Source organism: Adiantum capillus-veneris, chromosome 7 (assembly GCF_014529385.1).
Source record: "Adiantum capillus-veneris isolate H3 chromosome 7, ASM1452938v2, whole genome shotgun sequence".
Taxonomy (NCBI): Eukaryota; Viridiplantae; Streptophyta; class Polypodiopsida; order Polypodiales; family Pteridaceae; genus Adiantum; species Adiantum capillus-veneris.
Window position 1 is genome coordinate 46,028,494 of NC_140937.1, and position 72,089 is coordinate 46,100,582.

Here is a 72,089-nt window from a genome sequence, read left to right on the forward strand (position 1 = left end):
GAATAAATTTTGCCTTCAGCTGTTCAAACCGACCATCCACAACCACCAAGGGTCACCATCGATTGGCCACCACACATTTGTGGGTTCCTTGCATCGTCTAATCAACCAACTTTTGCAAGTGCCAAATTGAGTTTGATGATCCTTTCGGATCCGCCCAAGCAGCACCCCCCATTCTGCACACTAATATGGCACTAAGGGCCCACGCTCTTAAGAGATTAAGAGCTCACTCAAACCATAAGGGACCAAGTGTCATCCAAGCTAAGAAAAGCTTCACACTAGCTGATTTGCAGAGCTATTTCGAGAGTAACGAAGCATTCTCAAAAAGCAGCAAAAGCTCATCTTCCCAAGGAGGTTCAAAGCAAAGGAGATTTTGCATTTTTTCTCATGTATTCACTTTCAAGTGAAGAGGTACTTCACATAAAGGAAATAAAGGAATATTTCTCTCCCATAAACTACAAATTTTGCATCCCCACACAACAATTACATTGCAACATCTATTTATATCTTCTACCACAAAGGCGATTTTCCATTTGTCACATAATAAAGACACTGTTTTGGAGAGTCTCCAAGATAAAACCATCCTGAAAGCACAATGGAGACAGGAATCACCAAATTTAATGGAGAGTGCTTTTCAAACTCAAGGGATATTTAATCAAGACCTTATGCACAATAGTAACATCATTACCAACCAATCAAGAAGGCACACAAGCTAGAACAATGGTTGCAATAAACGTTAAAAAAGAAGAGCAAGTACTAGGCATCATCGTCACCTCACTTCACAACAACTATGTTCACTTCATTGATAAGTGCAAAAGTGCACATGGGTTTGGATTGTCCTTGACCAAAATTTTGGGGCTAGAGCTAAAAGGAGTAAAGTTATCTTTAAACAACAACTTTACAAACTTACCATGGATGCAAGTAAGGACATAGCTACCTTAATTAACAAGCTTGAGAGCATCATCAACTTACCTAGATCAATTGTGAAGTCCTCAAAGATAAAGTGGTCATCAATTTAAGTACAATCCCACTCTCATAAGACCACTTAGTCACAACTCTTGAGGAGAAAGATCTAGCCCTAGCACTTCAAGACATCATCAACTCTCTTCAAGCTCAAGAGAAGAAACAAAAGGGCTATCAAATCATCACTACCATCCTAAGACTTTGCATCAACATTCAATTTCAACAAATGCTATGATTGTGGGAGAATAGGACATATCGCAAAGGATTCCTACAATCAATTAAAAAAACAATCTCAATCAACTCCTCCTCCATCTACAACTTGCAAACTATGAATGGGTGCAGCATTATCACCTTATCAATACACCTTGAGTGACAATTAGTTTGATTATAATCATAATCAATACCTATAGACGCCAATCTATTTGAAAGTGCATAAAGGCTATAAATTGAGAGAACAATCCAATATATTTACTTAAAATCATCAAAACATGTGCTTTAATGATTGATATTATTATCTTGAGGAAAATCAAATTTTGGATGCAATGAGATGGACTTGCATCATGATTAACACCAGCATTCATGCTAATTGGTAATCTACGACATAAAGTGTAGAATCTGAGGCACAAAATGTGGTATTAGAATCCTACAAAATCATTACTATACGATGCAAATGGGAGACAAACTACCGTCTAAATATTCATACGATTAAGATGAAATTAAAGGGGGGAAAAAGACTTCTATACTCCCATCTATCTAGAGTTTCATTTTCTGACATCAAGAGTTCAAAATTTTATACCAAATAAGGTTTAGTATATCCACTGCTTCGTCTTTGGTCAAAAGTCTCATAGAACTACGAATGTCTTTCATACAAATAGGGAAATACCAATCTACCACACTTGGGTTATAGAAAGGTTATACCATTTTCCTCTTTTTATTAGCGCACACACACACCCCCGAGAAGAAGAGAGAGAGAGAGAAGGAGAGATGCTTGTTTTTGAAATCGTCAAGGTCCTTTTATTGACTCACCATTTGGCATTGAATGACATTGAATGATCCCGTTCTGATGCTCAATTATTACATGAATGCTGCCGCTGACCACAGTTTTAGGCAAAATTGTGGTCCAAATAATATGAAGGAGACAATAGCCCTGCTTTAACAAAGGGCTGGAAAGTACTCACTTTTATTCTTGAACTCTGACACACTTTCAATCAAAATATCTTTAGCATATTTTGAGACTTTATTTGCACCCTGTTCTGCCCTGGCATTAGAGCCCCAGACGCAGACAGTCAATTTCCGAAGGCTCGATGATGTTTGCACCAAGTAAGTGTTGTACCAGCTCATGATATCAGCCTTGGTGATGCTCCTCAGTTCTTCTGCCTCTTGTTTACCGATGTCAAACAGGTACCTGAAACACAGGTTTTGATGCTGAAGTTAGTAAGCTTTGGAAACTTGTGAAGGACTTATATGTCCAGATGGTAGTAAAATGGATAGGCAAAGTCAGTCTTAAATCCAATAGACTCAAATTTTTGTAAGAAATGCATGGCTAACTTTTCCAAAGCTTGAGTCTTTTTCAACTCCCTATGTTTGACTTTCCGCGCAATTTTTGTCAGTTTCGATTCTTGTTCAACCTCATTTCCCCTTGTCGGTTTTCTTTCTGGTCGTGCTCTTTCACTTTCTCTGTTGAGGCTCTTTGTCTTGTGACAAAAACCACCCTGTTATTTTGTCCTTAGCACAATCATGTGCATTCAAAAGGGTTAGGTAAGGACTTTTACCCTCACTCTTGATATTCAACATGTCCTCGCTTACCCTCTCTTTTCTTTCTGTAATGTTTTTTTATGATGCATTGTGGGTTTGAGAAATCAAATAAATTGTTTAACCTCTCTCTATCCCTCTTCGTGACATCATTGTACTCAGCTGGAGAACTTACCTCTTCTCTGTAATTTGAAGCCAGAGGCGATCCGTCTCCTCTGTTAGATTATGATCGCCTTCCAGTTTAAATTCAATTAATGCATCCACATAATTCTGGAACTCGTCCTGACTAATGTCTTCCTGCAAATTGTAATAAACATATGGTTGACTAAGAAAAAAAACAGAAAACAATGACAAAATTCATTGCATAAAGTCTATGATTAAAGATAACAATTTCCCCGATTACCTTAAATCGCAGTATCTTAGCATGCTGAAGTCAATTTCACACATCACATTCAAAGCCACCCTTAAAAGAGAGTAAAATTGCCCGGGCAACGAAGAGAATAGAGCAGAGAGGGCTCCAAGAAAGCTTCTGAAAGATGGGTCCCTAGAGCATCTGAAACCGATGTCCACTAGCTGCCTTGAGGAACACTGCAACAAAACTCCAGCTGACCAATACACACTCTTTTTTCTTATATATAGGTGTATTTCTGGTGGGAAACCTCACAGTAAGGGAAAACCCACAATCCCTGTAATGGTACAATGAATGGGCCATTACTCAATGCCAAGAGTGAGCAGCGATGGCACTCAACTAGTGGCACTCAAAGAACAGCACTAACGTTGATAAAGATATCTCACGAAAGAAGAAGCAGAACCGGATCCCTTGGGTAGGAGATGCTACAAACGAAGAAGAACCAGATCCCTCGGAGCATTGGTCATCCCTAAACTCCAAACCATACCCAAAGATTTCCATGAATCAAGGCCAGCACCTTTAACCCCTACATGAGAACCATGTATGTTTAGCACTCCTATTGGTAAGGTCACCCTAAGGAGAGCCTAAGCAAGGGCCAGAAGTCATCCCTATGCGACCTCCTCCACCTCTAGGCCCAATCAACGAGTATCTTGTGATATGCGGAAGACAATACTAAACATCTAGAACCACTTCCTGGTCCATGTACAATTAAAGTCCATTGTAATCACTGCTGTACTGCTTTATACAGAGACAAATATTGCCAAGGGCGCCCGTCTTAGTGGCCAACACTCTCCAAGAGGAACTCCGCCTCTCAGGTTCTTATGTTGCAGTGGACAGACACAGTGCCTTGATAAAAATTTCATCCGTAGCATTATGCAATCTGGCAAAAGGTTGATATTCGTGTTGCAAAGATTAACTATTCCAATTCAGTGGAGACGACCATGGCAGATGCCTGTCCATGAGGGCTGGTCCTTTCGGCAGCAGTGGTAGGTCTTTTATGGGATGGTGTGACTTCATGTTGTTCATGGTGGCCCCTATCAATTGCTGTTTCACATGTTCGCCAAAACAGAGAAAACAATGGGTTGCTTTTAAGACCTAGTTCAAATTTGCAAACATGAATACTTTTGTTTTTCATTCTCACTTTTTCATTGTTAGAAGCAACGACTCTTTAACTCATAACACGTAAAAGTGTCTCTTAGATAAGCATACCAGGAAGCTTCTAAAGGTTTTGATGAACTTGTCAATGCGTCCTTTTACATGCAAAGGTGAATATTTGGCTGACACCACACGGAAGCAAAACCCCATTATCCTGTAAGTCAACCTTGCGCTGCAGCTCACTGTGTAGCCAAGCTGCTCTTGCGTTCTAAAAGAAACACCAAAGAATTGCTGAAAACTTGGTCACCAATTACATGAAGCTATTAAATAACACCCTAAACGGTAAAACTACCTCAATTCGTTGAAATATGGCTCAGAGATGATTGATTCAAAAAGGTCATATATAGCCCTTGCCCTCAGACTTTGTTTACCAACATCCTGGTCAATCTGGAAATACATCTGCATGAACAATAAGCAAGATGAGCAGGTAGGTAGCCCTCCGTAGTTATTACCAAATAATTTTACGAAGATAATTGGTGGCACCTCTACTGCAGAGTTTTCCTCCGATGGGTTTATGGCATCTGTATTATAAATCAGGCTCGATCCCGGGGGCATTTTCAATATCCTCTCTCTTGGCTCCCCTGCATTGGGTAGTGGTTGAAGAGCAAGGGAGTCTTTAAAAGTATTTGCAATGGTTACTGCCTCATCCTCCAAAAGGTTACCATGGCAGAAAGCCTCGATGAAAATCTATCACAAGTAGATGAACAAAGGAAACAAACATATGAAATAATGCATCAGCATCCACAAGCTCTTCCCCAGCCAAACTGAACAGAAAGCATCAATTCATACATTATACCTGGCTCAATAAGCAAGGAATAAAAGAGATAAGGTCCCCAACACACAAAGTAGCCAGAACCTCCTTCTTGTCTTCTACATCAAAAAACTGTTCCTTCAAAATCTGTAAGCGCAAATACGTAGAATGCTTTGAAGGCTTCATGTTTACATTTGTATAGCCTCTCAACAAATCCTCTTTTATGACCTAAGAGGGCAAAAGGAAAAATCTTCAATATAAATCCTTTGCAGATCAAGCTATCTCTTTACAAGACACATACAACGATAGCCGATGTAAATTTTTGAACGATTAACACACACTTAATACCTCAAATCTTTCTGAACTTGGCATAAAACTTTTCAGAAATTGTGCAATTCTGGAAGCCAAACATGGTAGTTTCTCACTAAAGCCGTGCAGTTTAGCTTCGAGCTTGTCACCAACAACTGATAAGGAAGACTCCAGTCTTGCAACATTCGCCTACACCACCATGTTATGAAACGCTGGTCAGACACACACACTCACACTTTTTTTTAATTACATATCTATTATATGCAAAATTTGTTTCTCTTTTGTGTGTGTGTGAGTAGATGTGAGAGAGAGAGAGAGAGAGAGAGAGAGAGAGAGAGAGAGAGAGAGAGAGAGAGAGAAGAAGAAGAATGTTTTAACGTCGTAGGAAACTATCCCAAGAGACCTTAAAGATCTATCCGACAAGGAGAATTTAACTCAAGACCTGTTATTCGAGAGGGAAATGGCATAACCAATCTACCACACTTGGGTGATAGATGAAATGAAATGTAATATTAACGTCTTCAAAAGGCCAAAATGACCTATGAGACCAAAAAGTTACAACGCGGTGAATCTGATAAAGTGTCTGAGTACCAAAATAAAAAGAAAGATACTGAAATGGGACTGTGTAGGATATGAGTTGGGGGGGTGAGAGAGAGAAGAAGAGAATTTTAACGTCGTAGGAAACTATCCACAGAGAGAGAGAGAGAGAGAGAGAGAGAGAGAGAGAAATGAAATGAAATGAAATGTTATATTAACGTCTTCAAAAGGCCAAAATGACCTATGAGACCAATCAGTTACAAAATAGTGAATCTAATACCATGTCTGGGTACAAAAGAACTAGAAAAGAACTAGAAGTGGAACAAAATACTACTACTACTACTACAATCTAAAACTACGTGGGTGTAGCAGCTGATACAATAGGTACCCGGTAAACTGGATGTAACAGTGTGTGAAACAAAGATGGAAGAAATGGTGAGGATCCATCCTCATCTGCACTCTGGATGTCGAGAGAGTATGGCTCGAATCTTCTGTTGTAGTCTCCGTCGATGCTGTGTAGCTCCTCTCCTCAGTCGCGGTCGTCTGTATCTCTGTAGCTCCAATGCTCGGTCGATGAGAGTGCCAGTAGTGGTCGAATGAGTGTGGGACGAGCTCTGCAGTGGTGGCTGCTCCTCTGGCTGTCCCATATCTAGTGAAAAGAAATCTGTAATGTGTCTCTGGGACTGCCTCTCTCTAGCTCTCCCCAGTAAAATGTCTCTATACCTGTGTAACTCAAGTAGATATAGTCCAAGACATCTCTGATCCTCATAACTCATGACCCTAGATAGAGGACCAAAACCCTCTCTGAATAAGCAGTGGAAACGCCCCCGTATCTCATAGAACATTGTGCAATGACATATGTAGTGCAACTCTGTCTCTGGCTCTCTCTGGCATAATCGGCATATCCTGCTGTCTGCTGGTATCCCTCTGAATCTACCGGTCTCAATCTCGAGCTGATGTGAGGATGTGCGTATCTGACCAATGGCACAACGCAAACCATGAGACATATGTGTGTCCATGTAGCTGGGTCGAATCACAAACCCATCTCCTGTGAGGTGGAGAAGATGCTCTCTATAGAAAGCCATCTTTGTGCTCAACTCCTGAGGCGGCTCTATCCATGTCCTCCTGGTGTCGAGCTGGATCAGGTCCTGACGAATGAGTCTAGTGATCTCCACCCGTGTAAGAGACAGCGAGGGTGCCTGAAGAGAATACTGGAAAGGGGGCAACCTGTCCATGGTGAAGCCATGCGTCTGAAACCATGAAGTCATCTGTGCATACCAGCATGAAGTGTCCCCCTGTAGAGCTAACTGTCTGGAAGACTCAAGGGCCAATCTAGCATATCTGTCTCTAGTAGTATCCCATAGGCTGTGCACAAAGGACACTGATCTGGTAAGCGCCTCAATCTCCATGGGGGGGGCAGCTAGCTCTGCTCGAATGATCGCGTGAGGTACGGAGGCCTTGGCTCTAATCAATCGGGAGATCATAGATACCAAGGGCCTCTCCATACCTCTCCAACCATCCTGGCCTACAGAAGGTCCCCATACCTGTACCCCATACATCATAGCTGAGGCTACTAAAGTATCAAAGAGCCATAACTTTGTCCGAGGTTCCTGGAACTGAACCTGCGAACACATCCTCTCCAAGCCTCCCAAGGCCGCATAAGCTCTGGTCAGTCTAGTCTTTGCTGCTCTCCCCAAAGAAAACCTCGGCCCAGTGAAGACTATCCCAAGGTAAGTGTATGCATCTGTATACTCCACAATCTCTTGACCATACGTGAAGGTCGGTGCCGATCTCCTGATCCACTGCGGTGTGGTGTTAAACACCATGACCTTGGTTTTACCAAGGTTTACAGACAATCCACTATCCTCTGCAAAACTGTGTAATGCATCCAACTGTCGCTGCATACCCTCTGGTGAGTCAGAGATCAAGACAATATCATCAGCATATAACAACAATGGGATCCACGTCCCTGCCAGCTGGGCACCTCTATCACCCTCTCTGTCAATGTAATCAGACACCTCATCAACATACATACCAAATAGAGTAGGAGACAATGGGCAACCCTGTTTCACCCCGATAGTGGAGTGAACTAAGTCAGATATCCCCTCTGGGGTGCGTACATGTCCCATCACTGATCTGTATAAAGCCATAATCCCCCAAATCAACACTGTGGGCACCCCCATCTCCTGCAGTCTGCGCATCAGTCGAGCTCTCGGTACCATGTCAAATGCTTTGCGGAAATCCACAAAGCTACAATAAATCCGTCTCCCATGTGACCTGCCCTCCTCAATGATAGCTCTGAGTGTCAGAATATGGTCAAGAGTGGAGAAACCCCTCCTGAAACCTGCCTGTCCCTTTGCCCGTACACCCTCACCCTCTGCCCAGTTACTCAACTGCTGCTCAATAATGGATGCATACAATCGTGCCAGTGTGTGTCCAACCATAATAGTGCGGTAATTTCCAGGCTCTGTAGGATCACCTGCCTTGAATATAGGCACAATAGTAGACAACCTCCAAGTCTCAGGTAATCCCTCACACATGGCACGATTGAACAACACTGCAAGAACCTCCATCAGCATATCCCTAGCATGTATAAAGTGCTCCGCTACTAGACCGTCATGATCGTAAGCCCTCCTGGTCCTCATCCTGTCAATGGCTCTCTTTACCATCTCAGTGGTAAAGAAGGTGCTCGTAGGTGGACATGGCTCTGTAGGATCTGGAAGGGGATCCTGCCCAGGAACCGTATATAACGATGTCGCATACTGGCCCCACACATCAGGAGAAGTAATCACTGGGGGATGGGAGTGCTCATGGAAGAGTCGCCATGCCTCGCCTGAGTCTCTACTCAAGAACAACTGATACAAGTCTCGCTCCATCTGGGCCAGGTAAGCTCGTTTCTTCTTTCGCACAAGGCGCCGGAAAGCAATCCGCGACTGTCTGTAGGTGATGACTCCTAAATGAAGATCCCTCTGAAGCTGGGCTCTCATCTCTCTGCACTCCTCATCATACCAACTATTCTGGGGCATGCTCCCAGAATGTCGCCTCCGATCCGGTTGAGTGTGTGGGTATGCCTCTGATGCTGCATCATGTAGTGTCTCAGTCAATAAAGTAGTGCACTCCTCTACTGAGAGGCCTGGAGCAACTGTGCATAGACGATCCCAGATCGCCTCTGTATAAACCGAGTCAGTCTCTGGTGTAAATGTATAACGGGTGTGTGACCTGCCTCCTGATTTCTGGGCTGTACTAAACTGAAAAGATACGGACAGTGTCAAGAGAGCATGATCCACTGCTACGCCCACTGGTCTGGCTCCCACCGTGAAATCCTGAATACAAGGAATAAAGCTCGGCTGTGTCATAACATAGTCCACTGTACTGGCCCCATGTCTGTGTGGAAAGCATGTGAAGCCTGCTGCTCCAGGAAACCGCTGTAAGCCATTAAGTATGGCTAGCCCATGTGTAGTCGTCATCTCCGTGAGGTATCTCCCATACTCAGTCTGCTCTCTGTCATGTGAGCATCTGTCAAACCCCAGCTCACCCACATCCAACTCTCTAAGCATCTCATCTGAGGTGTCGTAGAAGACTGTCTGACAGTTGCCCGTTCGAGCATTGAAGTCTCCTAGGAGGATGATATCACCATCCCTAGAAAACTCCCATATATCATCATCTAGAATTGAGAAAGGCGACTGCCCTCTGGATACAGCATATACTGACGTACTGGGGGGGAAGTAACATATAGCAATATATAGAAATGGACCTGTGTCAGCTCTCAGCCTCACCCACATGTATCTAGCCTGATCATCTCTCCGTACAATATGTAGTAGTGGCTGTAGCTCCTCCCTAAACAACACCGCTACTCCTCCTGAACCTCTACTCCCATGCTCAGATCTCGTGACTGTTCTGTGGGCTGTCTCCCATTTGTATCCCACCACATGTGGCAACAGTTGGCCAGGGGCCTGGTGAGTCTCTGAAAAGAAAACAATGTCCTTGTCTCTGAAACTGTCCTCAAAGGCACCAACATCCAACCTCATAGACCCATTACAATTCCAAGTCGCCATCCTCAATGTGGTCCCATAGGTCTCGCACCGTCATGTAGAGCGCCGCTCTACAATCACCACCCGACCATCTCTGTAAAAGGCCATCTTCCCCTTCTCCCTTGCCGCTTGAATCTCGGGCATTACTTCTCTCATATGCGCAAGTTGTGAGAGAGTGAGGTCATCGCCTAAGAAAATACCTGTCTTCTTGAGAGTAGGTCTCTTTCTCAAGAATTCCTTCTTCTCTTCCAATGAAGGGAAGCGTAGTATGAGAGCTCTTTCCTTTGAAGATTCTCCGGGGCCCTCACTCTTCTTGCCCACTCTCCATGCCTTTGTGTGTGAAGGCTTCTCCACCCCCATCATTGATGTGAGGCTTGTGACCTCTTTTTCCACATTGTTTATGTCCTTGAGGCCGGTTACCCTCACATGTAGATCCCGCACCCTCCTTCTTTGTTCCTCTTCGAGGGTCATGTTGATAAGAGTGGGTGTACAAGGAGCTTCCTTACCTTTCCCTTTCTTGGCAACCTCAATCCATTTTTCGGCCTCCTCTACTTTCTTTTGCGTTTCGGATATGACCACGGCCCATGACTTCTTCTCCTCATTGATGTTGTCAATTTCTTCCCTCAAAGAGGGCTGAAATTCCCCCTCTTCAAGCCCATTTTTTGACCGTGTTTCCAACACTTCTTTGTGGAGGTCCAAAATGCTATTCTCCAACGTGGCGATCTTGTTGAGAAGATGATCCTTCTCGTCCTTCCACCTCTTCTCCTTTTCTTCATTTTCTCGGAGGAAAACGGTCTTCGCGTTCCTCCAATCTTCCATCTCTTTTCTCCATGCTTTCATTTCCAATTCAATGATGGAAATTCGTTTGGAGTGAAGCATATATTTGAGTTTGCTTGTTGCCATAGGTGAGGTTGGGGATGACATGAGAGAGAGAGAGAGAGAGAGAGAGAGAGAGAGAGAGAAGAGAGGATTGATGTTTCTAAAGTGCAGAAAATGCAGCAAACCATAAAACGCAGATCTGTCCAACAACCCCCCAAAAAAAAAAAAAAAAAAAAAAAAACAACCCCCAAAAAAAAAAAAAAAAAAAAAAAAAAAAAAAAAAACAGTCGCGAACCCTAAAATACAGGTCGCGAGCCCTAAAAACAGGTCGCGAACCCTAAAATACAGCAGCAAACCCTAAACGAAAGCATGGTAAAGAGAGAGAGAGATGGCGTGATGAGAGAGAGAGAGAGAGAGAGAGAAGAAGAAGAAGAGAATTTTAACGTTGTAGGAAACTATCCCAAGAGACCTTAAAGATCTATCCAACGAGGAGAGTTGAACTCAAGACCTGTTATTCACGAGGGAAATGGTTACCACACTTGGGTGATGATGGTAAGGTTATACCATTTTCCTCTTCTTATTAGCACACACACACACACCCGAGAAAAAGAACACACCCGAGAAGAAGAGAATTTTAACGTCGTAGGAAACTATCCACAGAGAGAGAGAGAGAGAGAGAGAGAGAGAGAGAGAGAGAGAGAGAGAGAGAGAGGGCCAAGCTAGCTCTTACCAAATACAGAGTCTCATTCAGAGCATCTTTTACCAGCTTCACATAAAGCTCTGTCAACACGGCTGCCTTCACAGAATCTCGAGCTCCTTGACAAGATATCAAGAAGTAGGTGTTTGCTCGAGGCATCTGGAACTTCTTATCAAGCTTGTACCAGAGCTTAAGCAATGAATCGTCGAGTACAACACGTGGAGGAGACTCGTTATCCACACTTTGAACATCCCTAATCGAAAAGTCTGTTGGGATAAACTCATTCACGACCGGCATGTGCAACATAGGACTGATGCTCTTGGGGTTTTCCCAGAGGTCCATTGTGCCTGGTTGAATCTTCTCTACTATGTAAGGAAAGTCAAACCATGGTTCACGTACTACCTCTGCACAAACAAAAAGAACTTGAGTTTCTTGGTTACTGAAACTTCGTCTTTTAAGAAGACAACTTCATTTTGCACATTAACCGACCGGATACATACCAGTAGCTTTTTCATCAAAGGACTGTGTTACTATATCCAGCCGCATATTCGTAGGAACCATGAGACATAACAAGCTTTGAATCAAATCAGGGTCCCAGACCTCAAGTGCAAAGTCACCATAGATGGTGTGATTTTCAGGAAATGTATGCATGTTGGCTGAAATGCAGCACAATTACCTCAAGTTCAGAGAGCACAAGCGAGAGGATAGCACATGCAAAGCTACAGACTCACTTACTTGCAAGGTTCACAACATAAGCATCTGGATGATCTTCCTCTACAAACTGAAACTCCATATTTGTCATCGCTTGAAGTTCCTTGTGAACCCATTCTTGAGGGCCTTCATCACGGAGCATTTTCAAATACTGATATAACAAACCCACTACCTCCTCAACCTATACAAAGATTAAATGAGCTGTAAATAGGAGAATTTGCTCTAAGGTCTAGCAAACATACCAGTATATGAGGTTTGTGTAGATTGAGATTAATCTACCCATTCACAAACAGTTAGGACTTGCCTCGCCACTACCTTTCCTCCCCTTTCAACACTCTACACCCCCCCACAAACTGGAAATTTTGAAATCACTTGTGTGATATTGGCCGTTGAATGGAAACAAATATGAACCAATAGGAAAATGTTGATGAGGACAACAGAAAAAGAAGGTAAAGATGATGACAGAGAGGATTTGGGTTCTTAAATTCAGCATCTGCAGACCTAATGAAAAGTCTGCGCCAATGATGAACATATAAGCCCCTAACTGAAGCTCAAATAAAAAGCAAGCTTTTTTTTTTTGGCATATCATTTGTATTGATATTGATATTATGTGGTGGAGATTTTTATAACATTTGAAAAGTGGCTCAACATAAACACCATGTAATACCTATTCATCCATAATTCATTCCCAGTCTTCAGTTATTACATAATGAATAAGAACCATTCACACCTGTTCCAGGCCAGCATCTGTCAAATAAATGTTGACATTGAACATGTAGCCTGCTGAACACCGCTCAAAACCACCCTCACCTATACCAGCAGACAAGTGTGTTGCCCAACCATTTCGCTTTAATACAGAGAACAAGCTTCCTGATCCCTCTGTTGCACAACAGAAACAAATTATGAGATTTTTTAAACAATTCCATAAAAGGTCCCCCACTCCTGGGTGCCTTGTCACACATTGTACGGGGTCTAAAGCAGGACTTTGATATATGGATATCTGAACACCTACCATGCCCAACAAGATGAGAGATGTAGTCATATGGCTTCTTTAAATAAGCATCTTTAAGGCATGGAAATGGCCATATCATTGAGACAAAATGTTGATCTTTTACAGATTTTACACGATACAATTTTCCAGGCTCCCATACTGGTCCATTCCACGCAAACTGCAACGGACTACCCAATCCTGGAGGAATTTCACTGAACAGTTCAGTGACCCAGGCTTTGATAGTCCCCAAAGATTCTGTATCACAGGAAAAAAAAGGAATAAATAGAAAGCCTCCTACACAAAGAACAAAATAGAACGATTGAATCTACTTATCACCTCCACTTATCACTGTTAATCTCATACGCCCAGCATGATAATAGCTTTTATACATCTCCACCAGTTTGCTTCGCATGTCTACACCCCTGGCTATGGGTTCACTCAAGCTCTTACGATTGCCTTGTACAGAAAGAGAATTAGCTTGGGTAAGACAACCAAAATCTTGCAACCCACACTAAACTGATTATGATTAGTGAAAGGTTAGATATGACCTACATCACAAGACATTGATGCAACAAAACACATCCAATATGCACAACATACCCCAGCTAAAGCAGTTGAATGGATGAAGCTCATGAGATGTGTTACACTGAAGCTGGGATAGGCGCACAATGTCACTTTGCAAATGCCCTTCGAACTCTACAAGCCCACAAAAACCATTAGTCTTTATAAATGCAAGAATTCCTTTTTTTTTTCTGGAGACCTAATATATACTCTGCAGAACGCATGACACTCCTTATCATTCCTCTCCCATACCTAAATATAACAGTGGCCACAGTCGGGGGTCGCGCGCGGGGGGGGGGGGGGGGGGGGGGGGGGGGGTAGTTCTTGTACGTCAAACGGAACGTCTCATTCCGTTCAGACTGTCCCGTACTGTTCCGTACGACTAGTACGTTCCGTTCAGCAGTTTTTTTGGTCACTATTTCTAGCCGTTGGCCCTTTTGACTGTTGACCATTGACTGTTGAACACACCTTTTCGGTAGTGTTGGGGCCCGAATTTAGGCAGTTTTGTCCTCATTGTATTCCATTGTTGGGGCTCTTTGAGCTTTGGATGCTCCCCCTTCCACATGAAGCCCATGTGACATTGGATGCCACTTCTCTCATGCTCTCGCTCTCATGCTCTATAGCCTCTTCCTATTTAAGCAATGCCTCTCTATCTTGATCTCCAACACTTACATGCTCTCAATTCGACAATTCTTTACTTAACATTTTGGTTTATGTAATGCTCATTCTCTTGACTCTTTACATTGTAGTATTGTAATTTGTACAAATGTCAAGTTCCTTTGAGATTAACCCAAGAGCCTAGGCCTTTGGCTTAAGAATTATTTGTTTTTTTATTTTGAACGTGCATGACATCGTCGTACATTTCAAATTTTTTAGTTCAGTACCACACATCTTCGTACGTGTACAAAACGTATGGGACCGTACGAGACCACCGTAGGGGTACATACCATTACCCCATGCCTAATGATGCTAATCAAGCAATGCACATATGTCTGCTTCTCCCTTGATGCTTATGCACGTAGAGTATACACCACTCTGCTGCTTCACTATAGTGTGTCTCCCAAGCTAGCCATAGACTGCATATGCCTGTATTGCTCGTGTGTCTCCCAAGCTAGCCATAGACTGCATATGCCTCTAGTCTACAACTCAGACACTTTTGGTCCAGCCACCCAATTTTTGGTTATGCACCCACTTATCCTATTTTCATAGGTTTTCTCATATTTATAAGTTGTTGGGTTTATTGGTGGACATTGCCCGACCGAGCCCTAACATGACATATAGACAGGGGTTGGCAATACTTTGTCTCCACTTGTATCTGTGCCCACTCCCCATTAAGGCTTCTCATGGTCTTTGCAGTTGGACACCCTCCCCCCCCCCCCCCCCCTCCTCCTCGCATGCGTGAAGATAGAGCCTCTTGTTACATTTTTTTTTCGATTGATTGTTGTGGTTTACTTTTTTTAAATAAAGGCAAGGGTTTCAACAGCATTTATTTCTTAAAAGCGCATATGCTTCTACAAATGTTGGCACACAAGGCCCGACAAGAGTACTTTCCAGATCATTAGAGACCTGCAGCTCACACTCGCCTACGACCTATCTCCTCTCACCCTCTCTCCTAGCGACCTCGTTGCCAGAAATGTACAAGCACACCTTTCGGCAGCCTTTTCAGCCCCTTGAAGGCGTGTTTTTGAATGAACAGCAAGCTGGATACTCACCTCTTTGCCTCTCCCTCCGCTACCCTTTGACAAGTCTCCATCTGGTGTTGGTCCGTGTGTGCTATCAAGGACTACTACAACTTGCAGTAGCCTTGACTTCGGCTTGATCTTGCATCCAAGCATGCGGTCTACTAGGAGAGAGATGGCAATGCTCATGCCATATGAGCACATCACCTTCCCAAAGAAAGCATGACAATCACTTGTAGATACAGACTTATCATTAGACCTTATAGGCACATTGTCTACGGAGGAGCATAATGTTGGCCCTAGGGAGAACATCTCTTTTTGTCATTGCCATCGCCTTGATCTACAGAGTGAAGGGGAGCTCTGGTGCTTTGGACTTCTTTGTGGTGTTTACCTACAAGATGCAAGGGATCATGCATGCTCTCACTACATTCGTAGCCACCATGAACTCGACTTGGTTGGCAGTAGAGTTTCTCTCTTCCTCTCCTTTTTTTTTACTTTAGCGAGCCGGGGGGCCGGGCATGGTGCCCGGCCTACTCTCGCAAGGTGAAGCTTTTGTCACTGATTTCAATCTCAATTAGAGACCTTAGACACCGCCTTGGGGATGGATATGTTGGGGTATAAAGCCCAATGTGGTCGCCCAGGTAAGTGGGCGGGCTGCCAGGTATGTACACATATTCTTTTGTAAAAACCTAATAAGAACTCACTATGCTCTACACATTACAGTAGAGCGAATTCACCATATCGTCGTGCTCTTCTTCTCGCACTCTCTCTCGCGTCGCACTTCCGCTCGTACTCCTTCAACTGGTATCAGAGCTCAGATCGAGGCTCGAGGCAGCACTGCAGGAGGCTAGAGTCACCAACTCAGATTGGAGTGAAATTCGACAGGCGAAGACACGGCCCCAAATCTCGTGGGCAAGCCCAAAGGGCTAGGTGTTGTCAGAATTTCATTCTGAGGTCATCTCGGCCACCGTTCGGCTTCGACAAAGGTCTGCGCAGGCCATTTTCGACTACGTGGTCTCGACGGGTGTAGATCCGACTCTGCAAATTTGGGGTTTTCGGCCTACGACTGCAGGTGCTGAGGATATCGACACTCCCAGAGTGTTGATTTGTGACTGTCTACACGTCGAAGGACGGCTCACAGTTCTTGGAGGCGTGTCACATACGACACGGGCGCATCTACACACAGACTGTAGGCGACATCCACTAGTTCATCAGATAGCTTGTGTTTGCTGCTTGATATTCCAGATTTCATCCTGACATTGCAAGTACTTCCACATGGGATGTATTGTCAGAGATGATGTATGTCTGTTGAGGGTTTGCTGGCTGTGAGTCACGCAGCAAACAACCGCTGCAGCGGTTACAGCATACAGTGGGAAATTTGTGGATGTATGACTTTGTGGGAAGTCTATGCATTGTCAGATTTACTGCAGCCTTTGTTGAGGGTCGAGTGAGGTTTTATTAAGCCGGGGGATTCTCGAATGTTGAGATCCTTTCGGTGATACAGGTCTTGGAGCGATCCCTCGAGCACCCTTAGATAGGCAGCTAGGATGTATTGACTGTGAGTTAGACAGTTGGGATTACATCTTTGCTTTACTGCCGTTGAGGCATTGTCGCAGTCTATGCTTACAGGACAGTCAGAGACAGTACAGGTGCAGGACAGGTTTACCCAAAGCTTACAGTGTTAGAGAGACAGTGGTTTTTTGAGCTGTTTTTGGTCTGTTTTTAGTACACCAGAGCCATTTTACAAAGGAGACTCTGCCAAAATTTCTGCAGAATTTGAAGCTTTCTTGGTTCATTTGACAGGTTGATATTGGTTCAGAGGTCAGTTTACAGGGGAAACTCTGCAGAATTTTTCCCAGGAAAGTAAACTACTGTGAAGCGTAGCTATGGCTAGATCACAAGACACTGCTCTTTACAATATCAAGAAGCTGGATGGAACCAATTTCCCATTGTGGAAGCAGCACATTTGGCACGTGTTGGTACAAAAGAAGCAGATAAAACCTATAAAGCTCAAGGGGATAAAACCAGAAGATATGGACGAAGGTCTACGTCAGGGTATGTCTTTACATTGGCTAGTGGAGCAGTATCATGGCGTTCTAGATTACAAGATTGTGTTACTCAGTCTACTACAGAGGCTGAATATGTTGCAGCATCAGAGGCATGCAAAGAATCAATTTGGCTTAATCGACTAGTAACAGATTTGGGAATCAAAGAAGAGATGCCTGTGTTATATTGTGATAGTCAAAGTGCTATACAATTGGCTCGCAATCCAGTTTATCACTCAAAGACAAAGCATGTGGATGTGAAGTATCATTTCATCAGGGAAATGCTCGAGGATAAGCAACTTCAGCTTGTCAAAGTTCACACCACAGAAAATCCTGCTGATCTACTTACAAAAGGACTTTCCTCAAAGAGCTTTGCGCATTTTCGCAAGCAGTTAGGTGTAGGGTAGTACATCACTTCTCTACATCTCTTGTATATCAGCTTGTATAGTAGCTTCTCTCACACTTAAAGTACCACATTGGACTTTAAGTGGGAGGTTGTTGGGGTATAAAGCCCAATGTGGTCGCCTAGGTAAGTGGGCGGGCCGCCAGGTATGTACACATATTCTTTTGTAAAAACCTAATAAGAACTCACTATGCTCTACACATTACAGTAGAGCGAGTTCACCATATCGTCGTGCTCTTCTTCTCGCACTCTCTCTCGCGTCGCACTTCCGCTCGTACTCCTTCAGGATAGCCTGTCCAATCTTTTAGGACTTGCACCCTCGTTAGTTCATCCAAGGTATCCCTGGCAGACCCCGTTAGGGGCGTGACAGCGCCCAAGAGCCCCGTAGGGATCCAGATACTGCGAGACTTGGTTTCCCTCACTCGCCAAAACCTTGATCACCCCAGCGGGTTTTCGAGAGAAATTGCCATACCCAACTTGGGCGTCGGCTCGTAGGTGGAGTCCCGATCCGGCGACAATTAGAGTCTCCATCACTCTTCTTGCCCATTGATGAAGCAACCCATGCACCAGTATCATCAAGTCATTTAGTTTTAGCACATAGTTTATAAACTTTTTGCTACTAAGGAGAATTTCGTCCTTTCCCCCTTCCTTAGGTGTAGGAGGGATCTGATTTCTCTCGATTCATCCAATCGGTCCGTTAGGTTAGCAACCTAGCGTTCAATGCTCTATGATACTATGGTATTGCCTCACCAAGGAAAGCTGCTACAAGGTGGTGCCCTGCAACTGCTCCCCTCGAATGTGGATGCGGGTTAACCCAATGGGTCAACCTGTCTCCGCGAGCCTCCCCACCAAGGATTTTTACCTTAAAAGTTGTCTACACTCACCCTCAATAACCGCATAGTGGCGTTGTTGGTGTGGATCGTGCTTTGGTTGATACCGGAGGATTGGAGACGAGATACGGGCATGACGGCACAAATTGCTAAGTTTAGCCACCCCTTTTACGGAAAATGACCACAATGCAAACATCTAGGTCTCGCTTTCCCTCGTCGTGGAGGACGACTAAAAGCACACTCTATGTCTGGCTCCCCTTCATCTTGGAGGACTGACTCTACCCACTAGGAAGACACCATTACATGTTGGTCCGTGCGGTTTATTGATGACTTCTACAGCATTCGATAGCTTCTTCAACGCAAACCCCTTAGTCTGGCTCTCCTTGTTATGGAGGTGTCACAAAGTGATAGCATAGCATGACCTAAAGCACGGACTCCGAACAAAGAGGGGTCAAAACCCTACTGAAAGTTGAAGAAGAAGTTGTACCAACTTGCACAACCTATCCCAGAGGCCTAAAAATTGAAGGACATCCATTTTATAAGTTGTTTCAATTGGGGTCCTGTTCGATAGGGCCAAAGGGACAGAAAGGCTAAAAGTGGCGTGAAGAGTTGATCACGTGGCAGTTATACGAATGTCCGCGAATTCCACTGAGGAGACGTGGCAGACCATACGGGCTTCCGCGATTTGCGTTGCTAACGTGGAACCTATATGGATTTCCGCAAATTGCGCTGGGCAAAGATGCTTTAAGACTTGAATCTTTTCATATGTACTGCTTTTGGAAGGCCTGCGGCCTATAAATTGAGTGTCAGGGCCTCAATCTAAAGGGAATGAGCTTGAAAGCACTGCTGAGACAAGGACCCTCAAACACTACTTTGTGGCCATGAGATATTCACACATTTTCAGCATCAAATCTTCTCTTCCAAACTCCTCTCTAGAAAGCCCAAGCCATGAGAACCAAAAGTTTGCCAATAGTATTGAAACCAGTAGCAAAACCAAAATCCAGCAATCTCAAGTCGGTATCAAAACAAGTCTAAAACAAATAACATCCATTTCAAACAGTATTCTTAAACAAAATTCAAAAAATATCTAAATACAAAGCAATTGTAAAATTCATTTAGGGTTTTCTTTGGTCAATCCATTTTTAGGCGACTAGCTTGTCTTTTTGCATTGAAGTGATGGTATGGTTTCATATTTGGATATTGGCATCATTCTTGTCGTGCCAAGGCATGCCCAAAAGAGCGTCGCAATTGCCTAACTTCATGATGTGGAAGTCTACCTTTCCATGGTACCCTTGGATAGTGACTAGAATATCATCAATGAACGGTCGTGCTTTTTGAGTTAGCCCACTGGCTAGCTCAGCTTCAAGTTCTCCAGCTTGTGAATCGTGCTCAGAGTCAAGGAAGTTTGGATGGATAAAATTCTCAGTGGCTCCCGGGTGAAAGAAGATAAGTGCTTTGAAGACGTTAATTTTTCCATAGACTCTGCATAATTCATCGAAACTTTCAAGATTTATTCCATAAATGTTAGCAAGAACAAGTCCAATTGTAGTTCAAGCTCGCTTAGCCAGAGGTGGTCATGCGGATCTATCGAGTGTCTAAGCAGGGGCAGGCTCTATGGGTCTATTTGTTCTTTGGGGACAATTATAAAATTATGCCCTGATTGAAAACATCCAAAGCATCAGCCTCCGTGTAATAGAGTTCTCGTTGTTGTAGCGTCAAACGAGGCCAAGGGTTTTGATTATTTGCCGGGGAATCTTCTCTGGTAAACTCTAGCTTTCCTTTCATAAGCTTGTATCTGACCGCACATGGTCCATTGTTGATACATGTTTAGAGATAGAATTAATGGTGATGGCAATCCAATTTATACATCGCTCTCTCACATTGGTTTTTCAAGGGAATCAGCTTAAAGAAAAACACTAGAAGGTAAACATCGAGAAACCTTTGGTTGAAGTCTTCCATACTCATAGAAAGGTGTCCCAAAACTTTTGATTGTAAAAAGGGAGAGTGTCTATCTTCCTCAACCCCAAATGCTTCCATGTAGACAACACGTTTGCCTCAAAAGTTTGAATTAACCGATGGTAAGCAAACAACTGTTTGAAACCCGCCTATGTTTTATGTGCTTGTCCATGCAAAAACAAAGGTGACCACCACTGGCGAGCATTCCTCGTCAAAAAAAGAATATATATATATATAAAAAAAGAAGTTGCTTTTCTAACCTCGGCAGCTTTGGGAAAGTTGCCAAAAAGCTGCATCAAACTATTGTATGAAAGCAAGTGCTTTCGCTTCATCCCTTGAGCCTTGAAAAAGTGTTAAACTTGACATTCTCGCCTCCTTTTTCAACTTTATCATTGTCCCATGTCACGTGCACATCTAACCCTATGTGTACGTGGACAAGCTACTTCATGACAAGGGTTTAGTTCAGTTCAGTTCAGTTAGCCTAGTTTAGGAAGTGTTCTGGCACTTTTGTGAGTCTATTCGCAAACCGTGCATGTCCAGGCACTTAGAGTAGATGCATATCCTCTGGTTGCACACAGCATGATCATCAAATTATAGTCAGAATCCATCAAGAGCATTTTTACAGTGCATAGACCTATTTTCCCTATTTTAGCCATTTTTCACTTATTATTATTAAGCTACTTTTGTTGAGAAACTGGGTAGGGCAATTTTGACAAGCAAGTATATAAGAAACCCTGGTGCTAGCATTATCAGGCAGAAGAGGCAATAGAGACCCAACGTCTGACAGGCACCTTCTCAGCAAGACCCCAACAAGACACCTAGCGTTTTTGCAACAAACACCCCTAGCGTTTTCTACAAAGCACAACTAGCGTTCTCATCAAAGATCAGCCCCAGAGTTTTGCAATTGCAGATCAGCCTACGGAAGCAGATACACAACAGTTACCATAGCGTTTTTGCAACATATCAATTTCAGCCCTAGCAGCAGTAACACCCGCTCAACAGGCAACTTCTCAGCAGAACCCCCAGGCGTTTTTGCTTCGTAGCAGAAAGCTAGCGTTTTTGGACCAGATCAGCCAGCACTTTTGATCTTGCAGATTCCTGGCGATAGCAGACCAAGCTAAAGCCCCAGCGTTAGCAGATTCTCCACAACGAGACCATTTTCAGCCCTAGCGTTTTTGCATCTGCAAGACACTTCAGTGTTTTTGCAGATCTTTGCGACGGAATCCCCACAAGCATTAGCGTTTTCAGTTTTCAGGAGTTAGCACCCGCAAAAGAAGTCCCGAACCTCGCAGATCTCACCTTCCCGGAGCAGATCCTCGCCACACGGTCAGATCCCGCGAAGTTTGCAGTTTCAGCCCGGGAAACGCAGATTTCAGCATCTGCATTTTCAGCGCGTCGTCGTCGCATCGTCGCCATCGACATCCTCACCGACATAAGAGTCAGAATTCAGCAAATAAAGATTTGCAGATTTCAGCCCTTCGCATTTTCAGATTTCAGCCCGTCTCGTCGTCGTCCTCATCGTCATCGACATCGTCGGCAAGTCCAAGCATTGTAGAGATATGTGCAATCATAAGTAGATTGCTCTCGCCATAGAGTGGGGCCTTCGGAGGAGGGTTTGACAACATTCTGGTGTCGTATTCTTCTCTCTCTATCTCTCAATCTCAGCACCTTCATTCACAGTGTCCATTCACTTTGTTTGTATCCATTGCACTCTCACACTAAAGGAACGGAAGGCTCTCCCTTCCATAAGTAAAAGGAACCTTAAGCACAGCTCGGAGCACTCATCTTGAGCAAAGTTCAACATTCACTTCCATTGCACCTTACAACAAGTGCTAGATAACTACACAAACAAGCGATAGGTCTTTTAGGCCTTTTGCAAACATAAATAAACATTTCAATCATCTCTCTCTCCCTTTTTTTTCCAAGACAAAAATCTTCCTATTAAAACAAACATCTCAAGGGCACACCTCAAGATAAATATACGATGCTGCTCATAACAAAGGTATGATAAATATACGATGCTGCTCATAACAAAGGTATGATCCCAAAAGGTCCATTAAATAAACAAAAATGACCAAGACAAATTATGGTTCCCAATCTCTCAAATCTCCTAGCATATACATTTACATCATGTCCAAAAGGTGGAAAACTTTCATCATACTGTGTCATGAGCACAACAAGAGGGACATCACTGTGGGGGAGCAGGAGAGAGAGCCCACTTGCTGTCTTATGCAATGAGAGTGAAGGAGAAGGGGAGAGTGGCGCAGAAGACGCTTGCGCAGGGAAAAAACGTGAGAGAGAGAATTCGTTGAATTTGGGAGAAGTCACGCTGTTATTCTTTTGGGCTTCACATTTGAGTATATGAGTAAGTGACTAGGGGGCCATTCACACTTGGGCCCCCTCACTTATAAGTCTTTTTAACTTATAAGTTATAAGTACAAGGCACTTAGGCCTTTATTCCCTAACAACCTCCCACCTAAAGGCAATGTACCTTGGGAGATCAAAGAATCAGCTAACTATGATACAACAGCTAATCATGCACTTACTCATCCAACACCCATCATCTGACGGCAATATGCAAACCGCTCTGCTGGAAGACTCTTGGTCTAGAGATCTGCAGGATTGTCCTCTGTGTGCACCTTGACAAGTGTAATGCTCTTGTCATCAAGCACACTCCTGATAAAATGATACTTCACCTCTATGTGCTTTGTCTTGGCATGAAAAACAGGATTCCTTGCAAGCATAATAGCACTCTGACTATCACAGTGTAGCACAGGAACCGGTGACTTAGTGCCAAGCTCTTCTACCAAACGCATGAGCCACAAAGCTTCTTTGCATGCCTCAGTGGCAGCCACATACTCAGCCTCAGTGGTAGACAAAGCAACACATTTTTGCAGTCTAGAAATCCAAGAAACTGCACCTCCTGTGAATGTAAACACATATCCAGAGGTAGACTTCCTGCAATCTGGATGTCCAGCAAAATCTGCATCTGTAAAGCCATGCACAGATGTCTCACTCTTCCCAAAACAAATGCACAAGTCTTTAGTGCCTTTCAAGTATCTCAAGATACACTTCACTGCTTCCCAATGCTTTTTGCCAGGATTGCTCATGTACCTGCTTACCACTCCCACCGCAAATGCAATGTCCGGACGTGTAGCAACCATAGCATACATCAAACTGCCAACGGCTGATGCATAAGGAATCTTGGCCATTTCAGCCCGCATATCATCTGTGTTTGGGCAGTCATGTGCAGTCAGTTTTACATATGGAGGCAGCGGAGTACCAAGTGCCTTTCCCCCATCCATATGAAAACGATGTAGCACCTTATTAACATAATCTCGTTGAGATAGATACAGACGCCTGTTAGGTCTATCTCGAGAGATACGCATGCCCAAAATATGATTAGCATCACCAAGATCCTTCATGTCAAAGCGATTCTTTAAGCTTTGCTGTAATGCATCCAACTCCGTGACATTTTTACCCGCAATAAGCATGTCGTCAACATACAAAATCAGCAATAGAAGAGATCCATCACTTGCCGTTTTGATATACAAACAGTGATCAGAATTACTTCTTTTGTAGCCTTGAGACCTCATGAATGTATCAAACTTGTGATACCATGCACGGGGAGACTGTTTCAAACCATATAAGCTCTTCAAGAGTCTACATACTTTCTTCTCTTGCCCCTTTGACACAAAACCTTCTGGCTGCATCATATAGATCATCTCAAGCAAATCGCCATGCAAAAACGCTGTTTTGACATCCATTTGCTTTAACTCCATATCTTCAGAAGCAACCAGGCCTAAAACAAGACGTAATGTGGCAAGCTTTACAACAGGAGAAAAAATCTCATCAAAATCCACACCATGCTTTTGCTTGTACCCTTTAGCAACCAAACGTGCCTTGTACTTCGAAGAAGCATCAGATGTGACCTTGGTCTTGTAAACCCATTTACATGGCAGAGCCTTATGCCCTTTAGGCAAATCAACCAAGTCCCATGTATGGTTTTTCTCCAAAGACTGCATTTCCGAAACCATTGCTTTGAACCATTTCTTACTGTCTTCCCGTTGCATAGCCTCTTTATAGCAAGACGGGTCACCACAATCAGTAAGCATGACATAGTCCAAAGACGGTTCATATCTATCGGGGGGCCTTGTCACCCGAGTAAACCTACGCACCCAATGATCCACAACAGGTGGATTTTCAGCCTGTAAACCATCAAAAACAGCAGGCTGTTCAGCCGGTTGCATCGCAACAACGGGCGGTCTAGGAGCATCAACCTGTTCCCCTACCTGTGGTGCATCAATGGCAACTTGTTGGGGCTGATTTTCAGCACCATTTTCAGCATGTAAAGACTGCTGAACATTGGGCCTTCTTGGCTGTCCATATGTAACATCTTCACGAAAAACAACCCGGCGCACTTCCTCGACCTTTGTGGGCTGTTTGTGCATGCAATTCTCATTGAAGATGACATCATTGCTGCGTATGATTTTCCGTAATGCGGGATCCCATAATCTATACCCCATTTCACCATCCTCACCATATCCTAGGAAAATGCATTTATGAGACTTTGGTTCTAGTTTGGTGCGCAGTTCACTCCGGATGTGAACATAGGCCTCACAATCAAACACTCTTAAATGTGCATATGAGGGTGGCTTGCCAGACCACACCTCCTCAGGCACCTTTCCACCCAAAGCCTTGCTAGGTGAGCGATTAATCAAGTGAATAGCTGTTTGCACAGCTTCTGCCCAAAAACCATGAGGTAATGCAACATGTGACAGCATACTCCGAACTTTCTCTTGGATAGTCCGGTTCAACCTCTCTGCAACTCCATTCTGAGAGGGATTAAAAGGAGCCGTAAGCTCTCTTTTAATACCTTTAGTAGCACAAAAGTCAATAAATGCTTTTGATACATACTCTCCCCCATTGTCTGAGCGCAAAGACCTAAGCTTCTTGTCAGTTTGATTCTCAACAAACGCAAGAAACTTCTTGAAAGTATCCAAAACATCGCTTTTAGCACGTATTGGATACACCCACACCTTACGTGTAGCATCATCGATAAACGAGACAAAATATTTCTTTCCCCCTAAGGACAACTGTGGCATTTCACATACATCGGAATGCACTAAGTCTAACCTGTCAGACTTCAAAGAAAGTGACCTTTTGTGCGGTGTTTGACTGTGCTTACCATAAATACAGTGCTCACAATGAGAAAAATCAGCATACCTCAAACACGGCAAATAACCACAACGAGACAGAGTTTCTATTCCTCTTTTACTCATGTGTCCCAACCGGCCATGCCACAAAGAGACACTTGGCTACTCGGTTACGGCGACAACATGGTCACGCACACTAGATACATGCAAAGGATACAAAGTGTCCGATTTACAACCTTTGGCTACAATCCGGGCCCCTTTACAAATTTTCCACTTACTATCACCAAAAGTGGTGTGATAGCCTGCATCATCTAGCTGCCCTGTACTAATCAAACTCTTCTTGAGTTGTGGCACATAACGCACTTTGTGCAAAACAAAAGTCATACCATCAACAAAGGAAAACTGGACACTGCCAATACCTGCAATGTCACATGCACAGTTGTCTCCCAAATAAACAGTGCCCTGCACCTCACCTGAGTACTGTGTAAACCAATCCCTATGAGGTGTTACATGAAAGGATGCACCTGAATCAAGAATCCAAGTATGCATGTCCACATCAGAACCCATAGCAAGGGTATGTGCATCCACAGAAGAAGCATTGAGTACATCAGTGTTGCTGTCACTGTCACAACTACTAGCAACATTGATTTCCTCAATCAACACAGTGCTCTTCTTGGCATTTCCCTTGTCCTTTGCATCAGTTTCAGCACCCTTGTTCTTCTCTTTCTTCCATTCATAGCATTCCCGTTTATAATGCCCTTTCTTTCCACAATGATGACACACAACATCTTTCCTACGAGATTTGCTGCGTGCCCTGTCCTTACTGTCAGATTTTTCCCTCTGTTGAGACCTGCCTCTCAAGTGCAATGCATTAGAAGACCCACCTGTGGTGTTCTTCCTGTTCATCTCTTCCATCAAGAGAGAACTCTCTACATCTGCATACTTAAGTGACGCACTTGAGTTACTAAGAGCTGTCCGGAATACATCCCAACTCTCGGGCAATGTGCATAGCAGAAAAGTAGCTTTGAACTCCTCATCAATCGTGAATTTCAGCTCTGTCAGTTGGCTGAAAATAGAATTAAATTCATTGAGGTGCACTGACATGTGCGTGCCCTCCTTCATGCGGAGATCCATAAGCTTCTTAAGCCAATACACTTTACTGGCAGCACTCTGCTGTGCATACAACTCGTCTAAACGCTTCCACATGCCCCATGCTATCTGCTCATTCTCTACATTGAAGAGTAAATTGTCAGACACCGAAAGCATGATCGTAGAGCGAGCCAACTCGTCCACTTCTTCCCATTCTTCAACCTCCATATCAACCGGTTTCACACCCTGTAACTTAATAGGTTTCGCATGTTTCTTCTACAACATCACATTATAACATTGCTTCTTCCATATAGCAAAGTTATGGGCCCCTTCAAGCTTGCGAATGTGCAACAAATTGCCACTTTCACTGCTAGAAGCCATTCTGAGTGATTGCAAACACTGAAACCCTGTTTTGCCGACCTAAACACGCCCAAATGTGCGCAATCGGGCAAAAAACAGCTTGCTGTTACAGAAAAACAGCGAGCAAATTTCACGCGAAATCACCCCAAAACGGCGTACATTCACTGCCAAACCCTTACCAAAGGTTTCCACAAGGTGTATACATCATTTGCTTGCTGAAATTCCCTGTTTTAGGGCAAAAATCAGACCTGTAAACACCTGTTTTGCTGAATTTTCAGAACCTCGTTGGTGGAAACACCTGTAAGATTGACCTGTGAGACTTGCCCTAATGAAATTGCATCAAATTGACCCCGAAATTGGTCAATTTCAGCAGAAATAGGCTGCTGTTCGCCAGTTTTTGAAACCCTAATTTTGGGGAAACTGTCACCGGAGGTCGATTCTACACGGTGAGAGGATCCCTTCGCGACAGAGTTGATTGAAAACGGTTGAATATCCTTCCCGCAGCGAGCAAGAACAGAATTCTGATCTGTGTTGCGAAAATGGCTCTCTTGGAAACCCTAAAGCTCTGATACCATGTGTGGGGGAGCAGGAGAGAGAGCCCACTTGCTGTCTTATGCAATGAGAGTGAAGGAGAAGGGGAGAGTGGCGCAGAAGACGCTTGCGCAGGGAAAAAACGTGAGAGAGAGAGAATTCGTTGAATTTGGGAGAAGTCACGCTGTTATTCTTTTGGGCTTCACATTTGAGTATATGAGTAAGTGACTAGGGGGCCATTCACACTTGGGCCCCCTCACTTATAAGTCTTTTTAACTTATAAGTTATAAGTACAAGGCACTTAGGCCTTTATTCCCTAACAATCACCTCTAGACCTTAAAGAACAGCAATATCCCCAAGGGCCCTTTGGGGCTCATGAGAAACAAGTGGAATCTCTACCGAAGAAGAGCAAGCTTAAAGAAGTGGACCCTGTGGAGTATCTTACACCCGTATACCTGTCTAGCTAGAGGCATCTTTGTCTGCCTTTATCTCCTCATCTTGACTTCACTCCACCCAGCTCTCAACGTCTGACCTCCTAGACCCTGACGCTAATGGTCTGTATGTTGCCTCTGCTCTGGACATTCTATCCTCCTAGTGCTTCAGCTCGATGCTCTATATGTTGCCTTTGCTCTAGACATTCTACCGTCCTAGTGCATCCTCCTAGGTTGAGGCTCAAGAGAAACAAGTGGAATCTCTACCGAAGAAGAGCAAGCCTAAAGAGGTGAACCATGTGGAGTATCCTGCGCCTATATACCTGTCTAACTAGAGGCATCTTTGTATGCCTTTATCTCCTCATCTTGGCTTCTCTCCTACCGGCTCTATCAACCTCTGACCTCCTAGACCCTGACTCTGCCCGTCTCTCTCGATGCTCTGTATGTTGCCTCTGCTCTGGACGTTCTATCCTCCTAGTGCATTTAACTGCCATATGACTCGCTCTACTACATATAAAGGAGTGTTCTAGCAAACAGTTTCTTTGGTATCCATACACACCCATCCTCATACACATAAACCCATTCATTATATCATGCACGTATACACCCCATCGCACAAACATCCCTTACACACCAACATACCCCTCTACACAATCCACATTTGCTGGCTCTTTTTGTAGGATTGGTGTTCACAATGATTTACGAAGGGTGAATTGCCCCACGGATGCAAGGACCGTGCAAAGATGGCCAGCATGGAGACCAAGCTCATTAACTTGGAAAGGATGCTCAAGGACTGCCACAAACTGCTGACGTGTCAAGTCACTAAAGAACAGATCCAATCTGCAGATCCCGACCGAGGACCCTAAACCCTAAGTGAAGAAGCAGTAGCAGAAGCAGAAGCAGCAGAAGAAGTTTTACCAACTTGCAAAGTCTTGGCGAGTGGCCTATTTTTAAAAAGGAGTTCCCACCAACTTATGGGACCCCATCCGATGGGGGCCCAAGTCACTAGAAGCAAAAGCCGACACATACACGCATAACAAATGATGACGTAGCAACTGTACCGACATCCCGCAATTCGTGTTGGACTTGACGTAGCAGACAATACGGAATTCCGGGTTTTACGCTGGTTGTGCTGACGTGGCACCTATACAAATTTTCGTAATTTGCGTTGGCTGATTTTCAATGCGAGCTTTTGAATCAAATGCTTCTAGAGTTTGATGCTTTTCATGTAACTGCTTTTTAGAGACCAAGGGCCTTTAAATATGAGGCAAGGGCTCATTCTCTGGTATGCTTCCGCAAAAGGTGCAAAAGATGGAGTACCGGCAATGCACTGAGTTCGAGCAATATAAAGAAATTCCGAAAGGGGCGCCAGGGTTTGGGGCCAGTGCTCCCGTCTCGTGTGTTGTGCATCTCTTTCAGTTCAGTTGTTATTTGAAGTGCTTAAAGTTGTTCGGTTTGTTCTTTTTCGTTGGCACGTGGTGCCTGTCCTCATGACAAGGACTCCATCAATAAGAACATAAACGCGATCAATAGCAAGATAAAAGATAATAGCACTCATTTAGATCGCTGAGAGTGGAAGAAGGTGAAGATCCTAATGCGAGACAAAACTAACTATGTCAAGAGGGAAGTGGCATCCTATGTATCGGGCATATAAAGACCAGCAAAGTAGCTAAGAAGGCTATCAAAGAAGAACTAACCAAGACCCGTGAAGGGAAAATGGACAAAGGTACATGTATGTATGTGTTATGTGTCTATGTATATGTACATCTAATGTATATGTCTAACATGGGACCCATTTTGGGCTTCCTTGTTTCGGACCCCTCGTGGAAACAAGATTCCACTCTAAGCCCCGTCCCGTGTCCATTCCCCATACATGCCAGTACACATGTATGTATGTAATCTGTATGGCATGCATGCATGCATGTGCGTGTGTGCACAAGTGTGCACATGTGCGTGTGTCTGTGAGCACACGCATGTGCCTGTGTGTGTAGAATACAACTAATGTTGCGCTCTTTGACTGATGCAAGCCTTCAGTTCTTTGACAGCCAACATTTGCTAACCATTCAGAAACCCTCCTTGAAACAAAGGGTCAGTAAAAAATCTGTAAGCTACCTGAGTCCACTGCCTGTACTTCTCGCTCCATAGCTTCCTCTTTTATTAGAGGAGATATGAAAAATTGTGAGAACCTGGAATTACAAATACATTCAATAGTCATTATAAAACAGCTTCTATGTAGCAGTTTTCCAGCATGCAAACAATTACCTGTCAAGTGCAGGCTTCAAAAACTTGTGGTTCACATCAAAGTAGTAGCAAGTGTGTTCAGTTTCCGTAAATGCATTTGAGGAGCCTCCATGTTTTGAAAGAAAACTATCATACTGCAGACATGTCAATGCAAAGCAGCTCACAACTTTTTGTTTTTCTTTTCGAGTAAATGCTTTCAAGGATCCTCTATGGATGTAAAATAGGATATATGTAAAAAAAATGTCAATGCCAAGATTCATACTTAAATGGTTGTCCTGTTTGTCGAGCGCTTACCTCATTCTCATCTGGAAACTTGGAACTGCCCATGAAAAGCATGTGCTCTGCACAAATTTAAGATTGCAAAGCTTTTAACAAGTAGTAGTTATTAAAATGAATGGGTAAGCAACTGCTTGATGATGTTCTGAACTGCTTGGACCAAGACGAACGGTTACAAAAAAACATATTACAACTTATAGAGGAGAGTGTGACTGTGAGAAACGACAAAAGATAAAACCTCACACATGATAATAGTCGAGAAGTCGATTTCAAAAATTACTAGGATGGCTGTGACAAGAAGTACAAGCAGCAGTGCTGGGTAATCTAAGCATGTAAGAGGTTCATATTGGCATCTTATTGAAATTCCGAACATCAGAAATTTACAATAGGGATGTCTTCCGGCGCTCATGGGACTGTGAAGACTTCGACCAGAAAAAGAAAGTCCCATGCAAAAGAAAACTTGAAACTATCCCTCCCCTTTAGAAGATGCCATGTTAAATGAAAAACAGATAGGGGTAAGATAAGGAACAGAATCCATAAAAAATTCTGTATTGGAATAGCCTTGAGCACAAAAATAAACTAACTTAAGGCATAAAGCATACCCCACAGCCATAGTTGACACGTACGGTCACGTACGATGGTTACACGTACGAAGACGTGCGGTACTAATCGAACTAAAAAAAATTAGACGTACGTTGAAGTAACGTACGATGCAAAAAAATAAATCATATATTTTTCAGAGCTTTTACTCTATTATGAGTAACTACTTAGTATTAAGTACATACAACTTAAAGGAGATGTCTTACAAGTAAGAACATTAAAGATTTGGCCATGGACATTGGAAACGGCAATGTTCGAAAAAAGATGATCATGATTGCATTTGATTTCATAATTCATTACATAAGTAGAGAGTCGAGGCTCGAGAGATACAAGTGACAAAAAGTAGTGACACAACTCATAGTCTCACGGCCCATGGGTGCAAACTTTAAAGCATAAAGAGAGAGTTCTAAGTGAAAGGACCCGCTTCCCCTCCCATCTTGGTCAAGTGGATGATAAGGCGGGTGGAGCTTGAGGTCATGGTCTTCGGGCAATATTTGCAATACCATTTGCAAACATTTCGCTTGTTCTTCACCCTTTCAAAGTAGCGGCAATGCTTGTTGAAGGCTTCATGAAGAGCGGACGGCATTATGGAGAGCTTGAGGGATGGGCAGTGATGAGAGAACTTTAGAGTAATGGAGAGCTTGAAGGAGATGGATGGAGATGAAGGGAGCTTAAGGAATAATGGAGAGCTTGAAGGAGATGAAGGGAGCTTGAAGGAACAATGGAGAGCTTGAAGGAGATGAAGGGAGCTTGAAGCCTTGATGGAGTGCCAAAGCTTGAAGCCTTGGCCCTTGATGAATGGAGAGATTTTGAGGGAGCTTGAGTAGGGAAGGAAATGAATGAGAGCTTGAGGGATATATGGAGAAGAAGAGAGGGTGGGCAACCTTATATAGGTTTTGAGGAGAGAGGGAGAAGAGTTAAAGAGAGAGCATGCTTCAAAATTCAAATTCCATGTGCCATGGCCATGGCCCATGTGGCTTTGACATTTGTGTGTGTGTGTGTGTGTGTGTGTGTGTGTGGATGTTGGGGGTGGGATGGCACATTGGCTTATGATGCCCCAAGGGCCAAGGCTCCAAGGCCCCCAACGTTCAAGTTTTAGCGTTCAAAAACTGCCAGCACGTGGCGCTACAAAACCGGTGTAAAAACGGTCAAAAAAGTCCACCAACGGTCTTTTTTTTTTTATCGAACGGAACGGACGGGACAGACGGGACGGGACGGAACGGACGGATCATTCCGTTAGACGGACGTGGACAACCCTGCCCACAGCTGCTTGCCTCTTTGCAACTCTCTAGCTTTTATTCTAGTATTGTCACTCAGTTTTCCCTTTTTGGGATGACAAGTGAGCTTTCGCAATTGAACATAGAAATGTCACATAGACCAAGCTCGGCCTCTAGAAGATGTTAAAAAATCTTTCTTTGGTCCTTTCTTTCTTTCTACAGCTTTAGTTACAGTCACAATCTAGAAAAACGAAAAGCCTTAATATATCTTTTGGCTCAAGAAGAAAGCATTAACCAATCTTAGCTTACCTAAAAAGTGAAAAAGGCCCTGTGCATCTTTCGGATCTGCAAAACTACCAACTCCAACAGTTAAAGCAGCTGCTGCCTATCCACAACCAAACAGGAAACTTATCAAAGATGGCATAACATCATGGATAAGAAAGCTGAAAAGCACACTTTTACAACATCAAAGACCAAAATTGGAGAAATAAAAACAGGAATCCAAACACCTGCTCTTATAGATGTAAAGACAGATGTGTCACCAATGAGGTGCAAACGAAAACACAGTTACTCATGAGCAGAGACTTAATTTTGATGAATGGAAAGTTTCTTCACAGGCACTATTCTCAAGAGAAGGTAGACCTGTCAATTTACCAAATTGAACAGACATGAGCTCTTCTAAAAGAACATCCAGCTCCTACTTACAACACCTGCAGCCTCTATCTCCTTACAAAAGTACCCTGAAACTATGCATGTGCACTTTCAGGGAAAAGTCGACAGCCACAAACTTTTGAGGATTTGCTACTGTAAGCTTTGAGGCCAGTGCATCAAAACTCGAGGTTTATTTCCTCCCACATAGTGCTACCACTGACCTATAGGCTATGGTACTCGAGATGAGTTGTCTCTAGCATAACCTAGTGGTGACTTGCGGATCTTTAGATCTGAAGAACCCATATAAAAAATGAAACCCTTCCCCTCACTATATTGAGAGCTGCTAGACGAGTAATCTTGCATTTTGGCGGCTACCATCAGCCTTGGTGTCTTTGGTGATATGACCCAAACCTACCCCCTCATTCTTGCAATCTCCTGGCAGCCATCGTCCCTGCTTTGCAGCCCATCTCCTAGCTTGAACAGGTGAATCCTCTGGTGCCCATTGTGGTCATCATCCCCCCCCACCATCATCTTCCATCTTTCCCTTGCTGTCCTAAATCTGCAAATCAGCCTCAGATCTGCCATATGCATCTGTGATTTTGCAGCCAACTATTAGCCCTTGTATCTCTCACATTCAGTGTGCAAATCAGCCCCATACCTTTTCCGTGGTGGCCACATGCAGCCCACATTGAATTAAATCAGATCGGTGCATCAGATCAGCCCCGATGTCACAAATGTGATGACTTGGCAATCTAGTGAAAGAGGACCTGTTTAAAGCACCCGAAACTGGCCAAAACAAAGTCAGACAAGTTTGTAACCTGATGATGTGGCACCTATACGGACATACCAGAATTCATGGCCGAAACTGTTTTTTTGGTGCCACCTTTCATATTTGATACGTTTTGGTCTTGGACCTTTAAGTATGAACCTTGGGGGCCCTCTCTAGCACTCTACAGTGCGCAGACTGCAGAGGAGGTGCTCCCCTGATGTTGTACTTTGTGAATCATCAATAAAGAAAGAAATACTGAAAGGGGCGCCAGTCTTTGGGGCCAGTGCATTTGGAAGAGGAACTTTGCCACTTCGTGCCCATTCTCTTCTCTCTCTCTATTCAAATTCATTTGATGCAGTTTCTATTAGTGTGTTGCTATTGATTTCTCGCTTGGGTGTCCAAGCCTGTTACAGCGATATCATAGCTCAAACAATTCTTCTCCTCAAGGGATCCAATCCTTTTTTGGTAGCACACATGGGTTCTAGTAGAGAATCCGACAGAGACGACACCCCTTTGACTACGCCTCTGTGGAAGATGAAATGCACTCCAAATCCCAGCAGGGGAATGGAGAAACCAATGGAGATTCCAACGGGAGCAAGCCTCCTTACCGGGACTCAGAAGATCATGGCAAGTTTCTGGCGGGGGGATCTCAACAAAATGGAGTACCAACGTAAGCTCCAGGTTGACACGTGCATGAAAAGAAAGATCAATTCCTCCAAGGACCCGAAATATGTGAAGCACCTGAAGAATCATCCACTTGATGAGGTTCTCTAGATGGTGAGAAGCCGTCTATTCAGCTCTCAAGTCAACCTGAAAGACAAAAGCAAAGTCGGGTGCAAAAAAGCTGAAACTGTACTCGCAAGAAGAGTTTGACGAAGCAATTGAACAAAAGATAAGTTGGTTGATGTAAAGCACAAAGCACTCTCGAAAGAAAATCAAATCAAAGGATCACCTTGGTTATCTGGGTTGCAAATCGACTTTCAAGATGGCTAGTGGATCTAAGAAGCGTGTTCGTTTCAAGATGACCCCAGCTCTTCATCTTCAGAAAGTTTCCACAGTTCCTCTCCCTCTAGTTCCAATGAGGACGAGAAAAGGCTGAAGAAGTGGAGAAAGACCAAGAAAAGCAAGACAAGCAAATCCAAGAAAAGGTCTAGAAAGCATAGAAAGCAATCTAGCAGATCACAAGAGGAGGCCTCGTCCTCTTTCGACAGTTCAGACACTGATACCCACCCTTTTGGTACCCTCTAGTTCCAATGAGGACGAGAAAAGGCTGAAGAAGCGGAGAAAGACCAAGAAAAGCAAGACAAGCAAATCCAAGAAAAGGTCTAGAAAGCATAGAAAGCAATCTAGCAGATCACAAGAGGAGGCCTCGTCCTCTTTCGACAGTTCAGACACTGATACCCACCCTTTTGGTACCATTTATGGTAAGAAGCCACTCAACACGACAACTTTGAGAAGAAGAAAAAGAAGACTAAAGAGTTCAAGTAATAATGTTTGACACATATTCATGCTTCAAGGATTCCCATGAGCTTTTCCTTACATTCAACAATTTGACATTGCTTTTTCTAGGGGTAGTTTCTCCAAAACCTCCAAGGTACGAAAGGCGGCATCTTTTCTTAAAAGTAATGCACATACATGGTGGTTGACCCTACTTTTGCATGAGACAGCACCAAAGACATGGGTAAAGTTCAAACGACTTATATTTTGTGTGGTTGACAGAGGAATAGGAAGAGGACATTGTCATGGCATGGGATGACAAAGGAAGATACCTTGGCTACTTATTGCCAAAGGTTTTGGGATACCTTTTTGCTAGTTGCTTCTTTTCGGAAGATCCCTTTTTGGAGCAAAAGGATCAGTTTTGTTGTCACGTGATACATCTAACCCTATGTGTCCGTGGACAAGCTACAGCATGATCAGGGTTCAGTCAATCCAGTCAAGTCTAGTTTAGAAGTGATCTGACACTTTTGTGAGTCTATTCGTAGACCGTGCATGCCCAGTCACTTAGTGTAGATGCATATCCTCCGGTTGCACACAGCATGATCATCAGTATTCCCTTCAGAATCCATCGGATTCAGTCATGGGAATTTTCCAATGCATTTAGCCTATTTTTCCTAATTTTGGTATTTTTCACTTATTATTTTTAAGTGACTTCCCAACAAAAGTAGGTAGGGCAATTTTGCTAAGTTAATATATAAGCAAACCCAAGTTAGCACTTTCTGGCAGAAGAGGCAGTAGGAGCTTCCCGCTCAACAGGCACCTTCCTCAGCCATCAAGCACCTTACCGCCGGCAATCCTCCCAACCCTAGCGTTTTTGCCATCGCCAAACTCCACCTCTGCATGGCGTTTTCAGCAGTCCTTGACCGCAGCAGATCCCTATCCTCTAGCGTTTGTGATCGCCATCCAAGCTGCAAGTCCCAGCGTTTTTCACATCAGCGTTTTCAGCCCTAAAAACGCAGCTGCATCAGTCATTTTCAGCAGGTAAAACAGTGTATGTTTTCAGCCCTAGGCCACTGTAGACAATAGCGTTTTTGGGCAGGAAGATCAGCCCTAAAAACGCAGCCACATCAGGGATTTTTTAGCCACAAGAACAACAGCAAAACAGTCATTTTCAGCACTCCAAAGTGGTCCCAGATTTTCAGCCATAGACTCCTTGTGGACAGCAGATAGAAGAGCATCGATTTCAGCCATTAAGTCTTCATCGTCGTCAACGACATAGTCACGAGTTGCATCAGTCCATGCATCATCATTGTACGCCTTTTTGCAATCATAAGTAGACCACTCTCGCCGACGAGAGTGGGGCCTTCGGAGGAGGGTTTTACAACGTCTCTGGTGTCGTATCTCTCTTCTCTCTCTATCTCTCAGTCTCATACACTCACACGCACGGTGTTCATTCACTTTGTTTGTGATCATAGCACTTTCCATTAAGAACGGAAGGCTCTCCCTTCCATAAGAACTAAAAGGAACCCTTGAGCACAGTTCAGAGCACTCATCTTGAGCAAAGCGCAAACAATCATTCCGCTGCACCTAACATTGGTATCAAAGCTTTGGCAGTGTTCTGTATCACTCAAGGAAAGAACCACAAGAATTTTTTTGCTTGTTGAGGTCGCACGAACCCAAGTTCGCTTGGGCGTGTCGATTCCTAATCGTGTTTTGTTGAAGAGTGACAGGAATTCCAAGAAAGAAGGACTTGTCCAGCCTCCCCTTGTGTCTCTTTTCACTCATTGAGAACGGACCGTGCACTTAGCGGCTAGCCAATCGACGTGAGGTGGGAAAAAGCAACCTTGGTGTGAGCGCAAGGCCGCCAAGGGGTGCGCCTGCGGAAAAGAGTAGAACTCGGGTGAAGAGAAGACCCTTCTCAAACGCGATTTACAAGCGAAAGAAAACCTCAAGAACCCCAAGATCCTCAAGCACCCAAGAACCCAAGACCCTCAAAAACCCAAGTTCCTCGTGAACTTAAGAACCAAAGATCATAGTGTATGGTCGTCACCCGAAGCGGAATGGATACTTCGCATATAGGTGATGAGCATGAGAGAGGCGACGAAGACTTTTTCCCCACCAGGAAATTTTTTCAACCCTCCCCCTTCGCCATCTACGCCGCCAAGTGTACCAAACCCTATGGAGGAGATGGTCAAGCAAATGATGGCCATGATGGATAGACAAGAAGCAAATCGCCTTGCTAGGGACCGTGAGCAAGAAGAAAATCGCCTTGCTCAGGACCGTGAGCGCGACGAAAGAAACGCAAGACTTGCCGCACAACAAGAAGACAATCGCCTTGCTTTAGAACGCGAGCACGACGCACGCAAAGAACGAAAACAACAAAGAAAGGCGGACGAGGTGGCAAGAAGCGCGGCCTTGGAGGCCGAGCGTACAACTCAGATTTGCTTTGGAGACCGAGCGTGAAGCTCAAAGAGAGCTACGCACTCAAGAATTGCTTCGACAAGCGCTAGCCTCGAAAACTGAACCACCCAAAGATCGTGGGAGTTCCTCCAGTGGTGCAAGCCACGATGCGGATTCCAACCACCCAGTCACAGAGAAGTTGACTTTCAGTAAGTATGACGGTAAGATGGATGCTACGGTTATTCATTCTTGGCTGCATCAATTTAATGTTTATTTTGCGACAACTAAGAAGACACGAAATAGCAAAGTTTTGACGACAACTATGTACCTTGCCGATGATGCCATTAATTGGTACCACATGGTAAGAGGCACAACTAGCCGCGCACCTAGAGGAAGCCGACGGATTCACGCCCCCTTTCCTTCAATTGGGCTGATTTTCAAGACAAGCTCAAGGCGCGGTTTATGCCACCTCAGTACCTCGCACGATTGAAGGATGATTGGCGCTCTCTCAAGCAAAATGGTATGCCAGTCATGTCTTTTTCTAATCGTGTTTTGCAGCTAGACACTCAATTACAAAAATCGGATGATGAGCACAAAGAGGCTTTTCTCTTTGGATTGGACGTGTATATCAAGTACGATGTCGAGGTTCTCGATCCAATTGATCTCAACAAGGCGGTAGCGATTGCTCTAGCACAAGAAATGAAGCACAACAAGGGAAAGCCTAAGGAGAACAAGACCTCCACAAGTACCTCGCAGACTTCTCAGAACGGAAAGAACGGTAAGAATGGTAAGAATGGTAACTCTTCTAACCAATCTTCCAACAGTCTCTCAAAAAAGAATTCTTCCAATGAATAAAAGGGTAAGGCTAACTCAATTACTAAACCTAAGCTTACTCGAGATGGAAAGGTAGCACAAGGAATTGTAGGAGGATACATCACGTCGGAAGAGCAAAGCACTTATTCTAAGGAAGGTCGTCGTTTTCATTGTCACATTAAGGGTCACATAAAAAGAACATGTCCTAAGCTTGAATCGAATGAATCTAAAGAATCCACATAACCCACTTCCTCTGTCAATGCAATGAATGATAACACGAGTGTGCCCCACGTTTCTCCTGACCCTCCCATTGATGATTCTCTCCTTAAATGTTATGGTCGTACGTCGGGGCAGCGTTTTGTCATATTGTTTGACCCAGGTAGTATGCATGATGTGATCAGTTCCTCTCTTGTTGAGAGAGCCCGCCTCGAAGTTAGTCCGAGATCTCCCATCGAGGTCTCTGGCTTTCGTCCCGGTATGGACGCTCTCATCACGGAGGAGTGCCTTGATGTGTTATTTGTCATTCAACAAGCTGCCTTCACTAGAAGATTTGTTGTTTCTCCTCTCTCAGGATGTGATATGATTTTGGGCATTACATGGTTTCATGATAATGACGCTCTCATGAATTTTTCGGCTAACACTATAACTCTCAATGCCGACAGTGATTCTCTTATTGTCATTCATGGAGAGGACATTGTTCATTCTCCATCTCTCATTGCTCATATGCAGGACAAGATTGAAAGGATTCAGGAGAAGAAGACTCTCTCAGTCTCTTTTTCTCCAAAGCAGGACACACAGGATTTGCATGATTGTGAAAAGCATGATGATTTGGATGATAATGATGAGCATGATGACAAGCATGGTGATTTGCATGATCAAGATGTGATTTCTCACAAGCATGATGAGTTGCATGAAGAAGCTGTGATTGTTCACCAGGATGATGTGTTAGTGGATGCTTTTTCTAGCGAAGCTAACCTCGTTGCAGATTCGATCAATCACGAAGGATCGATCTTGGCTCTCGAGCCTAGGTCCGAAGAACCCTCACAGGAAGTATTATGTGTTCGCATGATTGATACGCACGCATTGTTCGAGTGTTTCATTCGTGATCGTTTCCTGTATTTTAGTCAGCATCTTTATGTGATCCCTTTTATTAGGCATGACATATTGTATGTTGAGCACGTTTCTCCCATGGATGAGCACGAATGTATGCGGATGATTCATGAAAGGATGAAATGGTTGCATTCACGGAAGTCACATCCATGTCTCTTCCTTGGCATGACACAGTACCCAAAAGAGCACATGAAAGTGTGAGCACCAAGCATGGGCATTTCCGTTGTGAATTGCCACATTTGATTGCTATAGATCATAAGCGAAAGATTCGATCTCATTGTTTGCATGTGTTTGATGAACGGGTTGTCACTCCGTCTCTATGTTCATCTACATTGCATACACAGTCTTTCGAGAAGACAAGATTTCTTTCCTTCACTTTACATGGAATGGGTATGTTCATGGTTTTGTGTTGGAAATGGTTTCAAGAATTTTCAGCTATGGAGATTCTTGAAGACGGAAGAAGCAGGTCTCTAGACGAAGTTGAAGCATTGAACGAGCCACAGAAGACTTTGTGTCGCTTTCGGCACGGCCCAAAGAAGCAAGCGTTGCAGACGTTTATGAAGTTCAAGTACCGCATGACCCACACATCAGAGTGGGCCGGCGAAGAGTCCCTTCCAAGATTCCGGATGCTATTGGCGATCTCCCTCGACGCCATACACTTTGAAAAGGAGGGGATGTCACGTGACACATCTAACCCTATGTGTCCGTGGACAAGCTACAACATGATCAGGGTTCAGTCAGTCCAGTCAAGTCTAGTTTAGAAGTGATCTGGCACTTTTGTGAGTCTATTCGTAGACCGTGCATGCCCAGTCACTTAGTGTAGATGCATATCCTCCGGTTGCACAGCATGATCATCAGTATTCCCTTCAGAATCCATCAAATTCAATCAGGGGAATTTTTCAGTGCATTTAGCCTATTTTCCCTAATTTTGGTATTTTTTACTTATTATTTTTAAGTGACTTCCCAACAAAAGTAGGTAGGCCAATTTTGCTAAGTTAATATATAAGCAAATCCAAGTTAGCACTTTCTGGCAGAGAGGCAGCAGGAGCTTTCCGCTCAACAGGCACCTTCTCAGCAAGAACCCCCATCAAGCACCTTACCACCGGCAATCCTCCCAACCCTAGCGTTTTTGCCATCGCCAGACTCCACCTCTGCCTACGTTTTCAGCAGTCCTTGACCGCAGCAGATCCCTATCCTCTAGCGTTTGTGATCGCCATCCAAGCTGCAGGTCCCAGCCTTTTTCACATCAGCGTTTTCAGCCCTAAAAATGCAGCTGCATCAGTCATTTTCAGCAGGTAAAACAGTGTATGTTTTCAGCCCTAGGCCACTGCAGACAGTAGCATTTTTGGGCAGGAAGATCAGCCCTAAAAACGCAGCCACATCAGGGATTTTTTAGCCACAAGAACAACAGCAAAACAGTCATTTTCAGCACTCCAAGGTCCCAAATTTTCAGCCATAGACTCCTTGTGGACAGCAGATAGAAGAGCATCGATTTCAGCCATTAAGTCTTCATCGTCGTCACCGACATAGTCACGAGTTGCATCAGTCCATGCATCATCATTGTACGCCTTTGTGCAATCATAAGTAGACCACTCTCGCCGACGAGAGTGGGGCCTTCGGAGGAGGGTTTTACAACGTCTCTGGTGTCGTATCTCTCTTCTCTCTCTATCTCTCAGTCTCATACACTTGCACGCACGGTGTCCATTCACTTTGTTAGCACTTTCCATTAAGAACGGAAGGCTCTCCCTTCCATAAGGACTAAAAGGAACCCTTGAGCATAGTTCGGAGCACTCGTCTTGAGCAAAGCGCAAACAATCATTCCACTGCACCTAACATTTGTTGCAACTTGTTGAAAGAGATCCGGAGAAATTGTTTAAAGCAAAATTCAAAGAGTACTCTATGAAATGACTTTATGAAAAGATGTCAGTTGAATTGGAAATTTCCTAGATTGAACTTGTTTACATGTGCTCTTTCATGTGTGTATCGTTAGATTATGTATTGAAAAGAGTGAAATGTCTACAGCATTTTGTCTAATGAATGGTCTGATGAATTTAGTGCATCTAGACATCTGCTAGAGATCGATAAGATCTAGATGTGATAGCCAGGTGAGTCAAGAATGTCATTCTAGTGTATCAAGGTTTCTATCTGGATGAGATGATTGGATATTGTTGTTAGTGCATCAAGCGTTCCAAAACGATGAGATGGCTACACAAGAGTTCTGGACTAGATGACATCACTAGATTGACTCTTTGCATTTGAGTATTCAAAGTGAACTAAGTGATTGATTTGTGGGGTACATGCTATGTAAATGCACTACCTTGTGGGGATGGTCATTGGCATGTCTGCCCGAAGTGTGAGAAAGGATGTGAATCTTTTAGTGACGAGATTTAGTAGATCAAGACATCCATGAACAGATCAATGTGGTTTGTATGTGATTGCTAAATAAGTTACAATGATCATGATTCGTATATAAGATCTCGACGGAGATAATGATGTGAATGTGATGTGATTGTTCAATGACTAATGTCTTTGTGCCAGTGCTAGATGTGTGCAGTTTGGTGCATGGGAGCGTAGAGTCATTGTCTATTGAGCTCGTTTGTCCTTTGTCTGTTTTGCATGCATAATGGAGGGCAATTTGTCACGAGGACGTGGCAGTTATTAACCATGTCACAAAGATGTGGCAACTGCTAACCTTGGTTGTTGGTTTCTTTCCAATGGGGTTTATTTTATTTGTTTTGAGACCCTCTTTTTGAAGTAGCAAACGGTCGGACATTGTATGGCTAATGTGAACGGTACATTCACCCGCAGACGGAAAGTGGTCGGCACTGGAATTCGTATGGTAAGAAGATGTCTAGGCTCAGAGCAAGATCATATAGGTCCCTCCGTCGCACTTAGCAAGTTGGTGGATACTAGGAAGTGAACTCAATAAAGGCATAAAGTCAAGGTGGGATCACCAACAAAAAGTATCCGATAGTTGGGCCACATTGCACTTTTGGATGCGGTCCCAATGAGGATAGATGGTCAGAAGACCAGTGGGAGCCCAACGGAAGCATCTCCTAAAATTTAGGGAACTACTATTTTGGGCCCTGAAATGTGTTCGCGTCATTACCTCCGGTATGACTAGGGGAACATTTTACAACTCTGCCGCGAAGTCAATTGGGCAACCGGTCATGATATTTTTAAGCGGCGAGCCCGAAACGGGAAAATGCTTGTAAATGCGCCAAGTGGCACATTTCTGTGCACTTTCCAATGCAAGAAAGAAAGGGCGCTGAATTTTAAGCTGGGAGAGGCTCTTTTTGCAAACTGTCACAGGTTAAGAGCTATGGAGTGCTTCCTTTCCCTCTTATGTACAGTGCGGTGCCAGGAGTGATGCCCTGCACGCTACGCACTGCCCTCTCTCTCCCCTTCGAGCAGTATGTTATGCCCCACTAGTGGGCTTTTCATTTGACCAATGTACAGTTATGTGGGTTCATGCGCGATTGCCGAGGCAAGAGCCTCTTACACAGGTACTGGATTAGCTAGCGGCTAATCCCCCGCAGGTACAGGTGAATTCGGAGAGGTTTCACGCCAGAAATCTCGTCCGATTCGAAGGGCAAGTAGCCCTACAGGTGCGGGAGCTCAAGGTCTTGCTACTGATGCGACCGGCACGCGAAACGGAGCCCAAAACAGGGAATTACAGCCTGCTGTGTTTGCAGGTTTAGGGTTTCGGCCCTAAACGGACCCTAATACCCCCTGGACGTTCGGGGACGCAAGGGGACCGCTGTACAGGTGAACTGGCGCATTTTCGGGGCAGAAAACAGAGAATTCAATGTGCTGCAGATTCTCTCGCCAGGTTTTGCAAAGTGTCCGTATGCGTCGGGAAAGTCACCTATTGCGTGGGGATACTGACTATGAAGCGTCCTAGTACAGTTTTGCTTCCGAAATCGGGCCAGAACAGGTGTTTCTTAGCCTAGATTGTGCGGGGCAGCTTGTGGGAGATCACAGGTGTTATTCCCTTTGATAAAGGATAAAGAAATACAAAAAGGGGCGCCAATTTTGGGGCCTACAGGTTGTCGGTGTCTGCTCGGATCATTCTAGCTTCCGAGCCGTGTGTGTGATTAAGTGTTAATTCCCGTTACAGGTCTCCTTTTCAAAGTGCTATGTGTGTGTGTCTAAAGTAAAGAATTTCGGGTGAAAGCCAACGCCTACCGCCCTACGGGCCAGTTTCACAATTACTCTTCTTTCGAGAGGGGGATATGTCATAACTGTGACGACGTGGCATTCCAATGAAAAGAGGACATGTTTAAAGAGCCTGAAGATAAGTTCACGTGCCGAAATTGGCAGCGGATTTTAGGTAGATGTTTTTTTGGTGCCAGCTTTTCATATCTGATGCTTTTTGGCCTTGGACCTTTAAATATTACCCTTGAAGGCCCTCTCTAACACTCTACAGCACGGAGACTATAGAGAAGGAGCTCCCAGATGTTGTACTTTGCGAACCATCAATAAAGAAAGACATACCAAAAGGGACGCCAATCTTAGGGGCCAAGCATCTGGAAGCGGAACTCCACCGTTTCGTGTCAATTCTCTTCTCTCTCTATTCAAGTTCAGTTGTTGCAGTTTCTGCTTGTGTGTTGCTATTGATTACTTGCTTCAATGTCCAAGCCTGTTACACCTAAGGTGCTTCGGCCTAAAGAGTTGACATGGCGGTAATCTCCATAGAGTTGAGTCAGTCCATGCATTGAGGTATATCATTTGTTGCACGTTTTATTTCTACAATGGAAGCAAATACCAATCAAGAACTTGCCACGTCGGCTATTGCTAAATTGACTATTTTCTTATTCTCTGAGTAACTTCTATATAATGAAATTAGGATATTAAAGTTAGAAACCGTAGTTCTTGTAACCGTAGTTCTACAAGACCTGATAAAAGCCATCAGAAATAGACATCTCTGGTGCGTCATATAATGGGTGACATAAAGCATCGCGAAGGAGTTGTTCCGTAAGTTCGCTAGGAGAGACCAAGTAACGGGTATTCTCAATGCGCCGCAGGATGGGTGAAGGGAGCATCGAATATGAAATATTCTATTGGTGTGAGAAGGAAATCCAAACTAAGTAGCAATTATGCATAAAGATGCAAGCACATGAATAAAGATAGGTTCTAAGAAGCTTTAAAGAAACGCAAATGCTTTCTAAAAAGCGAGTTGAGTGCTTTCCAGAAATGCAGATGCTTTTGTAACAAATTGCTAACGTGTCAAAGCCCTCAAGAAGGGAGTCAACTTGCAGATGTCGGCCGAGGGGCCTAAACCCTAAGAAGAACAAGTAACAGAGGAAGAAGTCCTACCAACTTATGGAGACCCCGTCCGATGGGGCCCCAAGTGACAAAGGATTAAAATAAAGCAAGACCTGCACACACACACACACACAAAAACTGATGACGTGGTAGATTTCCGAAAATTGCGTTGACGTGATGACGTGGCAGGCTGTACAGATTTTTGCGTTTTGCGTTGGCTGATGATGTGGCAAGCTGTACGGATTCCGTGATTTACTCTGGCAACTTTTTGGCTTTGCTTTCGAACCAAATGCTTTTGAGTTTGGGCTTTTTACTGTAAACTGCTTTTGGGGCATAGGGCCTTTAAATATGAGGTTAGGGCTCATTCTCTGGCATGCTTCCTGGAGAAGGTGCAGAGTTTGAAGTACCGGCTTGTATTGAGTTGATGCAATATAAAGAAATACCGAAAGGTCCGCCAAGGTTTGGGGCCAATACTCTTTGGGATGGAATTCCGCCACTCCGTGTCGCGTGTCATCTCTCTCTCTCTCTCTCTTTCAATTCAATTGTTATTGAAGTGCTAAAAGTCTGTTCAGTCTATATTGGCACGTGGTGCCCGTCTTGTGACATCTTTCCTACGATGCAATCTATGTTTGCATTGCATCTATGCATGAGATTGCATCCAGGGATGCCTAGGGTCTATTTGTGTTAGCATTGTTTCATAAATTTTACTAAAGTTTACACAGATTCACACCATTTTTTAAAACTATCCGACTGCGAACTTAAATAAGTGGGCAGCCTACTAATAAAAAAAAGAATAGAAACCAAGGCGCCCCCCTCTCAAGCCAAAATCGGAGCCCATGAGTCTCTCTCTCTCTCTCTCTCTCTCTCTCTCTCTCTCTCTCTCTCTCTCTCTCTCTCTCTCTCTCTCTCTCTCTCTCTCTCTCTCTCTCTCTCTCTCTCTCTCTCTCTGTGTGTGTGGTTCATGGCACAACAAACATCAGGTCACAAAAGGGTTCGCAAATCAAACAGCGCATCACTTAGGGTTCGCGCAGCAAGTCATTAGACCTTTGCGAAGTTGGCGCAGCAAGAACCGGTCATACGATTTCAACACTCTCAAATATTACGCAAGCTGAATCTATAGTTTTACCAAAGTTACTTGGAACGGGAACGGGGAACGGGAACGGGGGGCTCCGGAACGGTACCAGAACGTATAGGCGGGGACCGGAACGGGAACGCCGGAACGGTCCACCAAAAAACGCTGAAATTAGCCTAAAAACAGCCTATAAGTTAGGAAACAACTATAAGCCAAGCTTCTAACACCTACTTGCACAATTAGAATCATGTTCAAGCATGTTTTAAGTTTCAACATGTCGCTTGTGCGCGACGCGTGTTAGTGGTTGCGGATGTAAATTCAATTTACCGGGGTTGTAGACACCTCATAACATACTAGCCGCATCACAAATAACATTATCTAGGAAGTGAAAAGATTGAAGAGCTCACTAGACAGAAAGACGGAGTAAAAACTTAAAAGACTATGACTATAAATTCAAGTGTGGCTTATAAGGCCAGCCAAGGCGCTATAAAAAGGTAAGCACTGAGAAAAGATAAGAGTCGAGGCTCAAGAGTAAAGACTAGCCACTATGGACTCAAGAGCTCAGTACATAGATGCCAAAATGCCATAATGGAAACATGTCAAGGGCCAAGGCTCAAGGACCAGTGGCAGAAGAGCCAGCCTGCCAATCTGTAGTGGTGTCATGGAGATCATGGATGTCATCCCAATCCTCATCCCCAACAGGCTCATCCGCATCATCCACTTCATGTAAAACCTCTGTAGATCCACCCTCCCCAAGTATCTCCGCCTCTGCCTCCATCTCCCACTGTAGAAAGGGATCTGATACTTTGGATGCCGACTTGCAAAGCATACGTAAGTTTGCACTCACAAATACAAGATCATTTGCTTTCTCCACTGCAAGTCGGTTTCTCTTCCTGGATGCAACGTGGCTATAAACACTCCACAATTGCTCCAAGCAAGAGGAGCTAACCGCTTGGCTCAGGATGCGGATAGCTAGTCGCTGAAGCTCTGGCCCATCTGAGCCATAGTCCTGCCACCACAAAACTGAGGAGATCTTGGTGCGATCAACTTGGGCATCGGCAAGCCCAAATGATCCTCGCATATCCTTGTACATAGCAAGTTGATCCTTGATTTTGCGGCGCTCTTCTCGATCAGGGTGAAACATAGTCAAGATCTCGTTCCATTGCTTGGTCACCTCCCCATCATGCTCTTGTCCTGCACCTTGAAACTCTGGATCCAGCACAAAAGCCGCACCATGGAAAGGGGAAGCATAGGTGTCCCATCTGCTCTGACAAAGCAAGCTAATCTCCTCAAACCTATCTGCATCTGGCTTAAGTGTTTGGAGAGCCTCCACCATGCGATCCATGGCCTCATAAACCTTGGCAATGCAAGGTTGCATGCCATCAACTACTCGAAGCAAGTGGAGTACCGGCTGTACCATTTGGTCTATAGTCTTTAGTGACTCCCAAAACTGGGGATCCTCTGACTTGCTTGCACATAAGATCCCTGCGACTGAACTTGCGTAGGATGAGGAAGTGTACTCCGTACTATGAGGGTTTGCCGCACTGCACTCTGACATTCGCACAGGCGATGAACCATTAGGTAGTTGTAGGCAAAGCAGGTCTCACAATACTTCAAGAGAACCTTGCCCCCTGACCGCTTCAAGAATGCAGTACGAAGGAGATTGTGATTGTTGATGAAGGACACTAGCTTGGACGCACTTGTAATGAGAGGCTCAATCCAAGGTAGGCGCCCTATATCCTTTAAAAGGTTGTTGAGACAATGTGCCATACAAAATGACACTTTGATGCGGGGATACATGCCCTCCAAAATGGCACCGGCTGCCCACCGTGACAAGCTGCAACACCACCTCTGGGCCAATGATCTCTATGGCAGACGCCCACTCTCCAACAAGCACATCGGCGGATTTCCTTGTTTCTGTGGCGTCATGTGAGTGGGAAAAGTACATCTCTCCCTTGCAATAAGCCACAAGCCCATGAATGGATCTCCTCCTTGTGTCGCTCCATCCATCTGCAATGAGTGTCACTCCATACTTGGCCCATTGTCGCTTCATGTTTACGGCTGCCATCTCCACAACGGCCTTCTCTCTATCAAGAAGAGTAGTACGGAGGGCCTCTGAAGTGGGTGGCACGTAGCGTGGTCCGTAATCCCCAATCCTTGTGCACATTGCCTTGAAGTAGTCCGACCTATACAATGTACATGTCACAAAGGTCAAAAGAGAAGACAATGTAAATTAGAAAACAAACATACTAGTTATGGTCATGATATGAAAGAGCATTGAGAACTTGGAACTTACCGAGCCTTTATGAAAGGGATATGATCATGATAAAAAAAGCGGGCAACGGCAGCATCCACGTCCTCCTCCTTTTTGGGATCCCATGACGAATCTTGAGTTTGTTGACGATGGGTGGGATGAGAGGGAGTGCTCGTTTGAAATGATGATTGAGCCGCTGCACTACTACCTCCAACGGAAGCGTGCGAATGAGTGGTAGAAGAAGGAAAAACCAAGTGATTGGGGTCAATGGCTTTCCGCTTGGGTCGATCATTTGCTTTGGCTCTTATGATGGCATCCTTGATCTCAAGCTCCTTCTTCTTCTCGGCCATCACATTACTGCAAAGCTTCACTTGCTCCCCCACTATGTGAAGGAGATGTGCTCGAACCTTGCTTGTCCCGGATTTGCATTGAAATCCACATAGTTTGCACGTCCATGATCTTGCACCGCCTTCTTTGCCCAAGACTTCAAAGTGTACCTCATCCCACCATGAAGGCTCATCCTTCTTTCCTCTCTTACCAACCGAGGGACCTTCGTTTGATGCGGAAGCTTGTGCCATATTAATGGCGCTTGAGACTCGAGACTTGAGGCTTGAAACTCAAGAGAGGGATGGAGGGATGGAGCTTGAAAGTTGAGAGAGGGATGCGATGAAGGAAATTGGAATGGAGCTTGCAAGTTGCGAGAGGGATGAAGCTTCAACCTTGAGAGCTTGTGGCTTCGAGCTTGAGAGAGAGGGTGAGAGAGGCTTGAAGCTTCAAGCTTGAGAGAGGGTGTGAGAGTGGCTTCAAGCTTCAAGCTTGAGAGGGAGGGTCAGAGGGAGAGAGTGGCGCTTCAAGACTCAAGTAGCAATGCGGGAGAGTGAGGGCTATGAAATTGTGAGGGGTGTGGATTAGCTTTTATAGGAGAAAATAGTGAAGACCCCCCCCCCCCCAACACATACACACCTCTAGTGTGAACCATCCCAAAAATGGGCGCTCCAAAAACTGCCGCCCAAATTCGAATTTTAAAAACTGCCGCCAAACGTTCCGGCCCGTTCCGCCCGGCTGGAACGCCGTTCCCCTGTTACGTTCCGGAACCAGAACGTCCGCCCGTTCCTGTAGCCGTTTTCCCGGTCGGCCTTGCTCGGAACGCCCTTATGGAACGAAATGCCCCCGTTCCGCCCGTTCCGTGTTACTGTGAGTTTTACATTACGTAGGGTAAAGATTTGAGCTAAGGGGCTGCTTGCTTATTGCAAGTAGAGGGGCTGCTTGGCTGGAAAAAGCAAGAGATTGGATTAGCATACATAGCAAGGAGGGGACAACTTGTATCACAAAATGTAAACCCCTCCACTTGTATCACAAAATGTAAACCCCCCCCCCCCCTCTCTCTCTCTCTCTCTCTCTCTCTCTCTCTCTCTCTCTCTCTCTCTCTCTCTCTCTCTCTCTCTCTCCCCAGATAGATCTTTGAGGTCTCTTGGGATAGTTTCCCACGACGTTAAAAATTTTCTTCTTCTTCTTCTTCTCTCTCTCAATGAAATCACTAATAGTTCGTCACCAACATGCACGACGGTAATGAAGGCAATGTTCATGGCCACAAACAAACGGATAACACAAGTGGAAAAAGATATAAAGGAATGGAAAACGGAGACGAAAGGAAGGTGGATGGAGAAGGCCAGCCTTCTCCAAATGTTTTTCAATGAAGGCAAGCAATGGAAAAAGAAGATAGAGTGTCACACGGCGGTCACCACGTGCCAATAGAAAAGAACAGACTGAACAAACTTTTAGCACTTCAATAACAACTGTTCAATAACAACTGATCTGAGAGAGAGAGAGAGACGACACGCGATACGGACTGGCGGAATTCCACCCCAGAGAGTATTGGCCCCAAACCTTGGCGCCCCTTTCGGTATTTCTTTATATTACTGCCGATTCACAAAGTACATTTTTGAGCTTACATATGCATGTTATAAGACATAGAAACATAAAGCCGCCGATGAACACTCCCCCCGTAAATAACCATCCAGGTCCGGGCCATGAGCTGTTCAACGACTCCCTCATCACTCCTCCCGCAAATAACCTAAAAAGGTCCGGGCCATGAGATATAGAGGCCTTTTACAACCAAACGCCCCCCAGACCGCAGCCTGCGTCATTTGGAGGTGCTGAGAGTAACCACTGCTCAGACTTCTTAATACTCCTCCCGCATAACCATCCAGGTCCGGGCCATGAGTAACAACAACAATACTCCCCCCATAAATAACCACAAGGGTCCATGCCATGAGTGACAACAAAAATACTCCCCTCATAAATAACCACAAGGGTCCGGGCCATGAGTAAAAAAAAAAACAGCACTTTTCAATCATTCAATACTCCCCCCGCAAATAACCACAAGGGTCCGGGCCATGAGTATAAACAAGCATTCTCAAACATCATTTCTCACTTCTCCACCCGGAAGTAAAATCACCAATCATTGAAACCAATATCAAACGAGAGTCAAACAATTCAAATCGACACCAAAACACGTTCAAAACAGATACCATCCATTTCAAACAAATTCCAAACAGGATCACCAAATAAGATCAAACAAAGCAATCTCGACATCAATCGAGCTCGAAAAGTCGGCTGACTTTCCATCTTGAAACCTGCACCAAAAATTAGGGTTAGGTTCCTTCCATGAGCTCGTAGCCGAGCACAGCATGGTCCGTCAGCTCTTGGACAAACACTGTTGCTTTGGCGACGATGGTAGTCTCAAGAGATAGCAATCACACCGAACCTCCAAGGTTATCAACTCAAGAAGAGACATCTATTGAGAGATGTCAAGAAATTTCAAGATATAATCTGCTAGGGTTTCCATGGCAAGCATTTCAGGATACCCCAATCTGCCAGAAGTTGAACTCTGAAGGAAGATGTCAGAAACAATATAACTTCGGGCAAATTTTTATTTTTTTTCTTGAAAGCTTGCCAAGTACTTGGAGTATGCTGCTTGGTAGCTGTAGACATCAACACCTGCATGGCACTGCTTTTGAGAAAAACAGTGACTTGAAACAAATCTGGATCCTTCTCTTGTAAGTGATCTTAATTGGCTTATGCCCTGTAAGACATGAGCCGTGAGACGGGAGCGCGCCCGATGCGCAATGAAGTATGGGTGGGAGTGGCTAATAAGTCCGGGTGAAGATACCTCACATAATAATTCCAATAGCTCTGTCTGCTCATTTGTAGGACCGGTATGCTTTCAGAAAAGCACACGCCTGATGCTCTGATACCATTGTCAGGCGGTCACCACGTGCCAATAGAAAAGAACAGACTGAACAAACTTTTAGCACTTCAATAACAACTGTTCAATAACAACTGATCTGAGAGAGAGAGAGAGAGAGAGAGACGACACGCGATACGGAGTGGCGGATTTCCACCCCAGGGAGTATTGGCCCCAAACCTTGGCGCCCCTTTCGGTATTTCTTTATATTACTGCCGATTCACAAAGTACAACAGCCGAGGAGCACCTGCTCTGCAATCTGCTCGCTAAAAAGTGCCAAAGAGGGCCCCCAAGGCTCATATTCAAAGGCTCAAAGCCTAAAAGCATCAAATATGAAAAGCTAACCCCAAAAAATCACTTTCCTTAAATTTCAGGATTTCCCCAAAAATCCGCCGCGAATTCCGGGACGTCACCCCAGAGAGTATTGGCCCCAAACCTTGGCGCCCCTTTCGGTATTTCTTTATATTACTGCCGATTCACAAAGTACAACAGTCGAGGAGCACCTGCTCTGCAATCTGCTCGCTAAAAAGTGCCAAAGAGGGCCCCCAAGGCTCATATTCAAATGCCCAAAGCCTAAAAGCATCAAATATGAAAAGCTAACCCCAAAAAATCACTTTCCTAAAATTTCGGGATTTCCCTAAAAATCCGCCGCGAATTCCGGGACGTCCGTACAGGTGCCACATCATCATATTTTGATGTGCAAAGTCTTTTGAGTGTGTTCTGCTTTATTTTTAATGCCTTTATGTCACTTGGGCCCCATCGGACAGGGTCCCATAAGTTGGTGGGAACTCTTCTTTAAAAATAGGCCACTCGTCAAGACTTTGTAAGTCTGTAAAACTTCTTCTTCTTCTTCTTCTTCTGCCGTTGCTTCTTCGTAGGGTTTCTAATTTTAGGGTTACGGTCTCAGCAGAATTAGGGTTTTTGATTTTAGGGTTAGGGTTTCAACAGAATTAGGGTTTCAGGCAGAATTTAGGGTTAGGGTTTTTGCTCTCGGACAACCACGTCATCACTTTGTGACACTTCTTCTGTTACTTGTTCTTCTTAGGGTTTAGGCTCCCCGGCCACATCTATAAGTTGGCTCCATTCTTTAGGCTTTGACACGTCAGCAGTTGTCACACGACGGTCACCACGTGCCAATAGAAAAGAACAGACTGAACAAACTTTTAGCACTTCAATAACAACTGTTCAATAACTGATCTGAGAGAGAGAGAGAGAGAGAGAGAGAGAGAGAGAGACGACACGCGATATGGATTGGCGGAATTCCACCCCAGAGAGTATTGGCCCCAAACCTTGGCGCCCCTTTCGGTATTTCTTTATATTACTGCCGATTCACAAAGTACAACAACCGAGGAGCACCTGCTCTGCAATCTGCGCACTAAAAAGTGCCAAAGAGGGCCCCCAAGGCTCATATTTAAAGGCCCAAAGCCTAAAAGCATCAAATATGAAAAACTGACCCCAAAAAATCACTTTCCTAAAATTTCGGGATTTCCCTAAAAATCCGCTGCGAATTCCGGGACGTCCGTACAGGTGCCACATCATCATATTTTGATGTGCAAAGTCTTTTGAGTGTGTTCTGCTTTATTTTTAATGCCTTTATGTCACTTGGGCCCCATCGGACGGGGTCCCATAAGTTGGTGGGAACTCTTCTTTAAAAATAGGCCACTCGTCAAGACTTTGTAAGCATGTAAAACTTCTTCTTCTTCTTCTGCTTCTTCTTTGTAGGGTTTTTTATTTTAGGGTTAGGGTTTCAGCAGAATTAGGGTTTTTGATTTTAGGGTTAGGGTTTCAACAGAATTAGGGTTTCAGGCAGAATTTAGGGTTAGGGTTTCTACTCTCGGGCAACCACATCATCACTTTGTGACACTTCTTTTGTTACTTGTTCTACTTAGGGTTTAGGCTCCCCGGCCACATCTGTAAGTTTGCTCCATTCTTTAGGCTTTGACACGTCAGCAGTTTGTTACATAGAGGACCTTCACGAGGAAATCCAAGCACTTGAGGCGAACTCACGAGCACTTAAAGAGGAGGTTTCAACCCTCAAGCACGAGCTTGCTGAAACTTGGTGGACTTGAAGAAGGAGAAATCCAGCCTTCAATGATAGAGGAACTCAAAGTCATCAAGAGACAGGTACAGAAGATCAAGGAGGAAGAGAAGCAACATGAGGCAAAAACATCCTCGTGGGTGGATGTGATCACGAAGACACAGAAGAAGGTGGATGAGGCCGAGAAATGGATACAAGTTGCAAAGAAAGGCGTACTTGTTCTCTTAGGGTTTAGGCCCATCGGCTGGCATCTGCAAGTTGACTCCATTCTTCAGGGCTTTGACACGTCAGCAATTTGTGACACATTACCTACTCGGAGTCGATTTTACCGTCTTCACTGATCATCAGAGTTTACGCTACTTCTTGTCACAGAAGCAGCTTTCGGAAAAGCAGATGCGGTGGGCTAACATCCTGTCACAGTCTCACTTCCAGATTGTCCATGTACAGGGACAGAAGAACTTGGTGGCACATGCTTTGTCTCAGAAGCCGTTAGTCTTGGCTATTTCCGCGATTCATCATAGAAGCTTCGAGGACATGGTCGATCGGTTCGCCACAGATCCAGATAAATCTTATGTATTCAGTCGTATACAGAATCGGGAGGTAGTAGTGGGATATTCCGTTCGGGATGGCTACTTAATGAAGAAAACGATGTTGTGCGTTACATAGCCGTTGAGGCAAAAAGGTTCTAAGGGAAAAGGTTCTAGCTCAATGTCATTGTCCACCATTTACGGGTCACCGCGGCATTGACACCACCTTGAAAGGTGTGGAGCGATAATTCTATTGGTCAAGACTCAAGGAAGTATGTGGACGATTTTGGACACAGTTGCTTGGTATGCCAAAAGGTCAAGTTTGACAGGCATAACGCACACGGATTGTTACAGCTTTTACCCATTCCCACCCGCCCCTGGGAAAGAATTGCAATGAATTTCATTTTTGATCTCCTGAAGACTTAGAGTGGGCATGGTGGTATCTGGATTGTTATTGACAGATTTAGCAAGCAAGCTCATTTCATTCCACTAAAAAAAACAGTCAAGCCAAATTATATAGCGAGACTGTTCATTGCCCAGATATTCAGATTACATGGCATGCCTGAGACAATAGCCTCTAACAAAGATCCCCCACGAGTTTGTTTTGGAAGGCTATTTGGAAGAACATTGACACACGGTTTCAGTTCGTCATCTTTCCACCCGCAGACAGATGGGCAATCTGAGATTGCAAATTCAGTCGTACTGGATTTATTGAAGTCTTACATTTCTGATCAGAAGACTCAATGAGAAAAGTTTTTGCCGTTGATGGAATTTGCCTACAATAACATGAGCCACTCTTCGACGAGGAAGGCACCATTTGAAATTATTGAAGGTGCTACGAAGGTTCCACCCATCCTAAGCACGAAAGATAAGATTTTTGAAGCCGACCAGTACACAAGGGACTTGGACATTGCTTTTGCCAAGGTTCAGGAGGCTTCAGTAAAATCTCAGGAAAGACACGAGAAGGTAGCAGATCGATACCATCACGAATTGAAATTAAAGAAAGACGATTGGGTGCTCCTACAATTTGAGAAGGCACCCATGAGAAAGAAAAAGGGAAAGGAGCGGCTTTTTCCAAAGCTTGGCATGAGATACTATGGACCTTTCCAGATAAAACAAAAGATAAATGATGTCTCCTTTAGACTGAAACTGCCCGATACTTGGAGAATTCACAATGCTTTTCATGCGAGTCTCTTGAAGCCTTTTAAAGGCAATGTACCCGATGATGGGGAGCCAGATGAGCAACCGGAAGTGGAGGAAAGCGAGGAGATACTTGTCCCAGAACAGATATTGGCACATAAAGATAGAAAGATTAAAGGTAAAGTGATTAGGCGGTTCTTGGTTAAATTCAAGAACTATCCTACATTGGATGCGACGTGGATGGAGGAGGAGGACCTAGCAGATACTCTTCAGAATGTGGAACTTTACCTTGAAACATTCAGTTTAGCATAGTCTACTCCGATAGAACCCCGATTTCAGCATGGTGAATCTAGTGCTGCTCGGGTTTGCACAAGAGGGGAGTCACTTCGCTCCTTTGTCAACTGATTACCCCGATTTTTGATATAGAGTCGCTCATGTCCCTTTGGGTTTCAAGTATACTGTTGAGCTGACAGTATTCTGCTGTATGACTTTATGAACTAGAATTCCCGAAAATGAATTGATTTATACTTGACTTGTTTGAGTGCAGGAACTGATAGACGAAATGACTGTAGCATTTCGGTCTCGTAAATCTCTATAAACATGATTGCAATATGGATTAGTTAATAGGGCATCTGTGAGGTCCCGACTCGATCTAGATGCGATTGCTAGATACATTGTCAATTAATCATGGTCTGAGATTTGGAATGAATTTGAATGTGATTTGTCATGTAAAATCCTGTGATGTCTGGTGATGTAACTGTCAAGTTGTGCCTAGTGCGCTGGTAGTAACAGTCGGTGTTTGCTAAGACAGTTTATGGCCTCTATCTGTTTTGCAGGCATAATCGAGGACGATTACACTTCTCTCAAGAGGGGGGATATGTCACAAACTGATGATGTAGTTGCCAGTGACACGTGGCTGAACCTCCGAAAATGGCGCCGACAGGCTGACTTGCCAGCCCGGAAAACGCAGCGGGATTTGTGGCGCAATCTACGCTGATAGGCTGACGTGGCATTTCCCAGATTGCAAGAAAAAAGCGCTGGCTGATTTTTGGACAGCTTTTAGGACAATTGCTTTTAAATTGAAAGCTTTTAAGTTTAATGCTTTTGGGGCTTTGCTTTTGGGCATCCCTTGTACCTTTAAATAAGTGGGCAAGGCCTCGCTTCTCAGAGCATCTGAACGCAGAGTCTGAGAGTGAGCACCTGCCCGCTCTCTTTGTACTTTGAACACAGATTAGTATAAAAGAAATACCGAAAGGGGCGCCAGTCTTTGGGACCAATACCTCTTGGCACGAAACTACGTCGGGTCGTGTCGACCTAATTGTGAATTGTTAACTGTTTTGAAGTGAATCTATGCTGTGTTGCGGTAGAATCTTGACTTGGGATGTCCAAGTTTGCTACAGCATTGGCTGCCCTAGAGCCTCACAACAGCCCATGTCCAATACTCCTGCAATCCTTGATTGCAACAGCATCCTACAACTAGCTCAGTAAGTCCACATCACCAAAACGGGCAAGTACTCCCAAGCAACCATGTAGCCGTGTATAGTTTAATGTAAGCCTTGAAATTGCTAAGCCCCTTTGCTGATCAGTATGTCACAAAGTATTACAAGGACATCTCACAAGAGGAGGGAGCCAAAGCTCACAAACAAGCTTTTGAGACGAGCCAACATGCTTGATGTACGTATGCAATATAACAAATGGCATCCACTCTTCTTTCAACATGCTTATCTCAAGGATATGGAGTCCACTAGATATACACAAGGTTCAAATCCATAGTCATCTGAAACATGTCGCTTCTTTCAAGCTTCATAAGATGCTTCCACTCTTACATAGCAATGCTTCTCGAAGATCCATAGAATGCTACACTACTTACAGCATATGGTGATTATCACCATACACTGTGTCCAAAAAAAAGACCAATCATCAAAGTGGTAAATAATAACAGCAGCTGTCAAAATTCATGTCAAAAGATAACAAGATGAAATCAACCTTCTAAGAAAATGATACAATACATGAAAATGACTAATTATTTGATTCAAAACATACCATTTTTTTGGTGGATCCAGAGTCATGAATTCTTCTATTTCCATCCTCAGATGAATTGTCATTGTGCATAGCACAAACCCCACTTTTAAGACAATCTGCACAATCACCAACATCCTCAAAATCATCATCCTCATCATCGTCATCGTCATCATCCTCCTCCTCGTCATATTCCTCTTCATCATCTTCTTCAGAATCATCATTGTCATCTGTAATTTTTGGATCGTGAATGATAAGTGCACATAGACCATTGGGAAGATGCACTAGCTCATAGTCCCGATTATCCGATGGCGACTTAATTACTGTGCATTTGGATTGATCCAGATTTGCAGCCGGTGGAGACACAACCACATCGGCCCCCATTGATTTGGAACAAAGTTGCACTGACGCGACCGAGAAGTAATGTGGCCCTCCTGTGTTTCCGACAACCAAGCATTGAGTTAATAGCAAACCCAAAAGAAAGATCTTGTACTTATCTATATAGAAAGTGAGATAACTAAAGTTCATCCGCCAGACAAATTCCTTTGGTAAAGAGACAGGTAATAAAACGTTTGGTGGAGAACAAACAAGAGCCCAAATGAGAAAACTTTCAACAGATAGTAAGACGGAACAGATCAACGTAAAACTTTCTTCCAATACAGAACAACTGGACTAAGCACAGTAACCACTCATACTCAGAGCAGAGGTTATGAATGAGATTGTCGAGAGAAGGAGATTCTTCACAGCTAGCAGAAGGAACTACCGCAAACTGATGATCGTGACTCTTGCGCCTTATACCAGATGCAAAGTTGCGCAGTAGAGAGAGAGAGAGAGAGAGAGAGAGAGAGAGAGAGAGAGCAATTTCTTGAAAACCATCAATCCATGAAGCTCTTACGTCAATCTTCTTGAACTGGACGAATCCAATAAGCTTTTTCTCTCACAAACGCACACACTCGCGCATTGCACGAGCGTTACCTGAAGGTCGCTGAGGAAGACAGAAAATGCGTCTATACGTAAGGACGTTGGAGGTGCGCAGCAACCGAGCTGGAGCGGCAATGGCACAATTAGGGTGCAAAGCGTACAAGCACCTATGGGCGTGAGTGACCATAAGCCTCCTTGTATAAAGTACAATATCAACAGGCAGGAACACCTCTATACTAAATCCCCCGGGGTGTCATGGGATCTACGGCGTAGAGCTAAGCGCACGCGATGCGAGCTAGACTCGGTCGTTTGATTTGATTGGGGCGTGTTCAAGTTTACCTTTTTGTCCTAGTTTACTATTGCCCGTCAAAATTCACTTTTTAGGATTAAAAATGGGCATAGGGGGCACGAAAAAGCATGCGCCTACGTGGTTAGGCTATCGTGTTGCCAAAGCCCAGGTGGTTGATTCAAATCCCTGATGCTCCACCCATGTGCACATTTTGCTCACCTTTGAGAGGCGTTGATAACAATCACCGATTTTGACAAATTTTTGTGAGAGATCGTGCGGCTTAGGATCTTACTGTTTGCTCTATGGGATACCTCTCCAGCTTAGATCTCTCCACCTGTCACTATTCACTAACCCAATCAGTGATGTCACGTGCACATCATTGAGGCTATATAAGCCACCACATGTACACATTTTCATGGTTCCATCTAGTCATTAACATTGTGGTGCTCTTTGCCTTGTGCCAAACTCTCTCTCTCTCTCTCTCTCTCTCTCTCTCTCTCTCTCTCTCTCTCTCTCTCTCTCCACATGGAATCATAGCTCACGGCTGACTAATTAAGCTTTGCTTAGCTATTAGTACCAATCTTTCTTAATCCTCATTTTAATTATTATGTTTTAAGGTGTTTTAAGCTTATCTGTGATTCTCTTATAACTTTTTTTATTCTACCATCATGAGCACCTCCTTAAAACTTGTCTACCGAAATAAATTTAGATGACATTAATTACCTATTGTCACTAAAAATTATTAGTAATTCCATCTCAAGCTTGGACGATCTCCAATGGTTTGATGAGAGAAGTTCATAAGCGAAACCTCTTCCACTTGACATGAATGCAGAGAGCAACATGTGGATGCTCCAAGAGGAATTGAACTAGCTAGAGCACAAGCTAGTCTTCATCAAGATGTGCAAAGGTTAACTGAGCAAATCAAAAAATTGAATCTTGTTACACAGGCTATTCAACATTAGGTTCAATGATCACAAGGAGCAAGGCAACAACAAAGGAATCACATGGATCATGTTCAATGTTATAGTTGTGGAGAGAGTGGTCGTATATCTCTTCAATATCCTTTTTCACAACAACAACAAGGTGGAATTTATGTGATTAACGTGAGGCAAGGTCCAAATGTAGAGAATAGAGATGGAGATGGAGGTCAAGCTTAACCACAACAAATTTTTTAGGAGTCTCGGAAGTTGTTGAAGAAAGTGACGAAGATGAAGAAGTAGACATAATGGCGAATAAGAGGACAAGAGCTTAAAGATGAGAGGCAAAGGGCATAGCAAAGGGAAGAAAGAGGAAAGTCGCAAGCAAAGATGAAAGCATAAAGAAAGAAGATCAAAATGGAGATTTTCAGTTGGGTCAAGAACAAACATCCTACAATCTTTTGGAGGTTTTAAAGAAGAAGAGGATTGATATAGCATATGGTCAGCTTTTGCTATTGAGCTATGGGATTTGAAGGAATTGGCATAGCCCAACAAGTGTGCAACTAGTGAAGGTAATGCCTGGTGCCCATGTGGTTCAACTTCATAAGGTAGAAGATGTCTTGCCTATTGTAGATGCATGGATCCATGGAAGAAATGTGAGCAAAGTTTATATGGACGAAGGAGCCTAAACATGCATCATGACTAAAGAAACAATGCATCAGATTGATCTACATGTCATTGGTAAATCAGTTTTTAGTGTGAAAATGGGTAATATGTTTTAACATTGTCATTGGCATGTTAACACCATGAATGCTTCTCTCTCTAATCCTCCCTAAACTCTAACTAATGTTTGATTTGTGCTCATCATTAAGCTTTTATTGCATCCATTTTATGGCATTATAGTTAAGTTTGTTTCTAATCATTTTTCATAATCCCTTTGCATGGTTTTTTTCTCTCCTCTGCTCCAGCTTTTGATAGAGCTCTTAAGCTCTTCAATTGGATGTTATTAGCATATTTAGTAAATTCTCTAAGTTGGGGGGGGGGTGTTAGTGAGGCTTGACTGCAATATTTAAATTAAATACCTACTTTTGGAGCTCTTACACAAGCAACCTACGTGGTTTACTTGGTATAGCTCTCCTATTTCAAGGATTGGTGCTCATGGGGTCGTGGGCTCAAGGTCGGTAGCCAATTTTGGAGCATTGACGGACCTAACTCACGTAGTCAACTACAACTTAGTGCATTTTTGGGTTTGTAAGGAGCTTGTCCCGTGCCAACATCTTTTACTACCAGACCCCGAGCTATATCCAATGCATACTATGGTCGGGTCGGCCCCGTAAGCAGTTGTCTCTCACAACCTGCTGCTCCAAAAGGCCTTCCATCCCACAAGAGGACGATCCCACATGCCATCAAACTCCAAGCCCTGCTCGCTAACTAAGCTCACTATCCCCCGGCTCTTTTGCTCTCCAAAGCTCATTACCATTTTAAGAGAGCAGCCTCGTAGTCGTTCTCACTTGCAGCAAAGCCATAGCATCAAGCACTCCAAAGCAATCAAGCCTCTAAAAGGTCTACTCTCTCTCTCTCTCTCTCTCTCTCTCTCTCTCTCTCTCTCTCCAAGAAGGGATTTAAAGGAAGGATTTAAAAGAAACTTTCTCTCTCTAAATCTAGCAAATTCAAGGCAAAGCAAAGGGTACTATTCCTTTAGTCTCAAGAGGGCTTCATTGCCGGTGAAGAGGTACTTCACACAAGCAAAGCAAAGGGGCGATCTCTCGAGGAAATTTTAAAGCTTAAAATGTTTGCATTCAAGCACACTTTTGCTATGTATGTCTATACATCCATCATTAAGGATATTGACGTGTGCTCTTGTACGAAGTTAGACACTGACCTTTGGCTAAGATCACTCCATTGCATCATGAGGGGTTGGGAGATTAAAAAGCTCACTTCAAGGGGAGGAGAATTAGCATCTATTTTTTTGTTTTGCATTCGTGCTACTTAGCTTTGCATTTTTATTCAATAAAACTCATGAGCAAGCTACGACAGCAACCATGGCAACAGGAGCATCGAGATGGTGTGATTAGCATAGTCGGAAGAAGATGAAGAAGTTGGAGTGGAGGAGGACAAACAATGAAGCTGTGGCAATGAAAGTATTTGCAGACTCTTGAACTAGAGTTGTGTGTTGGACTCCTGGATTGGAGTGTTTATCATCAGTTGTCTCCTGGATTGGAGATGGTCCTCTGGATTGGGGATAATGGTCAACCTGGATTGGCATAGCTATTTTCTATTGTCATAGCCCAAACCCCAAGGGGAGGGTTGTGTTGGGAATTGTGGACTTTGTCCTATGTTGGTGTATATTTCCTCTATCCTGATGGGATGTATAGGTGGCACAGAACCATGTGGTAGCACATGGAAAAGGTACTCAAGGGTGTGGGTACCCATGGGCGTTATTACTAGAGGGTGTGGACTCACCTAGAGTTAGCTAATGGACCCCTAAAGTGGCTTGAAAGGTCACCCACGAGTTTGCAAGTTGGGATGGGCTAATTTGGAGCCTTTGTATGATTTTGTCAGTGATGGCAGATGGGATGCCTTAGCCAGCTCTACATAATGAGCCTTTTGTACACACTTAAGTTGAATCAATCAATCTAGTTTTGCATCTATGTTCTACTATGTCCCTATTGTGTATTTAACATTGTCATTGGCATGTTAACACCATGAATGCTTCTCTCTCTAATCCTACCTAAACTCTACAGTCTGATACAAGGCAATACCCCCATTACACTGCTCAAATTGTATGCCCAAATAATGATGCATAATCCCCAAGTCTTTCATCTTGAAAGTGGCACTCAAATCAACCTTGAATTCAACAATGTGTGTCTCATTCGAACTAGTAATCAACAAATCATCTACATATAGAACGACGATTAGAAATACATCACTCTCACGCTTGACATACAAAGTGCTTTCAGTTGGACTGTTACAAAAGCCTCATTTAACCAAATGAGTGTCAACTTTCTTATATCAAGCACAAGGAGACTGCTTCAACTCATACAAAGCTTTTTTACATTTGCACACTTATCTTCTTCTCCTTTCTTGAGAAAACCGTGAGATTGCGTTACATAAACTTACTCAAATTTCTATTTGTTATTTCTCTTGAAAAGTGGCCTCTAGCAATGCCAAAATGAGCAACCTGTAGCACTGCTTTTTGCTCCTCCTCTGGCGCACATCTCTTTATGATCTGGTTTATGCTTTTCCCATAGAGTGCCCCTGAAATCACAAAGAATGGCTTGCTTTTGAGTGGAAACTTCCTTATCTAGTCTATGCTAAATTGAGTGGCATGGTACCATCAATAAAGAACACTAGCATCTTGCCATACCAAGAATCTAGTGGCGTTCTTACAGCTATAAAGAGGTCAGTGTCTAGCAGTTGATTCTTGATGCCTTCTAGTGGCTCACCATTTTTTATCCTTATTAAGAATCTGTAATGGCATTTTCTTTGCCTAGGGTATACACTATGGAAAAGTCAAATTCCTACAAGAAGAGCATCCATTTGGCTAACCTACCTTGCAAGTGTGGTTTTTTAATCAAGTAAAGTAGTGCTTGGTGATCTACATGGAATATGACCATGTTTCCCAACAAATAATGCCTAAATTTGTTTAATGCAAAATGCTTAATCTCTCTCTCTCTCTCTCTCTCTCTCTCTCTCTCTCTCTCTCTTTGTGTGTGTGTGTGTGTGTGTGTGTGTAATTCTTATTGTACCTATCATTATCCTGCTTGCATAATAGACCGGTTTGTATAAACATTGTTGCTTTTCCTACATAAAAAATGCTCGAACAACTATGTCTGATGCATCAACATGAACATGAAATGGTAGTGTCCATTCTGGGGGTTGTAGAATGGGTGCAACTACTAACATCTGCTTGAGTATGGCAAATGCCTTGGCTTGAGATAATCCTTATATATATATTCAATACCATGCTTGGTTAGATGTGACAATGGAGCATAAAAATATGAGCTAGATACCTTAGATACCTGTTGTACCACTTGACCTACCCAACAGATCTCTACATGGCCTTCATGGTTTTTTGTGGTGGTACTTCTTGTATGGCATCAATTATTGTGGGATCAATCGATAGTCCGCCGAATAGGGTACCTCTTGACACTGCTATGGCACACTTGAAGGGGCTAAGAGACATGGTGAATTATGTGCATCTTTAAAAACATAACTTCAAATGCTCTAGGTGTTGTCTCTTGGATCCATGAACACTAAATTCATCAACAAATACTATTGTAAAATCATCAATGTAAGGCTCAAAGGTCTTGAAGGCTACCTCTGAAAAGGAAGCTCCTCCATTTTCGAGTCCAATTCCCCCATTTTCGAGTCCAAAACTCATCACAGTGTACACAAATGCTCCCCATTATGTGATGGCAACTATCTTATCAATATCATGTGGTGACATAGCAATTTGGATATATCCTAAAAAACTAATATGGAAGTTGTACATTTCATGCCCTGCTATTGTATTTAATAATGTAACTGTAAATAGTAGGAAGGAAGGGTCACAATGTTGTAGCATTTAATTTCATGTAATTAACACATACCCTTAGTTTCCCATTCTTTTTAGGACAATTACAATGAGGGATAACCAAGGTACTTTGTTAACTTCCTCGATAAACCCAACTTTTAACAATTTTTCTATCCCTTCCTTCACCTGATTGGCATAGGATGGATTCATTCCGTAGCTTTGTCAAAATATGGGCACATCATCTTTTTTGAGATGAGTTTTGTGTTGGTGGAACTCTGGATCAATGCCCTTCATGTTTGTGTATTCACATGAAAGAATGTCTTTGTAGTCCATCAACAATGTTAACAATTGCTGTAAAAATGCTTCGTCCAACTTTTTACCAACTTTGACCATCCTTGGCTTTGTTGATGTGCCTAGATTCAAATATTGCAACTCTTCTTTCTCTATTCTATTGGTTTTGCTTAGCTAATCTTCGTATCTCTTTTCTACCATAGCTATGGCTTCCTACCTATTTGTTGTTGCATCAGCTAAAAGTCTTCTTGTGCTACTTTTCTATCTACAACACTTTTTCCTTGGTAAGCAGCTGGCCCGGCTTTACTTGCTACGCTACTAGCACTACCAACACTTTTATGTCAAAGACTAATAGAGTATGAGGGTTTGCCTTCAAAAATTCTTCTTTTTTTTAATCTTCTACCTCTATTGCTCATATGATTGTTTGTGCCCGTAGTAATGGTTTATTGGGCTTGGTTGAGATTGACTAATCTCACCATAAGAATTCTTACACTTTTCTTTGCTTGCTTGATAATGACTTCATTATCACCCCAACATTCTCTCAACTTAATTTTTTTGCACGAGGATCTGCCTAATAACATAGGGTAAAGTCACTTCATCAGGTTGCATTTTCAACACCGAGAAACATCAAGTGTTAGGTTCTTAAGAAGTACCTCTTTGACACATTGGTGACATAGGTTCTTCTTTATGGACTTGAAGTGTGGGGTGGGAGCATCTCAAAGTCTACTTGCAAAGAGTTTGAGAATGTCCAAAAGGATTTTCTTACAAACTTTCTCCAAGTTAAGACACAAACACCATATATGCTCCTACTTCTTGAGTCGGGATCTCTTCCAATTGAGGTTATGGGCATGATGGGTTGTGGAGTATGGTTTCCTCTTTCAATGAAGAACATGGTTTTGTAGTTAGGGGCAATATGGGTGGTGTAATGTATGAAGCGTCACCCATTGGACTCCTCCCAAGCCGTAACACATTGGCATTGTAGAAAAGCCACTTGGGAGTCTATTGATGCATTATGTAGCAAGTGTAATGCATCCCATCTCCCAAACCACATCTTTATGTCTTGCATCCATCTTGTGCTCAAGATCTTGCTTTTATGCGTCTTTTGAACGTTTTTTCTTGCTTCCCATGCAATTGCAGGAAGTCGACGTGAGGGGGTTTGACGCATCTTTATCATTTACTCCAAAATCCTTTCCATGCCCATAACCTCAATTGGAAGAGATCCCAACTCAAGAAGTAGGAGCATATATGGTATTTGTGTCAACTTGGAGAAAGTTTGTAAGAAAACACTTTTTTTAAAAAGATTTCATATTTAACAAAAAAACTCACTCCAAGAGTTTTTGGAGCGAGTAGTTTTTTTCTGTTTCTCCCTCACCCCTATCCCTCTATACACTGAAAGGAGAAACCGTACTCACATTTACATGCTTGAGTCTATCCCCTTGTCAGTGATACACACTATTGCAGCCATTCGACTTATCTCCCACTCGCTGGGGCAACGGAGAAGAGTCAAATCGACTGTGTACATTATGCTCATTGCAAGTTCAAGAGTCTGAGTACCACACACTACTAGAGTGCTCAGCTTCTGGTCACATCCGAATTTGCTTCCCTCACAAGTTTAGCCATGACTTAGACCTACATACTTTCCTCTCCGAACCACAATGTGGGCTCTCCATTGCAACTCTCATCACCACAATTTCGGAGCATCGAGAGTCACTCATCAGCCACACAAATACTACATCAGATGTATCTTTGGTCCCATAGGTCATATTTGACCTCCGAGGACGATAATAAAATCTATCTCTCTCTCACGCACTTTTCTTCTCTCTCTCTCTCTCTCTCTCTCTCTCTCTCTCTCTCTCTCTCTCTCTCTCTCTCTCTCCATGCAAGTGGGCGCTAACCCTCCCCCCCTCCCTCTCCTGACTCTTCTCCATTGCCCCAATACCCTGTCTCGCATCTAAGGGAGTGAGAGCTAAGTCGAATGCATGCGATAGTGCGTATTGTTGACAAGGGGATAGGATCTAGGATATAAGGGTGAGTATGGTTTCCTCTTTCAGTGAAGAACATGGTTTCGTAGTTATGGGTAATATGGGTGGTGTAATGTACAAAGCGTCACCCACTAGATTCCTGCCAAGCCGTAATACATTGGTGTTGTAGAAAAGCTTCATTCACTTGGGGGTCTATTGAGGCATCATGTAGCAAGTGTAATGCATCCCATCTCACAAACCACTTCTTTATGTCTTGCATCCATTTCGTAGGTTTTGCTTTTATGTGTCTTTTGAACTATTTTGCTTGCTTCCCATGCGATTGTAGGGAGTCGATGTGAGGGGTTTTGATGCATCTTTATCATGTACTCCACAACCCTTTCCATGCCCATAACCTCAATTGGAAGAGATCCCTACTCAAGAAGTACGAGCATATATGGTGTTTGTTTCTTAACTCGGAGAAAGTTTGTAAGAAATAGTTTTTTTCTCTTTTTTTGTATATTTCATATTTTAAAAAAAAGCTCACTCCAAGAGTTTTTGGAGCAAACTTTTTTTTTTCTTTTTTTCTCTCTCTCTTTCCCCTCTCTCAACCCTCCTCTTCTACCTCTCTCTCTCTCTCTCACTCACTTTCTCTACGTCTACTCTCTCTCTCTCTCTCTCTCTTCCTCTATCTCCTCTCTCTCTTATATATATATATATATATATATATATATATATATATATATCACTATCAGTCTCTCTTTCTCTCTCTATCTGTCCTTTTGTATTTATTTATTTATCTCTCTCTCTATTTCTCCAAGTCAAGACACAAACACCCTACATGCTCTTACTTCTTGAGTACGGATCGCTTCCTATTGAGGTCTTGGACATGCAAAGGGTTGTGGAGTACATGCTTAAGACACAACGTAGCCCTTTGCATCGACTTCCTAGAATAGTATATGAAGCAAGTCAAAAGGTCCAAAAGACATGCAAGAACAAAATACTAAGTTTGGGGTGGATGCTTGACATCAAGAAATGGTTTGGAAGATGGGATGCATGTCACTTAGTCAAGGATGCGTCGATCGACTCCCAAGTTAATGAGGCCTTCTTACAACGCCAATGTATCACGGCTTGGAAGAAATCTGGAGGTTCTCGCTTCAGCCATTACACCACACATGTTGCCCCAAACTACAAATCTCTCTTCTTCTCCAAACGAGGTAACCGAACCCATCCCTACATCCTTGAGCCCATCCCATTGAGTGCAATCCGCACCATTGCCTCCATTCGTCTTAGCTCCCATTCTCTACGCTCGAGACAGGAAGTTGGGGCATTGGCAAGAAGTCTCATCGACTTTGCACCTTATTCCCTCATCAAGTGCAAGAGAGTGAGTACCACACACTATTTGAGTGCTCAGCTTTTGACCACATTAGGTCCTCTTTTCCCCATATATTCAGCCATGAGCTCTCCCCACATACCCTCCTCTCCCAACCACGATGTGGACTCTCTATTGCGACGCTCATTTCAGCCATTTTTGAGCATCGAGTCACTTATGACCTCCACTCACACCACACGACATGTTCATTTGGTCCCATAGGTCATATTTGACCTCCAAGGACGATAATAGAACTATCTATCTATCTAACTCTCTCTCTCACTCCCTCTTTCCCTCCTCCTCTATGCCTCAATCTCTCCGTGTCTGGTGCTTTTATCTCTATATCTCTCATTTTGATATCATATCCCCCCCCATCTCCCTCTCTCTCTCTCTCCCTCTCTCTCTCTCTCTCTCTCTCTCTCTCAACCATTTTTGACCTAGTAGACAAGAGTTCACTATTTTGATCATAACTTCTTCATCCAAACTCCGATTTGGGTGATCTATAGTTTCAATCAAAGAGCACGACGCCCTCTACTTATTTGTCTAAAAATAGAATTTTTTTAAAGTTACGGAAGGCTAATCTGCAAGAGCATATGTGAAGTGAACAAGTTTAAGGAAGTCGACTCTCATCTCTTATTTTACATAAATGTCCTTCGGCACTTGCAAGGGTTATTCTTTTTCAACAAGGTCCACAACCATTGTAGAAAATTATCCAAAATCTCCTAAGTTTGGAGATAGCAACACAACCACTCAACCAATGTTATCAGAAGCCATGATCATGGCATACTTGATATCGTTACAAGAGACCGTAAACAAACAAGGTGAAGACTTACATGCACTTGTAATGGAGAATGGCACGTTAAGGATTATTGTGGTTGAGAATGAGAATCTCAAGATGACACAAGAACCCTTAGCGTGCCATTCTCCAATGACATCAGAAGCCATGATCATGGCATACTTGATATCGTTACAAGAGACCGTAAACAAACAAGGTGAAGACTTATAGGCACTTGTAATGGAGAATGGCACGTTAAGGGTTCTTGTGGACTTCGAATGCTTTGAAGGAGCGCATGAGCAAAGTAGAGCATGACCATGTATTGAAAGAGGAGAAATTTGACACCAGGAGCCGGGATGTATGCAACATGAAAAATGTATGTAGAAACAAGTCTTGGGCTGATGTATGTATGGCAACAATGTGGTTTCTAATTCCTCCCTTACGCAAGCTATAGCTCAAACAACAAATGTCGAGAATTTGGATGTAGAGGAGTTGAAGGAACGGGAGTGACGCTTCAAGAACATTGGTATTTGTGGAATTTTCAAGGAGAAGTTAGACACATCTCCTTCAAGTTCCATTATTATCGAAGATTTCTTCAAAACCCACTTTGGCATGTGAGGAGATGGTTTACGGAGCACAAAGAGTGGGTAAGCAAGGAGCTCCTTGCTCGAGAGAATAGCCAATTGTATGCACCATGCCGGATGAGACCCAACAAAAGATTATCCTTGATAATAGCTGGATATATTTGAAGGATATGTATGTGAGGATCACACCATTAAGCAACAAAATATGCATCGCAAGGCATATGAGGAGAGGAATAAGAAAAACAAGGAGATCTCCCATGAAGAAAATGTGCCCAAGGAGGAGGCAAGTTCATCAAGCAAATAGGAATGTGCGACCTATGAGACTGAGTTACAATTGAAGGTAAGCTTTTGGAATTGCAATGGATACTCGTGGAATGTGAAAGTTGGCATATATGAACTCACAAGCAAAGCCGACGTTGTACTTCTTGTTGAAACTTGGGAGCATGATACACAAAGGATTAATGGGTTGGAGGATTACAATGTACAGATATTGATGTGGTCAAAGAATCTCGAGCAATGAAGAGGACAAGGAGGGGTTGCATGTATGGTTAAGAAAGGATTACAAGATTTTGTATCAATTGTGAAAGATGACAAGCACAAACGTTATGTATGGCTGAAAATTATGACACCAAAAGGAGTACCTATTTTTGTAGCCAGATGCTACATTCCTCATCATGATTCCCCCTTTAATGCTTGCATGGATAGAGATCAATGGTTTTTTGATTTAGAGGAGGACATCGCTTAGTTTAAGGCAAAGGTTATGTTTTTGTCTTTGGAGATATGAATGCTCACACAAAAACATTGCAACATGATACTCAACAGTTTGATACACTATCAAAGCCATTTTCATACATACAAGGCATTGATTCAAAAGAAGAGAAGACAATGGGAAGTAAAGCATCATTTTGTTCAAGTCCAAGAAAAGGCATGTGCATGTGGAAGATTTTGGAGAAACTTGAGGGGCAAGCAGGTTGAGAATTTTGGCAACTTGAGTCTTGTGGATATGGACACTTATGATAGGCAACTATATGACCAACCAAATGCTGGAAAAATGCCATTTTATGGTTCACTCCCATGTATGCCCTCTTTTTTCACTATTGAGGATGTGTTTTTGGGCAGCATATTATCTACAATCATAGTCCTTGGTTTATAAAGAAATATGGAATCTTGTTAATCTGGTCTACTCAAGATATGGAGAAGCCCCACTACCAGGCAAGAACCAAGTTTTTCAAACACACTAGGCATGGTGGAGGAGTTCAAAAAGTTAATAGCTTGCTTGAAGTATTCCAGTGGTTTTATAGACAGATGTGGCACAAAACAAGATCACAAGAAGCCAAAAAATCATTAGACAATTTTAATATTGCTACAAGTATAGAGAGGAGTATACATAAAAGGAGAGATGCATATAGTAGGTCATCTACAAGTGAAAGGTTTTTACAATGGCTTTCCACTAGAGAGAGGCAAGGAAGAAATTAGGGAATAATACAAGGATTAGTTGTGGGTTCTTGAACCAACATCATGATTTTTATTTTTTTCCCTCCACTTCAAATATTCTTGCTTCTTCTAGCCCTACAACTGCTTGCCTATGTCATCAGGTGAGGACATAACTAGCCATAGTACCATAGTATGGACTTCTTGAGCCCATAAATCCTGGAGCAAGTCCAAAAACTATGATGGCTCTTGCTTTTCAAGAAGTATGCTTTTGTCCACTCCAAGTCATGGTAGATAGCTATTGTCTCCTTGTTAAAGTTTCCAGTGAAATGGCCCAAACTTTGATCCCTGTTCAGGTCCAAAGGCTTAGATCCCTTCCATCTCCCTAAAAAATTTTCAGGGCCCACAATATCAATCTGTGTAAAAAACCTTCAAATTAGTTAAAGAAAAACAAAGTTTCATTGGCTTAAACAATGTGCTTGCAAAAACTTGTTTTACCTTAGGGTTTTCATCATCTTCAAAAAGGTCCTCTTTTTAGAGGTCAATGGAAAAGCTCTATTTTTTTATCTTTGCTCTCTCTTGGAACTTCTTTGCCCATGTTCTCTATCTGCATTATTTTTTGAATTTGATGGAACTCTTTCTCTATGGGAAGCCCTTGCTCTTTATACCTTTGAACAACATTTAGTACATGCTTTCCAGCATAAGATTAATCAATGAGATTTTTAGATTTTGTAACAAGCAATGATAATGGACATGGTGTGTTGTAGTCCACAAAGAATTTTTATCATGCTCTATTCACTCTCCCAGAGTAGTAAGATAATAGTCCTCTCTTAGATCAAAGAGATTTTGTATATCATATACCAATAGATACTCCTTGGTGCTTATTTTGTAGGTGAGCATGGTTGCTATGCATTGCAAGAGGGATCAAGCTCTTCCTCTGGAATATGAATGGACTTCTTTACCTTTGTGATGCTCCTTGACTTGAAATGTACCACATCCAAAACCCCTTTGCTTTGGATCTTCTTCATTTCTTCTCTAAAATCTTCATGTGTTTCATCAACATCTATGTCATTAATAGCTACTGTGATTTGTAAGGGCTTTGAATCTCCTTAGTAAGACTTAAAAATAGAAAAATGCAATGTCTTCAATCACAAGCTTACAACCACACTTTTTATGCCACTCACAAGGGTTATGAACCTCCTTCCATTCATCTTGGATTAATGCCATTTTTTTGACCTTGTGCTCTTTGTTAAGGTTCCTACTTTGAAAATATCATAAAATATACAAAGTTTCCAGTCTTGTGCTCCTTTGTAAGGTCAATAAAGACCTCTTAAAAGTCAAAAATTCATTGCTAAAGCCTCATAGGCTACTCACAAATTACAACTTGTCCATTGTGAAATTTATGTTCTATACATATTCCATCTTTTGGAAATTGTTTGTACTTTGTGACTTCATTGTATACTTTGTGTCTCCATCGAGTATTATTCAAAGCATGCATGAAAATACCTATTTAAGACAAAGTCTAAGAGTATTTATGTATATCAACCGATGTTTATGTATGGCAAAACATGTATCTGGATGTACTGTAAATACCCTTCATTTGGATTGAGGGGGGGGGATATATGTATAAAGAATCTAATGCACTTTACCTAGTTGTGAGATAAAACACCAATTGCATTGTTGTATACCCTCATCAAAATAATGCTGCTTAGAGACACATTAGGTCACTTATGGAGGCTTTTGACATATGCTTTTTGGCTAAAGATTGACATGTGTGCTTCATATGTACTTAG

At 43.4% G+C, this 72,089-nt stretch overlaps 1 protein-coding gene across 3 annotated transcripts; it reads right to left on the bottom strand.

The window, feature by feature from the left end:
- Positions 1–1,935: 1,935 nt before the first annotated feature.
- Positions 1,936–58,374, bottom strand: LOC147453785 (Insulinase (Peptidase family M16) family protein). Of its 3 annotated transcripts, XM_086515878.1 has the most exons (20): positions 58,218–58,374; positions 57,267–57,676; positions 32,807–32,882; positions 30,699–30,745; positions 30,426–30,538; positions 30,276–30,349; positions 13,723–13,818; positions 13,459–13,578; positions 13,144–13,377; positions 12,862–13,010; positions 12,156–12,312; positions 11,921–12,076; positions 11,454–11,824; positions 5,376–5,525; positions 5,073–5,255; positions 4,760–4,963; positions 4,569–4,675; positions 4,331–4,484; positions 2,888–3,009; positions 1,936–2,365 (listed from the first exon to the last, which is right to left on the bottom strand). In XM_086515878.1, exons 1-20 carry the CDS (start codon positions 58,348–58,350, stop codon positions 2,113–2,115), a joined length of 3,309 nt encoding a protein of 1,102 aa, XP_086372004.1. In that variant the 5' UTR covers positions 58,351–58,374; the 3' UTR covers positions 1,936–2,112. The 3 variants fall into 3 exon arrangements, with proteins under 3 accessions (XP_086372004.1, XP_086372005.1, XP_086372006.1); XM_086515879.1 differs by lacking the exons at positions 30,276–30,349; positions 30,426–30,538; positions 30,699–30,745; XM_086515880.1 differs by lacking the exons at positions 11,454–11,824; positions 11,921–12,076; positions 12,156–12,312.
- Between the last annotated feature and the right edge of the window lie 13,715 nt (positions 58,375–72,089).

Excerpts from the sequence above, each read along its gene's own strand:
- LOC147453785 (XM_086515878.1), bottom strand. The coding sequence starts at position 58,350 with ATGGTCACTCACGCCCATAGGTGCTTGTACGCTTTGCACCCTAATTGT. Across the intron at positions 13,819-30,275 it reads AGTACAGGCAGTGGACTCAG|AGTTCGAAGGGCATTTGCAA; the intron begins GTAGCTTACAGA and ends GTGGGCTTGTAG. Across the intron at positions 4,485-4,568 it reads CCATATTTCAACGAATTGAG|AACGCAAGAGCAGCTTGGCT; the intron begins GTAGTTTTACCG and ends TGTTTCTTTTAG.